The sequence below is a fragment of the Perognathus longimembris genome, chromosome 8 (genome assembly GCF_023159225.1).
Source record: "Perognathus longimembris pacificus isolate PPM17 chromosome 8, ASM2315922v1, whole genome shotgun sequence".
NCBI lineage: Eukaryota > Metazoa > Chordata > Mammalia > Rodentia > Heteromyidae > Perognathus > Perognathus longimembris.
In genome coordinates this window covers 24,658,937-24,711,641 of record NC_063168.1, presented here as the reverse complement: position 1 = coordinate 24,711,641, position 52,705 = coordinate 24,658,937, and the positions used below count along the sequence as shown (strand labels likewise).

The following is a 52,705-nucleotide window of genomic DNA, read 5'->3' as shown; positions in this document are numbered from 1 at the left end:
AGAGCAAATAAATACGCAAAACAAAAGAATTCCACGTGCACATTACACAATGTCTTCACCGTTTTCATCTGAGAACCCTGGGTCACCGTACATATACATGTGTGCGTGCGGCCTGGATGCAGCGTGCGCACAGTGTATATGCCGCGTGTGCACAGTGTGTATGCCGCGTGTGCACAGTGTATATGCCGCGTGTGCACAGTGTGTATGCAGCGTGCACACAGTGTGTATGCAGCATGTGCACAGTGTGTATGCAACATGTTGCATAGTGCATATGAAGGTGTGCAGTGTATACACTGTGCATAGTGTGTACACAGCATGTGCACAGCGTGTACGTAGCATGTGTGTGCAATATTGCATAGTACATACCCGGTGTGTGCATCACATGTGCATAGTGTGTCTACAGTGTGTGCATAGTGTGTATGCAGCATGTTACATGGTGTATGCATAGCATTGCATAGTGTGTCTACAGCGTGTTTCCCATGCACAAGCTAGAATGTACAGTGTGTGGAGTGGAGTTCTTTCTTTTGTAATCTTTCCATCCTCCCTCTCTCTCATTCCCTCCTCTGCCTCAGTAGAGAGGTAGCCAGTGGCCGCCTGCAGAGAAGCCATGGAGGGGACCTGTGCATGGCACAGGCGGACCTCGGTTTCCCAGAGCCGCCTCCTGTTCCAGGCACAGCCTCACGACGGGCATCACCATCCCCCATGGATGGCATCACCATCCCCCATGGTCTCTTGCTCTCAGTTCCTTGTTGAAATGCCTGGAAGATCAGGTCTGTCCCCAGGCCCGTCATTCCCGAGCTTGCCTGTGGGTCATGGCTCCACCTCCCAGGACGGGAGGGTGCTGGGCTCCTCCCCAATCCCCACTGTATTCCTCAGAAGCCTTCAGGCAGCAGGAGCACCTAAAGGTGTCTGACTGCTCTCTGAGGGCTTCAGTTCTCTGGGCTCTGAAGGGCCCTGCTCTGGACTCCCACTCTTCTGCTCAACTCCCCTAGGAGAAGAGAAATAGAAGAGAGAACCAGGGTGCCAGGACAGAATTGGGCCAGCAGAGCTCACCCTCGAGAAATTTCCATGAGGGGGTGTGGAGGGTGGGGATTCCTTAAGTCCTTCCTGTTTATTGCCTTCTCTCAGTCAAGTTCAGAGTGCCTGCTTCACACCCAGGAGATGCTAATGGGGTGATAATGAGGGTGTTCCACCCCAATACCTATACTTGTCAATAATTACTGCCATGTGCTGGGTTCTGGGAGGAGGCTCCCTGCCTGCCCCAGCTGGTTTAGCACCATGACTTACTATAGCCATTCCAAAGGCCCTGCCTGTGTGCTTCTGGGTCGTTCCATGGATGGGCTAAGGAACTTGAGAAATTATCTCCACTATGTTCCTGATTCTAGCTGCAGAAACTCAGACAAAGGTTAACCTCTGACCCCTTCCAGCAATCAGGGTAACCAGCACTGGCGGAGCTGTACAATCCAGGTGTGGAGAGGGTCTCCAGGGCCTCCCCGTGGAAGGGCCCTGGCCGGAGAAAATGGAGACAGTGGACAAGGTTGCTGGCCAGGTGGGCCTGGCTTCTTCCATCACACAGGTGATTCAGGCCCAGGCAGCTGAGAAAGAGTGGAGATTGCCACAAAAATTGTGTGTGTGTGTGTGTGTGTGTGTGTGTGTGTGTGTGTGTGTGTGTGTGTGTGAGAGAGAGAGAGAGAGAGAGAGAGAGAGAGAGATTGAGATTCCAGGCCTCCATGAAAAAGATAAAGTGGCTTTCTAGAAAAAAAAAAAAGGCCCGATTTAGCATTCTCAATTTCTGTGGTGTAAATACTCCCACTCCATCCACCCAATTTCAAGCTACCAATTGGCTTAGCAATTGGCTTAGCAAATTCCTGAACATTTAACCACCAGTTCTTGCTTCACTGTTCAGTGAGGCCAATGTCCTCAGAGCCCATGGAAGCTCAGCCCCCAGGACCTGGGTCAGCCTCCTCAAGCTCAGCACTGTACTTTCTGTCTTTTTTTTTTTTTTTTTCAAATTGCCCTTACCCAACCTGGATGGATAGGCACCTGCTGTGCTTTGAGGTCCTAGAATATAGACCAAGCTGGTTAGGTTGCAGTGGTGCTCACCGAAGTGAGAGACGTGAAAGAACTTCGCTGAAATGAACTCTAAAGCCAGGCAAATAGTGCCCTGAGAGACACCTAAGCCTAGAGTCAGAGTCACGTGGAGATGTGACTTGAACATCTAGAATTGTGGTTTGAAGAGTCGGGGTAGGAAATCAGCAGTCCTTTGTCAGCTGACAAGCCACCTTTGTCCCCCCCCCCAAGTCACGTGATAGTCTCCTCACACATCCCCACTTCCAGCCCAAGTAGATGAGGTGACAAATATCTGGGAGGCAGGAAGCCACAGGGTCAGCCCCAAGACCACGGAACCACTCCCATCCCAACAGCCCCAGGTCTATCCATGCAAGTCGGCTGGCAGAAGGGGCTTCCTGGTCTCGTGGGTGGCTACATTATTTTTCTGGATGCACACTTTTCATTGTGTAATCTTCTCGGAGGCTCACCTGGACTTGACACCTTCCCAGTGCTCCACTTCCCCTCTGCAGGACTCCTGGAATGCCACCAGGCCCCTCCTTAGCCAGGCAGCTATGGGGAAAGGTGTTGACCAAGTGCTTTTCTGCTGGCTCACGGTGTCAGGTCAAAGGCGCTGGACACAGGAACAGAATTTGAGGGTGTTGAAGTGTGGTTGGGGACTTCCAGGGCTACGACTGAGCCTGGCACACAGGGTATTCAGCATAAAGGACCAGCTAAGGGCAGGATCTTGGCCAGGAAAAGCAGCCCCAGAGCCACAACTATGCCATTGTGCCTTTTTCCTTTGCCATTCTTCACCACTCCTGCTTGGTGACAACACATGGGCAGGCCTGGAGCTCAGAGATCACCCCCTTGGTCCCTGAATAAGTTTCTATGAGGACTGGAGACAGTCACAAATGGCTGGTTCGTGAGCCAAAGACTGCTTTGTTGCAGGAGACAGACTTGGGGACAAACCACCAGCACACCTTGGAACACGCGTTCAGCTGTAAGTGTGTACATGTGCTAAGGATGGAAGAAAAGGCTACATGGAGATGACACTTGAACAGGGTCATAAAACTGGGTCCTTCCAACAGCCCCGACCTCACTACACAGGCCCAAGCCAGGCTCCAGTGCTTGGGCTCGCAGACCTACCCCCACGGACCTCTGTGGCATGTCCAGGACTGACCTTCACCCCAGAAGTGGAGGGGCAAAATGTCACCCGGATGCTCTTCTCCAGCCAGAGCCTTCGAGGCCCTTTTCCGTGGCATGGCCAACATGGCAGATGTTTCCCAAACTCAGAACTCAGAAGAAGGGAGACTCCCCCTGGCTCTTTCAGGAAATAACCAGGTTGGGGTGGGAAAGGAAGGGGTGCAGTATCTACAGAGGGGGCTTGTTGCAAAGTTCCTGCAAGATGGAGGGGCCAGACAGGGAGGGGACAGCACAGGAGGAACTGAGCCTGGGAGCCACTTCGAGTCAGAGTCAGATCCTGGGCTTTGCTGTCCACACCACAAGATGAGGTTAGGCCACTTCTGGACATCAATGAAGGCCCACGGGATGAGGGCTACCCTGGAAAAAGGACTCTGAATTAGGGGATAAAGGCATATTACTTTAGAAATTGAGGGTGTGTGTGTGTGTGTGTGTGTGTGTGTGTGTGTGTGTATGTGTAAGTGTGTGTCCTAACTCATTTAAAAATGCTTTCTGGAAGTGGTGCTGTGGCTAAAAGTGGTAGAGCCGTAGCCTTGAGCAAAAAGAGCTCAGGGACAGCATCCAGGCCCTGAGTTTCAAGCCCCATGATCAACACACACACACACACACACACACACACCCCTTTCTGTGCTCTCCTGATTCTGGCATCCTCTTCTGTCTCCCTCACCAGGGAATCTTCTAGGATCCCATACTTAAGTTTGGAATATACAATAGACACCCAGACAAGAGCCTGGGACTCCTGGGAGCTCAATAAATACAGGCTTCTTCCCTTTGACCACTCAGAATGGTCATTTAGGTGAGGCCAAAGGGGCTCCAAACTAAAAGCAGATGGGTGTCTGGTCCCTGTCTTCCCCTTCCTTCTCTGGCTAAGGGCAAACACCTGAATGTCATCACATCCTGTGTCCTCATCTGGGTTATTCAGGGACACAAGCTGGGGAGGGTACCTACTTACCCCCAGCCCCCACTGAGACTGCCTTTCTTGCCACGTGGGCTGACTTGGGTCAGTCCCATGGATGGCTACAGCAGGGTGAGGCACCCATCCTGCTAGTCAGGCAGGATGCTGGCAGGAAGGCGGGGCTGAGGGGGGGTGGAGCTTCCAGAACAAAGGAGAATGGGGAGCCCTGGGGGCCCCAGCTAGGCATCAAAAAGGCTCTGCAGAGCGATCGGGCCACACACACACACACACACACACCCTGCCTGCCTGCCTCTGTGCCAGGAGCCAGCCGGCCAGCCCCCGCCTGCTCCCGTCTGCTTGCCCAGGCCGGGCAAGGAATCCAGGCTGCGTCCACAGGCCGCGTCTTCCAGCGTGATTGCGCCCACACTGCTCTGTGGCCTTCTCTCCTTGGCGTGGGTTGCGGCTGAGGTCCCCGAGGCGAGCAGAGCGATGGCCACGAGCGGAGCCAGGAGCCAGGCGGGCCGCCGCGAGCATGCCTTCCTCCCGGAGCCTTTCGACGGCGGCAGCGTGGCCCCGGGCCGCTGGCTGCACCGCTTCGAGGTGATCGACGACCTCAACCATTGGGACCACGCCACCAAGCTCCGGTTCCTGAGAGAGGCGCTCCGGGGGGACGCCCTGGAGGTCTACCACGGACTGGGTCCCCACGAGCAGGGCGACTACGCCGTGGTGAAGGACGCGCTCCTGAAGGCCTTCGGGGGCCCCGGGGAGGCCGCCGGCCCCCGGCCCAAGGAGATCGTGTTCGCCAACAGCATGGGCAAGGGCTACTACCTCAAGGGGAAGATCGGCGGCGTGCCGGTGCGCTTCCTGGTGGACTCCGGGGCGCAGGTGTCCGTGGTGCACCCCAGCCTGTGGGAGGAGGTCACCGACGGCGACCTGGACACCCTGCGGCCCTTCGAGAACGTGGTGAAGGTGGCCAACGGGGCCGAGATGAAGATCCTGGGCGTCTGGGACACCGTGGTGTCGCTGGGCAAGCTGAAGCTGAAGGCCGAGTTCCTGGTGGCCAACGCCAGCGCGGAGGAGGCCATCATCGGCACCGACGTGCTGCAGGACCACAACGCCGTGCTGGACTTCGAGCACCGCACCTGCACGCTCAAGGGGAAGAAGTTCCGCCTGCTGCCCGTCGGGGGCTCGCTGGAGGACGAGTTCGACCTGGAGCTCATCGAGGAGGGGCCCTCGGAAGAGGGGCCACAGCAGCCCTCCTACTGAGAAGCCCTCCTCCCCTTGCCCCTGCCTCCCTCGGATCTGTGGGGAGGCCCACCCGCGCCCGGGGTGGGGGATCCTAGGGGAGCCCTCGGGCGGAGCCCGCCTCTGAAGCCGACTCTTGCCCTGGCCCTCCTTCATGGAAATGGCAGAAGGGAAGGAAACCAGCCTGCACCCGTGCTCACGGAGCTGCTGTGGTGGTGAGGATGTTGGAAGGCCTGAAGGAGCTTCCAAGGAGGCTAGAAGCCATCTGTGTTTGAGAAAGGAGTGGAGGACGGGGCGCTGAAGTGTGGCTTGGTCACCTTCGCGTCCAGAAGTCTGCTCGGCAGGGCTGGGTCAGGCCTCAGGGCCCTTGTGAGCCAGGGCCTTGGGAAGGGGGGACAGTCCCCCCCTCCCCTGAGCCACGGCCTATGTCCTTCTGTTGTTTGCTTTGAAATCCACTGAGACTTGGGCCAATACTTCAAAATCCAATAAAGTTTAGTTCATGGAAAACCCATGTAGTGTGCTGATTGGGGATGAGCAGAAGGAATGAGAGAGGGTGTGGAAAACAGGGAGGGAATATCAGTGATGAGTACTCAAGCATTTACAGAATGCTTGGCCTGCCCACAGATGTAAGAATCAATCAATGAATCTATCACTCTGTCGTGTGTGAGTATTTGTCTAGCTATCTAATCAGATAATTTGGTGGGTCTCTGAGCTATGGCTTTATAATGTGCAATCCCGTGAGAATTATGTTTCTCTTGTCCTTTAAAAGAAAATATATAATGACTATAGATCTTGACTTTTCTAAGACAGCCTCAACTTAAAAGTATTTTGAAGTATTCCTTCTCTAATTCCTCTTGGCATTTATAATCTACTTATAATTTTTCTAATTATTTCAATCTATCATACTTTAGCATCCAAATTGTTCCATATACCCAAAAGTGACTCCCAAGGCTATTTTGCAAGATGCCTTGATGAGGGATTAGGAAATTATGGTTAATTACAAACAAATGGAAAAGTATCTACCTGTCAAATAGGTTGTACAGCTGCCCTGGGAACCTGAACTTGGAGGCAGAAAATGAGGCCAGGCAACAAGTTCTGGCTTGTGGAGGGCAGTCCATGGGAGTCGGGGAGGCAGAGGAGGCAGCTGGTGGAGGGGGGTGGGGGGTGGGGGGGTGGGTAGGAAGGGCTTAGGCACCTTGGTGGAGGCTTTGCCCATAGGAAGGCATCTTCTTCTTAGAGGAAGTTGGAATGGAGATGTCCAATGGAAAGCGAGAACCAGGAATGGGGTGTATGTCTTTGAGGGTACAATTCCTATTTGTTTCTAACTTCTCTGTGTCTCCTCTCGAACTGAGCAGGGCTGGACTGAAAACTCTTCAAGCCACAAGGAGAAGCTTTATGCAAGGGAACTGCTCCACAAAGAGCATATTTGCTCCAGATCTCAGCTTCTCCACCAGTTACCTCAGAAAAACTGGTCCTCAGGGCTAAGTCCAGGAAATTGGTGCAAGTCCAGACACAGGAACACTCAGGCACACAGAGATGCAGAGTTTTTGAAAGCCACTTGAAGGGAGGCATTTTCTCTTCTCCAGGTAGTGTGAGCCTCTCAGATCCACCTGGAGAGCGTGTGGGAGAGACAGCCTGAGCAGCGGGTAGGAGGTCAGGGGAGAGGGTTCTCCTTCAAGCCTCTGAACCTCCGAGGCTGATCAGAGCTAGGTCATTGTCTTTTCTGTGCCTGCTTCCTTCAGGTGTCAGCGGTCATTCTCCTTGGCCTAGGGCATGACTCCACCTCTCATCCCTGTAACCCTGTTTATGGGCAGCTCAGCACTTCAACTGGAATTAGCTCTGTGAGCCCCGGATGTAAGTTGAAGGACAGGTGGGGACTGGGAGGCCTGGAGAACAGGGCAGCCTCCTGGTGCCTCTCAGGCCTTACACCCTCTCCCCTCTCCTCTCTCCTCAGGTTTTTTTTTTTTTTTAACCTCTCTCTTTCTGCTGGCCTCACCAATGCTGCTGCTCTCCTGGGCCAAACCTTTTGAGAAACAAGCAGGTGGTTCCTCCCTGTGACCCAGTTTCCTCCAGGTCCTTTAGATCTAGCTATGCACAAGGCTGGAAGAGGGAGGGGGAGGAGTGGATAAAGGGGGAGGTGAGTAGGTGGGGAGAGGGGCCAGGAAATTGGGTGGTCAGGGCAGAATTTGGGGGCAACACTCAAGCTGTTCCTGCCCCCCATTCCTAGTCCAGAAGTGGGTGGAGCCTTCTCCTGGGTACACCAGTGGGGGTCTCTACAATAAATACCCTTTATTCCCTGGTTCTGAGTGAGGGGAGCCCATCAGAGCCAAAAGACTCCTCACAGGGGAAGAGGGACCCCCCCCAAGTGAGCCCAGTGAGAGGATGACTCTACACCAACTGACAGCCCCATAGAGGAAGGCACCACCTGTGGGTTTTGTCCTGAGATCCACGTGAGACTCAGGTGCTGTGCAGGTGTGAGAGTGACTACAAATACCACTGGGTGCAGGATTGTGAGTCAGTTCACACTTGACTCACAGGTGGGGAGTATGAGCCTCAGAGGGACAGAAAACTCACCTGGGCACCAGCTAGAAGAAACCAGCAGCAGAGAACTTAGCCCAGAAGTCATGGTAGCACTGACACAAGGTCTGATCTGGATGATGGATGATGTTGATTCCTGGTGGCAAGTTCAAATATCTCGGGGAGACTAATTACAGTCACCTCCCTCCCCCCCGCCCTCCCCCACAATGTTCCCAAGGTGTAGCCAGGCCTGGGAACTCCTGGTCCAAGTTCCAGTGGGAGCTGCCCACAGGGTAACCTATAGACGAGCAGAAAGGCAGTTGCCATGTCACCTGGAGCATGTTAGATTCACACACGCTCAGGCCTCGCCCCAGGTCATTCTCGTGCACACAAGGGCTTACAAAGTCCAGGCCTGGGATACCTGGCTACCTCTCCAGTGAAGGGGCATCTCCTTGCCTGGGGAGACACCCCCAACTCTGATAATGACTACCATCCAACGGATGCCTGCTAATGCTCCCGAGCAAGCTGGATAATTCCTCATGTCTTTATCCAGCTAAAGCTTGCGCGTGCTTTCTCTCTCTCTCCCTCCTTCCCTCTCTCCCTTTCTTCCTTTTTCCTCCCCCCCTCTGCCGGGCTAGATTTACCTCCCCTGGGTCCGGGGATGCTAAGCTTACTCCCTTATCAGTGCTCCCCTTTTCACCCTCTCCCCTGGGCGCCTGACCTGCGGGCGGCCAAGGTGGAGTGAAGGGACACGGGTAAACCTCAGGTGCACATGGTCAGGTGAGACCCTTTCCTCCCTCCTCATACCCTCCAAGGAGGCCAGGCGCAAGAGAGCAATCTGGTTGAATAAGGGAGGGGCTAACAGTAATATACCAGCAGACACGCACAAAGGAGAGGGGCTAACTGGGTATTAGTGATTGGCTAATGCACTGTCCATCACGGTGATGTCACGGAACTTCCTCTATGGGCGGAGACCACAGCCCCCCAAGGACCGGGTCTCTGGGGTCTCCTGCTGCCATGGTGGCACACGTGCTCACCCCCCAGGGGCAGGAGCTTCTCTTCTGGTTGAAGCCAGAAGGAGGGGGGAACGGGCTAACTGGGCCATCCCCTCTTAAAGGCACAGCCATCCCCCCCGACACCCCCCCCCCCCCCATTTCTTGATGGTATTGAGGTTTGAGCTTTCTCGGCAGGCACTCTACCAATTTAGCCTTCACCCCCGTTGCATTCCCACTGCTCACTGCTCCTGTCCAGAGTACACCACTGCTCCGCAGCCACGGTGACTGGAGCTTCCCGGTCAGGCTCCAAGGAGGGCGCACCCTGGTCAGGCTGTTGTGACTGTGGACTGTCCAGCTGTGGGCTGGCATCGCCAAACCTGGGGAGCTTGGTGACTCTCTGTGCCTGGGCCTTGGTGAATTTTGAGTGCTTAGTGCACTCAGCCTATTTTCTAAGCTCTGGTCACAACCTCTCTGTGAACTGGGAAGAGAGCAGGACACCCTGCCCTTGGGGTGTCACACTGGTTGGAGGCTGAGGCAGCAGGCTGTGCCACTCTGTCCCTGTCCCTGTCACTGCTGGGACAGAGGAAGGGGAGAGGGGCCCTAGATGAGATCTTTAAGCTGATGTTTTCATCTTCTTTTTTAATTGTTATTGTAAAGGTGATATGCAGAGGGGTTACAGTTACATAAGTCAGGTAAAGAGTACATTTCTTTTTTGGGCAATGTCACCGCTTCCCTCACTTTCTCCCAGTTTTTTCCTTCCATTTCCAACCAAAAGTTGTGTAGTTCATTTTCCACATAGTGCCAGTGAGTGCCAGTGCTGCATTTGTTCATCCTTTGTCCCTCTATTTCTGTGCTCCCCCTTACCCTCCCAAAGGCAGATCAATCAAGAACAAAAGAAAACAAAAAACAACAATAAAGAAAAAACCCCTCTTGTTTCTATTCCCTGTTCATTTTAATAAGTATTATCTTATATGATCAGAGCACATAGGCATTGCGCCTTTGTGATCCTCTCCTAAGAATATCCTCCTTTGGTCTCCCTGTGTGTGACTGTCTAGAGTCCTGCATAATTGACCAGGTTCCAGCGTGTGTTAGATCTAGCTGTCACATATGTTTAAGCTGATTTTTAGAAGGGGAGTGACTGGACATCTTCAGGAGGATGTAGGGTAGAGAAACGAAAGGGAGTGGGACAAGGGCTGGCCAGGCTGGTGCCCGCCAACAAGTGACTGCAGGGAGAGTCGAGTCAGGCATGGTCTTTGAGGAAACTCCGGACAGCCAGGAAGGAAGATGCTGAATTGCTTTGTCCTAAGATGTGCTCAGACTGCATGCTTAACTTCATAGACTTTTTTTTTGGTGGACCCTAAAGCAAACCCTGAACCATAACCATACCTGTCAGTAGTATATCTTGGTCTAAGAAGCTGTAAAGTGGGTTGGGGTCATGGGGGTGGTAAGGGAGATCCCATACTCACCCATGGATTTAGGAAAGTAGGAAGGATGAAGAAGAACAGTGGCTGTATCTTCCAGATAACGCTGGCTTTTGGCCTAGCAACTTAAGAGAACCCAAACATGTGTCACTGGCAGCACACAGTAGGGACATAGGGAAAGATGTGATGGAAGAAGGGTGTTTGTTGGAAAATCTGCACTGGATCAAGGGTGGGCTGAGAAGTGGGACCTAGGGAAGTACATACCAAAGGAGCAGCCAACAGGATGAGAGAGAGAGAGAGAGAGACAGAGACAGAGACAGAGAGAGACAGAGAGAGACTGACACACTGGCAATCCCTGGGGTCATTTGGTTGTCACAGTTTTGCCAGGATGACTATTGGTGTCCAGTGGGTAAACTTGGGAGCTGAACAGCAGTAACGCTGGGTCAAGTTGAGAACCCCCAACAATGAATTCCCTGCCCCAAGGGAGGTGACTCACAAGTAGTTGACTTGGTCATTCTTCAGTGGCGGTTTAATTCTCCAGTGATGGTTTAATCCTTATTTAATAGATGGAGAAATTAAATTGGGAGAGGTTAATTTCCTTAATATATTGCTCAATGCCAAGTGGCTGGACTGGATTGGAACTTAAGCCCACTTGACTTTGGAGCATTCAATTTACTCAGCTGAAACAGTTTTGGACAAAGAAGGATTTGACTGGAATGAATTGAAGTAGTTTTCATTTGTTTTAAACAGAGCAAGGCAAGGCAAAGTGGGTGAAAATGAAGTTGAAAAAAAAGAAGCACCCAACAAATAGGTTTGGTAAATAACAATGTGTGAGGAGTTTGTAAACCTCAGCAATATGTTAGCTATGGTTGGGAAACATTCATTTTTAATCAATTTATGAAAATAGAGAACTCAATAAATCACCAGACACGTAGAAAAAACTAGAAATTGACTGAAACTAGGAGAAAGACTGGCTGGGGTGGGGGTGGGGGCAATCTAAAAGCTCCCTGAGATTTCCAGTCTTTTCTTAATTATCAGTTCTTTGTTGATTCCTTCATTATTTAAATTCCTTTTTTTCTTTTGTTTTTGCTTTCTTCAGTTGCAGAAGCAATGAGTGTTCATTACAGGAAAACCAGACTCTTAACTCAAACACACACACACACACACACACACACACCCTTTATAAAGGACTTTGTACTCTCTCACTCACCTTCTATATGTCAAACATGGCATATTGTTCTTCCAGGCCTTTCTCCATAGACATTCATCTGGATGCATTTTCTTCTATGTTTTGTTTCTCTTTTACTCACTCCTTGACTTGTCTTTCTTTTTAATACATAAATAGGGTTGTATAGAACTTCCTATTTAATAAGGTCCCGTCCTTGAACCAATCTATTTCTGTACATTTAGCTTGTTTTCAATATTTTGCTGTTTCAAACCTCACTATAGAGTAATGAAAAGGAATGTCGGCTAACCACACACAACATGGACACATCTCGCAGTAGAAGCAAAGGTAATCAGCTAGAAAACGTGCGCAATATATGCCACTTACATAATTTTCTAAAGCAACATCAAACCACAGTGCAGAGAGACACAGTCTCAGAAGATAAAATTATAGAGGCAAGAAAGGAGGGGCCACCGCAGAGCCCTGTGCTGGAGGCAGGTGGACACTTGGGGTCACCTAGGTCCGTGATGTCCTTGCCTGGGGGATATTTGTGGAAGTTGACTTTTTAGTAATTCACTAAGCTTTTGTTGGGTGGGGTGGGGGCCTTGAACTCAGGGCTTTATGAGTAGGGTTCCAGGTGTGAGCCACTGATGCCAGCTTAAGGAGAACTTCCATGTCTTACCACCTTTATGTATGTGACATTTCATGAAGAAACATTCTGTAAATGGGCAGCATTTAATCAAGCTGACTAAAATCATTAGAAATGAAAAGCAGAGAATGAAACAAAATATTCTGAAATATAAGCAAAATATTTGAAAAGAGTATGATTTGCCTCCAGGTTACATTTAAATTATAATTTTTGACAATAATGTGGATTATACTTTTGGACAAATTTGTCCTTTGAATTGAATTATTTTTCTTCTCATGTAGTTCTAACTCAAATTGTTCTCTATCAAATTGCTTTTGTTTAGGAACAGATCATTGGGGTTGTTCTAAAGGGCTGGCATTTTCTGATGTCCTTGCTTACCTGCATGAGTCTGGTGGTACAAAAAGCTTTTTGTGTGTGTGTTTCCTGGGGCTTGAACTCAGGGTCTGAGCGCTGTCCCTGAGCCTCTTTGTGCTCAAGGCTAGTGCTCTACCACTTGAGCCACAGCATCACTTCTGGCTTTTTCTGAGTAGTTTATTGGAGATAAGAGCTTCATGGATTTTTCTGCTTGGGCTGGTTTTGAACTGCAGTCCTCAGATCTCAACCTCCTGAGCAGTTAAGATTACAGGCATGAGCCACCTGCGCCCAGTCGCCTTTCCTTTTTAATAAAAGTCTTGCTCTGGTTCATTACCTATGCTTGGGGACATGTGACATTGGTGTTGTCCTGCTTCAGTGGTTTGGTGCTGACAAGCATGTCCTGCCTCAGCACAGAGCCTGATGTTTGCTCTTAAAGAGCATTCTTTTTTTTTTTGGTCCTGAGGGATGTCCCTGAACTCCTTTTTCCCCAACGTTAGTGTTCCACCACTTGAGCCTTAATGCCACTTCCGGCTTTTTCTGTTACTAATCGGAGATGAGTCTCAGGAACTTTCCTGTGTGGAATGGCTTTGAACTGTGATCCTCAGATTTCAGCTTCCTGCGTAGCTAGGATTATAGATGTGAGCCATCAGAACCAGGCTCTTTATTTTATTCTTTTAATTAAAAAATGTTTAGTGTTATTATAAAGGTCATATACAGAGGGATTACAGTAACATGTCAGGTAAAGAATACATTTCTTTTTGGACAGTGTCACCCATTCCCTCAATTTCTCCCAGTTTTTCCCTCCCATCCACAAGTTGTATAGGTCATTCTCAACACAGTGTCTAGTGTGTACCACTGCTGCCTTTCTTTACCCTTTGCCCTTCCATTTCTGTGCCCCCTTACCTTCCCAAAGACAGATAAACAAACGAGACAAAAGGAAAAGAAAACCAAAACAGCAATAAAGAAAACAAAAACCCTTTTGTTTCCATTTCCTGGAGTTCATTTCGATAAATATTGTTTTATATGATCAGATAAAGAGCATTCTTTAGTTGAGTCATATGCTCCCCCACTGTGGGTGTAACTTAGCCTCTGAATGTACCAGCCACACTGTCCCAGGTGCTGAGGCAGCCGTGGAGTTTAATCTCTGCTGAGCAGGGCGTGTCTCGCGGTGATTGGAGAGCGCGGAGTGAGTCCGGGTGAGGAGACAGTGGAGGGATGCGATAGCGGCCATGTGACATTTTACCCAGGTGGGTGTGACTTCACATAGGTGGCTCAGGTGTGACTTCACACAGGTAAATCAGGTATGGTTTTACAGTCGGGTCAGGTGTGACTTCACACAAGTGCATTAGGTGTGACTCTCTCCAGTCAGTGTGTTTTTGCCCAGGTCAAGTGTGATTTTCACATAGCTGTGTTTGGCATGCTTTCACCCGGTGGGTTAAGTGTGGTTTCACACAAGCAGGATTGGTGCAATTTTTTTTTACCCTGGAGGGTCTCCCTGAAATCCATATGTAGGGAGGAAACAGCTGCACAGATGTTGGGAGCATCCCAAGAGAGGGAGCAGCTGTACAAAGCCCCTACCCGCCCTGCCCAGCTGTTCTGGGAGAAGGGGGTGAGAGGGGGAAGGGAGAGGTCAGGAGGGTAAGGTGGGCCAGGTCGGGGGAGGGGGGCCTGCCCCAGGAGAGACGTGGATATCTGCTGAGTGATGGTTTCCCACAAGAGGGGTGGGAGACCAGCAGGGTTGGGCTCTGATGCTGGGTTTTAAGAGGATGGAGGCGCCTAGGCGGAGCCCTGGTAGGGCAGTAGAATCAGACAGCAGGAGACGGGCAGGGATTTTAAGCAAGGACTCACTGTGGTGGCCAGTGATGGATTCCCTGGCAACCTTCTTCCTCCCTTCCCCTCTATGCCCCACCTCCCCAACGGCCCAGGGATTGGGCAGCCCCTGCCCTCTGGGCTCCACCAGCCTCTAGACAACAGGTGCCTTTGCCCGGGGAACGTGTGTCTCTTAGGGCAGGCCTTGTCTAAGACCCCCTTACCTTGGCTGGTCATTGGCTCCGGACGCTCTCAGGCCATCCAGGCGCCACCTCGCCATGTGAGGGTCATCCCCAGAGGGAGGGATTGTGCCTTCGGAGCCTGGGTCTAAACAGACTGGTAATGAATGGGCCGAGGCTGTGTCCTGCTCCTGCCCCGGATGCCTTCCTGCAGGTTGACCTGTGTCCATGAGTGAGACACTAACAAGACATTGAAACCTTTGTGCGATTTCTTTAAAAAGTATACAGCAAAGGCCCGGTGCCGCTGGCACATGTCTGTAATCCTCGCAACTCAGGAGGCTGGGATCTAAAGAATGCAGTTCAAAGCCAACCCAGGTAGGCTAGTCCATGAGACTCACTTATCTCCAGTTAACCACCAAAAAGCTCAAAGTAGAGCTGGTGGCTCAAGAGGGAGAGCGCTAGCCTTGAACACAAAAGCTCAGGGACAGTAGTGTCCAGGTCCTGAGTTCAAGCCCCAGGCCTGGCACATACACACACACACACACACACACACACACACACACAACATAGCAGAACAAGTCCTGAAAAACATCTTTCTCAATGACCCGCAATCCAGTGAACTTTCTGGGGTTGGAGAAAAGCTATTTCTTCTTCCAGCCTCTCTCTGGTGACTCCATCAACTTTGGCTACTACCTCTGGCCACTGCAGAACCTTCCAGCACAGCCTGCTCCTCCTAGATGAGTAGGATTCTCTTGAAACTTGAGGCAGCTACCTTCTAGACAAGTTTATTTCTATCACCGCCACCCGTCTTTCCCTCCCTTCCCCCTCCTGTCCTCTCTGATTCTCCCTCTCCATACGCTTCACCCCAATATCCGCAGTCTCAATTACTAAACCTAACTTGTCCCTGCTTTAAGAAAAAATAGAACTTTTTTTTTATATTAACAGCGATCTTCCATGACAAATGGATTTTTCCTGTTCTGTACAAAGAAAATCTGAAATGACTTCCAAAATTACATAAAATTTAATAAAAATCAAGGTTAGAGAAAAGACCAGGGGGAAAATGAGGCCACAAGTATGCAGCCACAGAGTCTCACAGAATTACTCAAGGTGAGGTGTGAATTTGGCTCTGAGCTTCCTGGTAAGCAAAGCAAGAAAAAGAAAAGTTGATTTCATGACTCACTGTTTCCCTGAAATAAACGCATGCCCAGTCTTCAGAGGGGAGCATGGGATTCCTGCATTGAGTTCAGGAAGAGTCATTTAGCCCCATATTAAGGGATCTAAATATAGTAGCAAGAAAGCACCTGTCTCTTCCTTTTCTTCCTCACCCAGGTCTCTCCCACCATCTGCTTCCACAGACTCCTCTTCTGGGCCATGCAGTTCATGCTCTGCACTAGGCTGACCTTGTCTGCAGCTTCATAGACCAAAGTCTCAGCCTTAACTTGCATCAGTGCTGCAATGTCTGCAGCTGCGTGTGCAGTCTCGTGCTTAAGTGCAAGACCTTCACTCCCTGTGGCCAGAGCTCTAGCTATTGTTGTTTTAAATTTGCTGTTGGGAAGATACATGCCAATGCTAGAGCCCTGGTAAGCTACTTGATGCATACAGGCAGTTACCAGAATTCCTCTTGTCTCTTGTTCCCTCAGCCACTGTTGTGCTCCTGGTTTCTGGCAGAATCTCCTGTCTGAATCATCCTTTGGGGGTTTGTTTTGCCATTATGAACATCACCTGGGAAGGGCTCCCTGCCTCTGAGGCCAAGGTCCGCACGCTGTCCCTGAGTCACCCTTGGCTTTGCTCCTTATTTCAGTTTAACCACTTCCTGTCTTCTATGGAGCACAGTCAGAATGACGCATGTGAACGACGCCTCTCTCCGGCCCCCGCCGCTGCCCATATATTTTTCCCTTCCAGGCTTATTTTCTCTCTGAGGGTTGGAATTTGGGACTCCGAAAAGCCAGGTAGACTGGGGATGAAACTCCATGGTACAGTGCTTGTCTAGTATGTGTGAGGTCTGGTTCCAGGTGGAATCACACACACACACAGACAGACATACGCGCACGCACACACCTTTCACTGTTCAAACTTCTCCCCTTGTCTAGGCTAGGAAAATCATCCCAATTGCTTCCCAGTGTGTAATACTTTCTACCTGTTGGGCACCAGGATACGCACCTGCGCACTAAGGTCGTTCCCCCCAGCTGCGTCTGTGCACTACCATCCCCAGCCACGCGGGCACACTGATGTTATCCCTGGCTGCCCTGGGAGGTGGGCACTATCAGTAGCCTCACTTCCCAGATCTCGACCTAGAGTTCTAGACACTTCCTCTGCGTCACCAGACTTTGTAAAGAGTGACGTTGGCATAAGTCCTCAGATCTGTCTGGGCAGTCTGAGCGTGTGACCATGATTAATGACCAGCTTTTGGGGTGACAGTGGAGGGGGTACGTGGAGCTGCCCAAGAGTCTCTTGATCCACTTGGCTAGCGACCTCTTCAGTCACATTTGCTTCAGATAATAACATCATCGACCTTCAGGGCTAGGAGTCAACAGACAAGGCGAGAGTTTCAGGTTCTGGGTTTTTTTATTTTATTTTTGTAATTAATTTAATTTTGTTATTATAAAAGTGATATTCAGGGAGATTACCGTTATATCAGTCAGGTAATGAGTACATTTCGTTTTGGACAATACCACCCCTCCCCTCACTCCCCCCAAGGTTTTCCTTCCTGTCCCCACCCACAAGTAGTACAGTTCACTCTCAACATGTCTAGTGAGTGCCACTGCTGCGCCTTTGTCCCTCCATTTCTGGGCCCCCACCTTTACCCTCCCATAGACATATAAAGGAACAAACAAGACATGAATAAAAGGAAATGAAAACAGCAACAAAGGAAAAAAAAACCCTCTTGTTTCCATTTCCTGGAGTTCATTTTGACAAATATTTTGTATGGTCAGATGCACACAGGCACACAGGAACACCATTGTGTTCCCCTCCGCGTATGCTTTGGCTCACGATGGGTGACTGCCCACTGTCTTCAGGTTCTGTTTTTAACTAAATGAACTTTCTAGGAGATTAATGTTGGGTCTCGCTAAAAATATGGGTGTTTTTTTTTTTTTTTCCCCCCTCTAAGAGCACATTGACTCATTTGCTATTGGGCCTCTGGGGATCCACATGGGGTTCCTCTTCACAATAGAAGAGGGCAATGATTTAGTGGTGATAATCCATAAGGGGCCATGGGTCCTGGTTTTTCTGCTATACTGACCTATGTCCCCTCTGCCCTTGCCCCCGCCCCCATAGAAATTGCCTCACTCAGACTCCAAGAGGAAATGATGCCCCACAGGGAAACATGACAATTTGACATAGTTCTTGTAAAACCTAGGGCAAGAGAGTGTGAGGTTCCAGCCAGAGTCAAGGGTCCCACTCCTCACCAGATTTGCCGATTTGGGGCAAATGTCTCCCACAATTTCCTCTTGTGTAAAGAGGAGAGAGCCAGGCACAGGTGGTTCACGCAAGCTCCAGCCCCTGAGGAGCCCTCCGTAGAAGCAAGCTGACCATAACCCTGATGGAGCCATGTTTTCATAAGGCCCCTGTGAACAAAGTCAAGAAGCCTTGGAAATAGATTTGTCATCTTGTGGTCTAGGCTATCTTTACATGCAAGTTGTCTGCATAATTATCTCCAGTTGGAAGCTTCCTGTCCTCAGCCACAGTAAACAAGGGGTCCCGAGGCCTTGGTGGAAGATAGCTCTGGCTGATGACACTGACAATGGAGTGTTGGCTGGATTCCCTTTGGAACCTGTTCACAGAGATGGATTCTAGAAGTACATATTCTAGAAGGGCCTAGAGCACATTCTTGCTTATGCTTTTAAGAGATGAGTCAGACCACTTTTGCAAAGTTGAAATACTAGAAAGCTCTTCTTTCTTAACATCTATAGGCTTTCTGCCCTTATCGCTAATTCCTAAGGCCCCATAAAACTCTTTGGAAAAAAAAATCTTTGGTAGTTTTTAGAATAAGAAGTTGTTTGATGATATAAAATAATATTTACCTAAATGAAAAAGAAGTCATTGGTTAAGTCAGACATGGAACACGTATATAATCTCAGTTACCCCAAGGCCAAGGGGGCTGAGGCAGAAGCATTGTGAGGCCAACGTGGGCTACGGTGTGAGACAAAACCAACATAAAAAACAAGCCCACCACCATTAAGAGCTAGAGATATAGCGGTAGCCTAGCATGCATGCTGCCGTGGACTCCTGAACCAGAAGATAAAGCTATCACGTTAGGAGGAAAATATGATCCATCTTTCCTTCTCCTTGACCTTGAACCACTATTTTTCTGGAGGAGCAAGAGTGCTGTTGTTCCTAGCATCAGTGCCAAGACAAGACTTGAGTCCCAAAGTTCAGTTTACTACAAAGGGCGCTCGTGAGGCTGCCTTCCTCATTGATGTCTTCAATTCTGACAGAGCTGGACACAGAGCTTCAATCTATGCTTGTTAAAATGAATGAGTAAATGCAAATTAGCCAAAGATGTTAGCGTGTAAAAGAACACCACCTTAATATTTAGAGAGCAGGGCTCTTGGTCTTGAGTTATCTGCCAGTTGAGGTCTTTCCCGTGGCATCCACCCTCCAGGGCACTCCCCACCCTGCCAAACTGGCAAATACCTGACTTTCCAGGGCCCAGCCCCCATGGACTAGTTCAGTGGTTTCCCTAGGGAATTTTCCTGCACAACTCTATCCCACAACTAACCGAAGTACATTAAACTGTGGGCTTATTTTTACCACAAGACTACACGCTGCTCAAAAGATAGGTATTCTTAGTTGTCCCTGTAGCTCCCAAATGCTGCCTGTGTCATGTGAGATCTCTGGGAATGAGCAGGTAGGGGTGGGTGTAGCAGGGACCAATGGCTCACCGAGGCCACACAGAAACCCTTGTTGCAGACATCTCATTTCATCCAAGGGTTTAAAACCTTGAGCCAGTGAATTTGCCACCCTTTTTTTTTTTTTTTAAAGGAAATTTGATTAACTTGGTCTTTTAAAAATCAGGAAAGGGCTAGGTGCTCACACCTAAACTCCTATTTCCTCAGGAGGCTGAAATGTGAGGCTCATGACTTGAAGCTAGCCTGGGCATTCCAGTCCATGAGACTAATCTAAAAAAACTGGAACTGGAGTTGTGGCTCAAATGGTAGAGTGCCAGCCTTGAGCAGAAAAGGCCTAGCAAGAGTGTGGGGACTTGAGTTCAAGGTACTGACACAAACAAACAAGCAGGAAAGGGTAAATTTGGATGCAAAATATCAGGAAGACCAATATTGCTTTAATAATGAAATAATTTATTATTTGTTAATGGTTGAACAATACAGAAGTTTACATATACACAGCAAAGGTTCTCTAAAACACGTAATAGTTTCTAAAAATGCATGTGCTAACTGTAGTAAAAAGCACCATTCTCTATGGTCTTGACACAGGATCTACATTGGCATTTTTGTATTTACATAAAGAAATAAACATCTGGAAACAGAATTTCCTATTCTTTTATCTGCTGCTCTCCTGCCTAGGCTGCCTTTACCTTTAGGAAGATGCTCCCCCCCCCCAGCCGCCCCCCATTATTGATGGATAACAGAAATATTCCAAGAGCACCAATTCTTGGGATTTTAGGGGTATAGGCCTCAGGTAAAAGCCAAAATAATGGCCCCCTTTCACCTGCCACCCTCAGAATAAGAAGTCAAAATTTAAAATCTAGATTATTTTACATTTGGGTGCCTTCCTAATTTTCATGTTATGATTTTGAGAGAAAGAAACACTCAATTTCTTCAGCCATTCAGTAGCTGAATCTAGCCATGCCAGTCAATGATTTCTTCTTCTAGAAGAATATAGTAAGTAAAAGGAGATCATCCAGGTAATATGATAAATCATGATAAATATTGCACCCACCCCTAGCCCAGGATCTTTGAAAACATACACCATCTACAGAGATTGGCCACGTAGAATGAGGAAAAACACTTCATGTAAAAGAGGTCTTTGGGCTGTCTTCTCCTAGGAAGGGGTTTTGAAGTCAGGAGTAGCCAGCTACTGAAACATGCCATATCAAAGAATCAAATGTAGAAAAATAAGATTGACATGCAGGAAATTGACATCTACTACCTGGTGTTCAACACACAGGGGTGGTAAGGAGGGAAGACAATGTGGGAGACACAAGTAAACAGAAAAGACCCAAGATTTGGGAGGAAAAAAATTATACAGCACAATGAAAGTGGTATTTTTGCCAATACAGTATGGTATAAAAAACCCTAAATAGTAATGTGCATATCTACCTAATCTATCTATCTATATATATGCATTTATGCTTTTCAAAAATAATTTATCTCTTTAAGGGATAGGGAGAAAGGCAAGAGGAAAAAAGTCCACAAAAATCCATTATCAAGCCCTAAGATATTGCTAGAAGGTTATTTTGAGCATCACATCCCACCTCATTTGCAAGTTTGTCTCAGACTCCAGAATTTGCTCTTGGCCACATCAAAGGGATGGAAGAAAGGCCCATAGGAAACCCAGAGGGCCTTTCCTTTTAATGAAAAAGAGAAAAGGTCTGGGATTTGGAACAAGACCCTGCTTCAGAAAAAGAAAAGTTAAAGGAAAATGGAAAATGTTTGCTTTAAAACCAAAACCAAAACAACACTTAAGTGGCCCACTGCAGACTCAGGGTCTACATAACACTCAACTCCAAGCTGACGCTGCAAGTGTTTTAGTCTTGCATGACCCGTGACCCGGAGGGTTCTAGGTCCTGCTCAATACTGTGATGCTGTAGGAATGACTGAACTAGCTAAATTAGGCCTGTGAGTAGATAGAGGAGCCAACTGTTGCTACCAGTACCTTGAAGAATTCAAGATCTCTGCTTAGCAAAAGAACAACTTCACTCATCCTCCTATTCAGCCTGTCATTCAAAGCTGACCAGGGATGGGAAGCTGTGGTTTCAGAGGATGGTAACAGAAGCACACACACATTTTTTTTTTCCTCATGGCATGAAATTACATTAAATGTCATACTCTTATTTTCCCATTTGCATTATGATAGTACCAATAAGCTTGGTTTCGATTTTAAAAAGAACTTTCACATAAAAATATGCATGTGCCTATATTTGTACACATCTATATTTGAGTATAACTGTCAAAGTTTTAATGGCTAGGGTTTATATCTTTGCCCCTCCCCTTACCCCCCTCAAGAATCTTAATAGAAAGATCTTTTCATTTTGCTTAAGAAAAATCAAAACAACCAAAAAGACACGTTCTTAGCAATCACGCTGGTGGATCAGTGAATGAGAGAGGACAGATTGGCAACATCAGGGCTGCTGTTCAGCCGTGAGGGGAAGGGGATTAGCTGCCTAGGGCTGAGTTTGCTGGTCCTGAAGGTTAGTTTTGGTTAGAGAGAAGCTGTCTCGCGTGCTGACTTAGTCTACCTTGAGCTTTGAAAGTAATGTCTAGCCCTGGTGTCAGTTTATCACTAGTGCATTAAAAATAGAGAGAGTTCCACATCTAGATGCAATCAAATTGAAAAGGACCAGACAAACAGTGCAAAGGTCAAATAATTACTGTTTTTATATTGGGACAGTACATTTCATATTTCAACCAAAAAGACCAAAAAATGCAGTTTAAACTCAAAGGCACAACATTTAAAACACAGAAAATAGTGGCATCTCTTAGATGCCTTATTTGTAAATCAAAAAAACAAGTACACAAATTTTGTTCCCTTCCCACCCTCTCCCCATGTAAGCCCACAAGCTTCTTCCGAAGTCTTGCATTTCGGTGCCAGGTGGCATGTAGCATCGTGGACTTGGGAGGCGCTTGGATGTAGTAATGAAACAAAACGCTTGAGAGGTCTTACGAATGGCGCTCGAAAAGGACCTCAAAGTGCAGTCATATCTTCTTCAGTCATGTTACAGGCTGAGCTGGCTCTTTGAACACTATCCCTCTGCTTAAATTCAGGAAGCAGATTTTCAAAAATGCAAAAGGCATACAAGTTGTATTTCAGTGCAAATCTTCAGCTGGTAATTGGAAAAGATTCCAACAATTAAAAAAAAACACACCTTTTTCACCTGCCCCTCCCCCTACCCAAAGTAAAAATGAAGGGGGGGGGGAACCCCAGAAGTGTTATAGATGACTTTCGAATCACTGAGGAACGCACTAATTCCAATGAAATCTTTTCTTAATATATTAAGGAATCAGTAAAAAAAAAAAAAAGCAACACACAAAAGGGATCTTGCTTTGTTTAGATTGCTCTTCGTGTAGCAGATGAACTCCAGCGCAGACTACGTTTGAACTTGAAGGTGGAGGTGCTCGATGTCGTGCAAGGCTGAGGTGCGCCAGTGACCACAGGATCATGGGGGCCACGGGGCGGTGCCCACTGCGAGCCAGCGTGGAGCCCTTCCGTCGCAGTGCGCCTTAGATTTTAGGAATGTTCCATTGCTTTGTGACACACGCTCTGCTTCAGCGTCACAGATCTTACAAACAGTTCAGATTCAATGAAAAGGATTCACCAGAGGCTTGAAAATATCAAGCCCTCAAAAAGATGAATGCAAAAATATTAAGGGGAGTGAACCAATTTTGTAGCTACCTACATACAAAGTTGCTAGAACATCTATAAAAGCACAAAGTCATAAGAATTTATTTTCCATTACATTAGTTTATATAAAATGAATAAATAGTATTTATAGATTTCATGTGTTTTATGTACATATACATGTGCTCTGTTTTTAGCTTAAATAAAAATGCTACCAAGTGGGAGACCACTTTCAGGAGAAGTCATAACCAAAGAGAAAAATCAGCCTTTTAAACTATCAACCCAAAAGACTCCATAAAGAAGTTTCTGGGGGAATCCAAAAATAATCAGCCCGGAGAGGAATTCTAATAGGAAATCCCTCCTGTTCACCTGCAACACAGACAGTAGAAACGTGGACTTTTTCTTTCACTGATGATGGCTACCAGCTCAGCTAGTGCCAAAGCTCAGTTATTGCTGAAAGCTAAATAAGAAAATAGATTAGACTTGGACCAAATGTCACTTATTTGGGGAAAAAGAAAAAAAAAAAAAGAAGGCGGCGGCATAATCACTCTTGTTAAGTGGGAAATGGAGATCTCATTTATCTCTGAGGTAGGAAAAAAAATGTTCCAGAGACAAGTAGCATTACCAGACTTGGAGGGGGAAATGTGCCTTGAGGCCACAGACGACAGCGAGGTCCCCAGACCCACGCACACAGATTGTACCGTTTCGTCTGCGAGAAGAAACAACGCAGGAACTTCCCTCAACTGTGCAATCCCAGAGACAGGCTGGCAAGGCGTCCGCTTTAAAGTGAGGACGCCGCTTCTCTCTCCGCATGTGGCGGGCGAGTGTGGAGCTGGCCTGGGTTGTGCCTGGAGGGAGTTTCCAGGTGGCCCCACTTCCTCACAGGGTGAGGGCCGGGGCTAAGTGCTCTTCAGCTTCACTTTCAAAGCTTACTTCTGAGTTCTCAGATCCCGAGCTCAGCTTCCAAAGGTCATTTCCTTCAGTTTAGTTTCCTAAGCACAAGACACACTTGGACATTTCTCCTAGGAAAGCAACAGTAAGCCAGAAAACTCTGAGGAAGGTCTGGTCAGCTACATGAAGACAGTAAGAGGGGGGAGGGGTGCTGCTGAGATGTGAAAATTGCTCTTTCAGTCTGAGAATTCTTGGGTGCTTTGAATTGATTGGAATGTATAGTCTCTTAGAGACAAATTTTAAGAGACACACATACAGAGGCTAGTAGATGCAGAATCAGAATCAGAAACCCAGCCCTACGAACTTCCTCAAGAACTCGGACAAAGCTGATTTGGTGAAGGTGGTACACTGAAGTGTGCGTGCAAGAGTGTCATGGGCAGGTCCCATACGCTACCTAATCAGATCCTTCGGGACAACCAGCAGGGTGGCGGCCGGGGTGACCGTGGTCTCCTATAGCCCGAGACATGACTTGTGACTTTCCTGGAGCTTTATTCTCTTGATGCCAGAGCTGGAGTAGCCCTCATCGCTACCGAGGCTCTGCATGCTGCCGCGCTCGTCAGAGTCACTCACGCTGCTGCAGCTCCAGTCCAGGTCCCCCGGGAGGCAGTCTGTGCTTTCCACGTCCACGTCAATTTCTTCTGTGGGGAGGAGGAGAGAGACAGACACATATCGGTGGCGTATCCTATGGAGAACTCAGGCTGCAAACCTCCGCGTTCCCCTTGGATGGTGGGCGGGGGACGAGGACGACTCACCCCTGTCAGAGTCGGAGCGCTCGGAGGAGACCGTGGATCCGATGCTGTCCATCCGAATCCTCTCGATGCCCAGCTTCTCCAGCTGCCTCTTCAGGTGCCGCTGCTCTCGCTGCAGCTGGTCTATTTGGTGAATGGCTTTTCTGTCACAATCTTCAAGTTTCTGCAAGTCAAAAGGTAGCTGTTGGAGCCCACAGAGAACTTTCCAAATTGCCAGTGACCTCTCTATTTCACTTCCTGCAGTGAAATGTGTCTTTGGTCCCAGAAGTCATATGGTGTGTCACTGGGCAGTCTCCTTTCCATGACGGTTAGTGGGTGTCAGGTGATTGGGGGCTTCATAGGGGCACTGGGGGTGAGCCAGACACTCTGATATTCTGTACCCCATAATCTTGGAGTTGAAAAGATGGCAGAAAGGAATCCACAACCTGGTCTCCTGGTCTATAGGGATCCCAAACACATCATCTCTCTGAACTAGGAAACTGCATGGACTGGGAACTGAGGAAACACGCTTCTCTTTAAAATTATGTTTATTCAAGTACATGCCCCAATTACGTAAGCACTTTTTTGTGTCAGGCCAAATCCCAATTAACTTCTGTTGTTAGCAGGAAATAATAGTCCCTCTTGAAATCCTGACTCCAAATTATCCAGCAGAAGAGCTCAAAAACACATTTCCATAGATGTCTTCTTTTTGCAAATCTACCCCCTAGATTCTCATATTCTTCAGATAATTAAGGAGAGTGTTTAATTGTAGCTATTTTGTTGTAAATAGAGGGTGTTTTCCCCTCAGAATTGTTAAGTATGCAGGCTACTAACCATCACTATGGCTTTCAGGAATTCAAACACAACTCACCTTTCCCTTTGCTATTCAAGCTGGATTCTGAGGGTCAGTTCTGAGGTACATACAGAGACCCGGTTTCCCCCATGTATAGTCTATGGTCTAGTGATGGAGACACCACATAGTCATGCAGACCACCGTCAAATGTTTACTGTGACAGGACCACCTGCCACAGGAAGCATGTGATGGAATCAGGAAGGTCAGCAAAGGCTTCTCTGAACTGGTGAGACTGGTGCAGAGATGTGAAGGATGCATAGAGGTGAAGCACGTGGAGAAGCGAGGAGACGGCGTGCTGCAGAGGGAACAGCACAGTGGCCCTGTGGTTAGGGAACTAGACAAATGCTGGGGGACGCGGGAGGAGCTGGAGGTGGAGTGTGGCACAATATACTGCTGCAGAGGCCAGGGAGAGCCAGGTCAGGTAGTGTGTGGTACAGGCCTGGGAGTTTGTTCTGAGCCACAGAAAAATTCAAAGCAGAGTAACATGTTGCTTAGAGTTTGGCAGGATTGTTCAGGAAGCATAGCGAGCAGACTGGAGTAGCAGGAGACCCCTGCGGGTTACTGCAGTGGATGATGGTGGAGTGAAGATGGAAGCAGAGCAGGTTGTGAAATATTTAGGTCATCAGATGGCTTAGAGAAAGCTGGCTGAGGAATAGGGGCTACCCAGGGCCTCCAAGTTTCTGGCTAGCGTAATCACATGGAGAGCTAGGCGGGCCATTCGCCTTCAGGTGCCTGGGAGTGAGAAATATGCAGTGGGGTTTGAACATGTTGCATCTGATGTGCCTGTGGATCATCCAAGAGGCTAGGTGGAGTTCAAAGGAGGAATATCATGGATATACACACTTGTTCTTTATAACAACACACAAAACCTCACTATGCAAGAGGCACCCAAAATATACTTACCTTTATGTGCAATTTAGCTTTTGTTAATAAACTCAATGTTGTGTGTCGATTGGATTCAGGTCCAAGTGGCACCAAGCCCTTCAGCTTCTCCAGGCACAAGCGAAGATGAGCCCGTCTAGAAAGACAAGATCAGAGTAACATTTGAGCTTCTAAGTGGGCTGGAAAATACCCCAAGGAAAAATGGGCTCTAAAGGTGCATGAAGTTGCTCAACTTCATACAAATGCCAAGTGCTACCAATGATATGGTTTGAAGCCAGATGACTGGTAAAAACCAATGAGAAGCAAAAATCAGGCTTTCTAAGTGAAGTCTATTTGTAATACAAATGTTAGGGGTAGGGATTAAATCTGCTATTATTAAGCATATTTGTCAGGCTCTCCAGGTTTCTATAATCCGTAAGATATCCAAATTAGAAAATTGTGACATGCTATGAGGGGAACCTTTTCAACTCAGGCATCTCTTTGGGAAAGACCCTTTCAAAGCCACTAAATCACTATATCACTGCTGCACCTAGTATTAACATATAAGAATGACATGTGTAGACTTAACTTACTGAGGCTTTACTTGCTATAGAAAAATGGAAATAACTCAGATCCCCACCACAGGGAACTGGATAGAATTACGGTAATGCTCACACTGAAGGGCTATACACCTGCAGGTAGGGGTGAGAACGCGTTCTGTGTGCAGTTAGGCAAGATCTCCTAGACACTCAAGTAGAAAAGCACCGCATCAAGCCTGGCACAACTTGCATAAAAATGGAGAGAAATAAGAACTGATTGTTATGTTTTCTTGTATGATGACTGGCTGGGGAGAGAAAAAGCAGGGCATAGATAAGTAAGGTAGGAAGGGGAATTTTTCTTGAATAATTTTAATGCTTTTTTGTTTTCAATCAGCTTTTGTTGTTGTTTTCAATTTCTTGATTTTCTAAATGTTAAATGTATTTTTATAAAATAAAGGGAAAGCATGTCATTGGCAATGTGGCACTATTAAATGTGCCACACAGCAGAGAAAAGCTCTTTTTCTATTTTGGAGTATGACTGGCTGGTGCAATGGGACAGAGTGGGAATACAATAAAGACCAGCTGAAGAGGAGACCACAAGGAGGAGGCCACGAGGAGGAGGCCCACTCAAGAGGCTTTTGTCAGAGAAGGGCCAGACATGTAGAATCACCACAATATTGCAAGTTTACATAATTATTTTTTTATTTGGCTTGGGCCTCATTCTAGAATCTAGCAGATCTTGGGCTGGGAATGTGGCTTAGTGGTAGAGTGCTTGCCTAGCATGCATGAAGCCCTGGGTTTGATTCCTCAGCACCAAATAAACAGAAAAAGCTGGAAGTGGCGCTCTGGCTCAAGAGGTGGAGTGCCAGCCTTGAGCAAAAGGAAGCCAGGGACAGTGCTCAGGACCCGAGTCCAAGCCCCAGGACTGGCAAAAATGAAAAAAACAGGGGCTGGGGATATGGCCTAGTGGCAAGAGAGCTTGCCTCGTATACATGAGGCCCTGGGTTCAATTCCCCAGCACCACATATACAGAAAACGGCCAGAAGTGGCGCTGTGGCTCAAGTGGCAGAGTGCTAGCCTTGAGCAAAAGGAAGCCAGGGACAGTGCTCAGGCCCTGAGTCCAAGGCCCAGGACTGGCCAAAAAAAAAAAGAAAGAAAAAAACAAAACAAAACAAAAAAAAGAATCTAGCAGATCTCATGAACAGGAGAAACAGGTTAAAATTCAGAGGGTTTTGTTGAAATCACCAGCCCCCAAAGCCTTCCTAAGATACAGAGAGCGGCCCTCCATTTTCTGAGTGCTTTACTTATAGCCAATATTCACTGGTAGGTCCCTGATACTTTCCTGCACTGTTTGGTATTGGTCACTTAGCCAGCTGCTGCCAACTCCTTAGGAAGCTGGGGTTGGGGCTTAATCTTTACTATGTAGCCACAGTGGCTCCAGCACACACACTTAATAAGTGTTTGCTAATAGATTATATCATCTGAACAACTAGACTTTGGACTGTTGGAGGCCAGAGTCTATATCTATAACATCTTAGCATGTACAGTGGTGCTTGGCCTGCTTCCACAGACAACTACTTGGGGTAGAGCTCCTTAGCACCCAGGAGCTACTCTTTAAGTGAACTGGGAAATGATGAGTGTCTTTCAGTTTGCCCTTTCTTCCTCTTAAGAATGTTTCTGAGTTGGGAATGCAGATCAAAAGAAGAAAGGCATATCAGAAAGCTGTAGCACAGAAAACTAGGTTTGATATTGGCCAAGTCACACTCTTCATCAAGACTTAGGATATTCCCCCAAGGAAAATCTACTGTCTTTTTTTTTTTTTTTTTTTTTTGCTAGTGCTGGGAGTCAAACCCAGGGCCTAGTAAGTACTCTACCATATAGCTATACCCTTCATGTTTTGAGACAAGAGCCTTACTGTTTAGCTCAGGAGAGCCCCCTGTCCCAGTGTCCTGAGTGCTGGGATTACAAGCATGTACCCCTAGTTCTCAAGGCAGATCTAATACTTGCTGCTCTCACACCTTCAAGCATCTGAATCATGAGGAAATGGTCCTGGACATTCCAAGGGCCTCTATTCCATGACCAGCTTGAGTACAGCACTCACTTCTGAGCCAGGAAGAAGTAAGGGCACAACTGTTTCACAGTTTTCCTAGACTCCCACTGGAAGTCCACTTCTGTCCAAGTGGAAGAGCCACAAGCAAACACCCATATTAGCACTAGCAGGGTGCCCCTCCCACTGCAGCAGAGGGGTGGGGTTAAAACGTAAGGAGCTACGTGTAAACGTTCACCATGGACAGTATTCACAGCACACCATGCTCCTGGAAACACTTTGAGGAAGTATAATTAGTCACTTATATGGTTACATTAGTGACTTGCCACTTATATGTTCTCACTGTAAAGTCTGTGGACTAATTTTCAAGAGAAAAAGTTCGAAAATTAAAATTACATTTGGACATCTATCAGCCTGCTTGTTAGTTGCAAAGACTGCATGACTCAGAATAGTGCATATTAGTCTTTTGATGATGTGGGTGTATACAGATATGAGTATGTAAAGTTTTTAGGAAGTTTGTCTACTGATAAGAAATATAAGAAAGTCATCTTTCAATGCATCATCATTTCTAGTTGAACTGAAGCCCAGCCCAGAGAACACTGCTTTCACTACCTAAATGTGGGTTTCTGAAGAATTCTTCTAGTGTGCAACTAGGAATAAGGTTTTTGACTAATTGAAGCTGAGGGTAGTACCTGTTGAGTCAGTGTTTGGTTTTCTTTTTCTTTCTTTCTTTCTTTTTTTTAGTTCTATAAAATTAAGACCCAAATTCTTTCTGGATTTTTGCAGACACTTTGGCAGTGCCTGCCTTAACAACCTAGTGGCTAATTGCTGGAGCCTCATGGTTATCCTGTCTCAATAATACCATTACCTGGGCCAATATAGAGAGAGAAAGAAAAAACATATATATATGTAGTGAGATTCAACCCCTGGGCCAGATAAGAAAGCAAACAGATTTCTACTGAGAACCCTCAACTCTGAGACAGACAGACAGACACACACACACACACACACACACGTGCACGCACACACATACATACACACACACACACACACACATACACATACACACACACATTATCTTGGGATCTGGAATTCCTCAGTCAGCCTTGAGCATCCATAAAACTCCCAGATCCAAGCAGCACAAGCACGTCAAAGCTTACTTCTGAGTCCCTGCCCCATTTTAACCCACATCTAATTCCTCTCAGGGAACTAGAAGGGGTCATGCCACATATTGTCTACAGGAAGCCACCTAATACCTTAATCCGATTCCTCCTCTTGGATCTCCTACCATCACATGGTCATAAAACAGTCTTCTTTCTGTTGCCAACAGTGGCTTCCCAGCTCCCAGCACTGGCAGAAAAGGGTTGTGTCAAGTGCTGGCTCCCTCCTGCTTCTACTAACTGCCAGTTCTGGAGCTGAGCCGTGCTGCTAGGACCTAGGTTATGAACCTTGGCAAGCTTTACCTGCTGGATCACCGACCTCTTTAATTTTTATATATGGCCTGATATAGTTGCATAAGGAAACCATATTTTGACTTGATAAAATAGAAGAAAGTCATCTTTCAATATATCATTTCTAGTTAGACTAGAGCCCAGCTCAGAAAACACAATTTTCACTACCTAAACATTATTACCTACATATTAGTGTAATAATAAAAGATAAAGGTTTGGGATCCTGGCAGTGACACCTATTCCATGTGGTCTTGAACAAATTACTTCACTTGTGTAGCAACAGTGTCTCCCCAGATAGCACAAGGCTGACATGATCTACTCAAGGAACCATTGTATATATGTTAACCAAGACAAGGTCTGGAAGCCCAGGCCATGGTCTGACACTAAGGAGTACCCCCTATATGGCTGTACTTCCAGTCTGAGCTTCCTCTGCAGAAGGCTTATTACCATGAACCACTATAGCATTATAATATTCCTTTTATAATCCTTTTATAATATTCCTTTTATAACCAACCTGGAGAGCCACCTTCCAGAGAACTTACAATCACTCACACAGCAAGAAGAAAGTATAACATATTTAGGGACAAACTTAAAAATGTTTGGGAAGAATCTATGGGAAGAAAACTATAAAATGTAGCTGAAGGGCACAGGAAAATCTGAGTAAGTGGAAAAACAGCACATTCCTGGATATGAACCCTCAAAGTAAAAATGCCAATGTTCCCCAAGCTTGTCTACAAATTTAAAGCAATTCCAAGAAAACAAAGTCCCAACAGTATTCTTTAATTCATTAAATGCTGGGGAATTAGTCTAAACTTCATCTAGGAGAATAAATGTGTGAGACACTGCCAAAAGTTTTGAAAAAGAATAATAATGAGGAGGAATGTTCTGTACCAGATAGTAAATTGTATTATAAAGCTTCAATAATTAAAAACACAGTAGTACTAATGCAGGAATAGACAAATGAAGTGAAAGAATAAATATGCTCAGAAACAGACCTAAGGAAGTAAGTTTAGTACATAATAGAGATAACACTGCAAGTCCTTGTAAGTGTGTGTGTGGCAGGGGAGGAAGGGAGATGCTTGTTTCAAAAAGCACAAAGGGGGAAGTCAACATCAAAATAATTTCCCTTATTTTTCACATGTCATATAGCTCTACCAGCTTTCCTCAACTCTTGTTGGCCAGGAATGATGGAAAAGTAAATATCCAAGGAAAGGAAGTTACTAGGGAGGACAGCTCTGGCTGTTGAGGCAGCTGCTAAAGCACTGACAGAAGGTACCCAGGCTGATTGTTATGCCCTTGGTCAGCTCTGAGGAAAGTGCTCCTTATTTTTGCCTCCATATCCAAGCTTCCTTGGTTGTATACATCACCTGCTGTCATAGGCAGGTGGGTCTGTAAATCAAAGACCAGATTCAAAGAAAAGATGAACACCATAGATAGATGATGCCTACCTCAAGGCTGAGAGGGAGTCAAATGGGGCATGAGCATGTGTGGTGTGCAAGTGTACCTGTTTAGGAGAAATGTCATCACCAAAGATTTACTCTCTCCTTGAGAATTTCATAGCAAAATATAGGACAAAACATAATTGTAAGGTCAGGGCAGAGTGTATGAATGAAATACTTAAGTACATCTCATGGATCTTTCTTTTTGTAGAATTTAACTTTTAATTATACATACTATACATATGTATAATAATTAGTACTTGCTAGTAAAGGGCTGGATAAGTAATTAGGTTCACAGGTGAAACACACTTAACTCATTCATTTATTCCACGAGCATTTCTCAAAGGATTACTATGTGTTGCTATTTTCCTCCTAGGTGATGGGTATAAATGATTAACAAGACTGAGATCTTTCTTTTGAGGTACTTAAAATTTAGTAAGCACACATGTATATGAAGAATTACTGTAAATTTATCTGAGTTACCAATAAACCATAACAAATATCAGTTCCTACCTAAACATGTAGAATTGGCTTCCTTTCGCCTTCCACTAAGCATGTTCTTTTTACCTCATCTGCAAACATCTTTTTAACTTAAGTTCCCCTGAAAACTTTTTAAGCTTTCATAGCCTATCATAATCTTCTTTTCCTTTATAAGTGGATCATATCCATCCATTCATTCATTCATCTATCCATCCACCCACACAATGTAGATCTTCTATGTATCTTCTGTTTCTTTCAAGACCAATTCTTTGATTTCCTGTTAGCTCATTGGAGCCTAGAGATAATTATACATCTGTAGATGTATAAATAATTATATATCGGATTTAAAGAGTTTGAATTTGGAAGGTGGAGGTATGGCTCAAATGATAGAGTGCTATCCTTGAGTGAAAACCACCAAGTAGAATTAAGAGTCCCGTGAATTCAAGTCTTATTACCAGCACACACACACACACACACACACACACACACACACACACACGTGCACACGCATGCACACACACAGAGTGTTTGAATTTGATATGTTTGGCAACTTACTTCCTCTTTGAGTAAAGTCCTTACACTTAACCTCTCTCAGTGCTAGTTTTTCATTAAAATTGAGTCTGAGATTATAACAACAAAAGAAAAAGTAGCCTATTTAGTGCTGTAGTTTTACTGTATTCTTTCCAACCTTGGTGTAGGCACAGACTCAGATTAAATATCATTATAAATCCTATAGGATAATTGGAGGTCAAATAAAAACTACTCTTTAAAAGTAATTAAGGATCACAATAGGTTCTGGATTGAGAACAAAGCTTCACTATTTGAAATAAAAAATTCAAGTGAAAACCTCATGTCATGCTTTGAGGAGGAAGTATTTTCCTCTCTCTCTCTCTCTCCAATCGCTTAATAAACAAGTGCCAAATGCATCATTATTAACTTAGTTGGAACCCTGGAAGATTTTGAAGATTGTTCACAATTGTACTGGGAAGTCTTTGTAGAGCATACAAATGTAGTCAAATTCTGTTACTACATTTTGAAGATACAAGATCACTTATTTACTAAAGGATAACATATTTAAGTATACTTTGTTAATATTTCTTTCATAGAACCTAATTTGTAAATACAACATATACATTATGAATAATACTTGCTAGTTCTATAGAACCCTTTGACTATTCTTTTTTCTTCTTCTTCTTCTTCTTTTTTTTTGCTGGTACTGGGGCTTGAACTTAGGGCTTGGGTGCTGCCCTAGACAAACACACACACAGCAGTCAGAGTGCTGCAATGCATACACAACCTGACCCCAAGCAAACATCAGCTCCTAGCTTGTCCAGTGGAAAGAGCTCACTCACTTGAAAAGTCAAACCCAACAGAAACAACTACAGGGACCTGCAATTCATTACAACAGTATTTCAAAGGAGACCTATTGAAATGGTTTCTCATACAGATGAGATGTCACTGAAATCCTGTTTGACCAAATGGAAATACTACTCTAGACCAGGCACTGAGTCTTCCCACAGAGCACATACAACAAATCTTTTGTCATAGGGTCAGAAGACTCTGACAGAGGTAATCTCTCTAGAGCAGCTGCCTAATTCCAGAAAAGCTTGCACATTGCCATTCCAGAAAAAAATGGGCATCTCTACAATTAAAGGAGATACTAGAACCTTCTTTTGGAAAAGTACATTCTGGCATCTGACTGCTGAACTATTGGCTATAACAGTTTCTATTTACTGTAGGCTTTATTGAGAAGCATTTAAACCAGTGTAATTCTCAATAAAGAGAAAATGTATCAGAATTATCATCAATAAAGAATACATAACAGCAAAGGAGCAAAAATGTCATATGTTCTAACAATAATCAATTAACCACTACTACTACTACAAAAAAAAAACCCAAACACAAAACCTAGTAGTTAGGTGTCCATGGTTCACACCTGTAACCCTAGCTACTCAGGAGTCTGAGATCTGAGGATCACGGTTCAAAGACAGCTCAGGAGTAAGTCTGTGAAACGCTTATCTCCAATAAACTACTCAGAAAAAGCCAGAAGTGGTGCTGTGGTTCAAGTGACAGAGCACTAGCCTTGAGCATAAAGAGGCTCAGGGACAGCTCCCAGGCCCCGAGTCCAAGCCCCAGGGCTCACAAAACAACGACAACAACACTTTTAAAAGTACATAAACCTAGGAATATCTTTGGTAAGAAATGTAAAAAACTTAAATGGATACACTACAAAACTCTAAACTTTACTTAGAGACAGAAGAGAGGTATTAGTAATAATAATAAATCCTGGATGGAAATGCCTCATATATAAGATTAATTTATGAGGAGGGCTGGGAATATGGCCTAGTGGTAGAGTGCTTGCCTAACATACATGAAGCCCTGGGTTCGATTCCTCAGCATCGCATATACAGAAAAAGCCAGAAGTAGTGCTGTGGCTCAAGTGGCAGAGTGCTAGCCTTGAGCAAAAAGAAGCCAGGGACAGTGCTCAGGCACTAGGTCCAAGCCCCAGGACTGGCCAAAAAAAGAAAGAAAGAAAGAAAGAAAGAAAGAAAGAAAGAAAGAAAGAAAGAAAGAAAGAAAGAAAGAAAGAAAGAAAGAAAGAAAGAAAGAAAGAAAGAAAAAAAGAAAGAAAGGAAGGAAGGAAGGAAGGAAGGAAGGAAGGAAGGAAGGAAGGAAGGAAGGAAGGAAGGAAAGAAAAAAGATTAATTTATGTTAGGGATTACAGGCATGGCTCAAGTAGCATAGTACTTGCCTAGAAAGCCTTCAGTTCAAACCCCAGTGCTGGGGAAAAAAAAAGCACCGGAATTATCCCATTTTAATTTAAAAAAAGAAAGAAATCGAGGGATGAGGGATTGATGGGGTTGATTTTTAAAACTGTCAGAAAAGCTAGGTACTGAGGCTGGGAATGTGGCTTAGCAGTAGAGTGCTTGCCTAGCATGCATGAAGCCCTGGGTCCAATTCCTTAGCACCACATAAACAGAAAAAGCCGGAAGTGGCACTGTGGCTCAAGTGGTAGAGTTCTAGCCTTGAGCAAAAAGAAGCCAGGGACAGTGCTCAGGTCCTGAGTTCAAGCCCAGGACTGGCCAAAAAAAAAAAAAAAAAAGCTAGGTACTACAGCTCACATTTGTAATCCCCTCTACTCCGGGAAGAGATAAGGAGAATAGCAGTTTGGGGCCAGTGCAGGCAAAAAGTTAGTGAGACCTCCTCATCTGGACAAATAAGGTAGGCATTGTGGTTCACACCTGTGAACTGGAGCTACATAGGATGGTGGTCTGAGGCCAACCTGGGCAAACACATGAGAATCTGAAAAATAACTGAAAAGCAGAAAAAGGGTGTAGTTTAAGTTGTAGAGCACATGCCTAGCAAGTATAGGGCTCTGAGTTCAAACTCTACACAAGGAAAATTTGTCAGAAAAATAGACTGCTGAAAATAGCTAATAGCAAAATGAAAAAAAAAAAAAAAAAAGGAAGGCAAACAGCAGAGATGTGCTTTACCAGATCCTGACTTGCATGCTAAAACCTCAATGATTAAAAACACTGCAAACAGACCTGGATAAGGTGCAGACGCCATGTAGCTCCCTCTCCCGTGGGAACCATGGCACCACTAATAAACCTCCTTATGAACAAAAAAAAACAAAAAACAAAAAACCACACTGTAAACAGACATAGAAAGAACCAATGGGTTAATGGATTGCGAAACCAAGTCTAGAAACAGACTTAGCCATAAACAGGAGTGGAGTATATATTAGAGGCAGTGACTTCAAACATTGAGCGCTGACTTCTTGAAGGTAAACAATAAGCTGGACAATTATGAGATAGAAAAGGGGCAATAACTTTCATATATCCTTTATATTATGGAATCTTTTTTAAAGAAAAAGGTAAATTCCTTAGTAGAAACTTGTACAAAAGTTACTTAACAGGAAATAAAGACACATGCACACACCAGTGAAAATTGTTCTACTGTGCTAGTAATGTAAGAAAGCAGTTGTAGGCTGGTGGCTTGCATCTATAATCCTTGCTACTCAAGAATCTGAGATCTGAAGATGTTTTGAAGCCAGCGCAGGAAGAGAAGTCTGTGAGGTTCTTTTTAATGGTTAATCTCCAGCTAACTACTAAATAGCCACAAGTGGAACCATGGCTCAAGTGGTACAATGTCAGCCTTGATGAAAAAAGCTAAAGGACAGCACCCAGACCTTGAGTTAAAGCCCAGTTCCAGTCCTCCACTCCACACCCCCCCCCCACTCACAAAAAAGTAAGAAAATGAAATGCAAATTAAAGTAAGTGCCTTATATGCATTTTTGTTATTACTTTTTATCATCAACTATTACAAGTATAAGGAAAATACTACATGTGACCTGCCTGGTGGGCAGTCTTGCAATCCACATCAACCACCATAAAAATTTATATATGTTTAATTCCACAGCTATAAATTTACCCTATGGAAATAATTACAATGTTGGATAGTAAGGGATAGGGCTCTTTGGGCTCTGTACTCCCCATACCTACTACGGAGCATCTGAGGTGCTCACCAAACTCCAGTTTTACATGTCTTTTCTTTCATCTTCCCACCAATGTCAAGAAACCTAAGCATGGCAGTATTGACTGCTATGTCCTCGTAGTGGAGTCCCCATTACCTACAATAACACTGTTTTGAAGTGCTAAGGTGCAAGAGAAAAAGGTTATCATCTAAAAACACTAACCCATGTGAAATCAACTCTGTAATACCAAAGACAAAAATATAACCAGTTTAGAACTCATTGACTTAAGTTGGTTTTGTTTTGAGAACCTGGTAATCTTTTTATGTCATATAGTAAGGCAAAAGTTGGCTGAAGTGCCACTCTGATGCAGAGGTATTCTCTATAGGAGTCAGCTACAGAGCCAGTGAGGCTACAACAGAAGCTGTTTGAACACCAAGACTAAGCATCTGCACCGTACAAGGGAGAAGGGCCAGAAACGTTACCTCTGCCTCTGGGATGCAGCAATCAATACTTGTTTAAATGAAGTAAATTTGGTCATTTCCTTCTCATCTATCCACATCCTCTAAACCAGACAAAGAATTGAGACCTTACAAGACAAAATTCCAAAAAGAAAGGGAAGAAAATAGAAAACTAATCCTTCAAAAAGCAAAAGTTGGCTGGTCATAGGGAATCAATCTGAATTCTAAGTACCCAGTGGTGACCTTAAATCCAGTTTTCTAGAATTTCTGCCTCCATAGAGGCACTCAGTGTTTTAACTGAAGCTATTTCTGTGTCTTTCTTAGTAGACAAATGCAACATTTCTCTACAAAGGGACCTTGCTGATTTGATTCAGTATGAACTCTTGCTATCCACTGACAAACATAAGCTCTTGGGCCACAGTAAACAGAAAGTAAAGATCTAATGGCTAAAATAAATGACACACTGTATAAATTAATAATAAAATAAATAACACGGTATAGCATTCTTGTAGAGTTAAAAAGTATAAAACTAGCTGGGCACTTGTGACTCACCCCTGCAACCCCAGCTACACAAGGAGGCTGAGATTTGAGGATTGTAGTTTGAAGCCAGCCTAAGCAGGAAAATCTGTGAGACTCTTATCTCCAATAAACTACCCAGAAAAAGCTGAAAGTGGCACTGTGGCTCAGGTGGTAGAGTGCTAGTCTTGAGCCAAAGAAGCTCCAGGACTGTGAGCAGGCCCAGAATTGGCATACAAAAAAAGAAAAGGGTACACCTCATTTTTCTCCTACCTTCTCCCCTCCCCAACTCCTCCCCACTCCCCACATGAGTTGTATAATTGGTTTACAGTATATAGTTTTGTAAGTATTGCTGTTGCATTGATTGGTTCATGTTTTATCCTTTGTCTCTCCATCTTGATGTTCCCCTTCCCTTCCCTAGTTCCAATAAACATATATACAATATCCAGGGTACTGAAATCAGTAACAGTGACAAGGGGATGACATATTAATAATAACACAAGTACCTAAATAAAAAGTTCAAGGGTGATAAGAAGTAGAGGATTTTCAGCAAAAAATAGTGTCACTTTACTGTTTGCTGCAAAGGCAAGAAGAAGGGAGAATATCTAAAGATGAAAGAGGTCCCAGGTGACCACCTTCCCATTTGAAGAAGATGCTTTTGAGTTTCTGGCTCATGATATGTAAATCCCTAAAGCACAAAGGAAGCTTGGGCTTAAAACACTGTCAGTCACAATCACAGCAATTAGCAAGGAAGAAAGCAGGATGAGAGAGGAACACATGTGAGAAGAGGCACCCTTAACATCACAGACCACAAATTCCAAAATCCTTCCTGCCAGCTAAGGGTCTAGTTGCTCATTCATTAATAAACTAAATAATATCCAGATCCTGACTTTCAGAGTCAAGCTCCTTTTCTAGTAAGGGATTTATGCAGTAAGACCACACATATTTACAATAGCATCATTACTCATTACCTTCTTGTTCATGCAGGGCACTGAGAAAGCCATTCAATTTAGATGGGTACCCCGCATTTCAAGTTGATGGGAGCTCAGAGACCAGGATGAGGCTTGTTCAATGGTTCTCAGCTCTAGCTGCGCATGAGAGTCACCTGGGGAGCCTTTGAAAATACTAGTGCAGTCTCAACTCAAACCAATTAAATCAGAATTGCTGAGAGGTCTGCACTGTGTGTGTGTGTGTGTGTGTGTGTGTGTGTGTGTGAAACTTCACAAAGAATCATTATTTGTTGCTTTTCAGCATAAAGATGTGTTACATTTTCTTTTTTAAAAAGTCTTTACTACAACAGACAGGTGCTGGTGGCTTATGCCTGAAATAATCAATGCCCTGAGTTCAAGTCTCAGTATTAGCACACACACATTCTTTACTAGAGAGAGAAAATTTTCTTTTAAACACTCCATGGAGAGGGGCAGACTTGATTCCTACTTTAGGCAAAAATCCTGATAATTATGGGAAAAAAAAGTAATGGATATACAGGATTTGATAAAATTATTTGCTCTACTTTTATATACTTAAAGATAAAGTGATTTTAGCCAGGCACTGTGGGCTTACACCTGTAATCCTAGCTACTTAGGAGGATCTGACCATCATGATTTGAAATTAACACAGACAGAAAAGTACATGAGACTTTTTTTTTTTTTTTTTGTCAGTTGTGCTTGAACTCAGGGACTGAGTACTGTCCCTGGCTTTTTTTGTTTTCTTCTCAAAGCTAGCACTCTTGAGCCACAGCGCCACTTCTGGCTTTTTCTATATATGTGGTGCTGAGGAATCAAACCCAGGGGGGCTTCATGTATATGAGGCAAGTGCTCTTGCCACTAGGCCATATTCCCAGCCCCATGAGACTCTTATCTCCAATTAACCAGCGAAAAAGTGAGAAGTGGAACTGTGGTTTAGTTCAGTGCTAACTGAGGAAAAAAACAAAAACAGAAAACAAAAAACTAAGGGACAGTGTCCAAGCCCTCAGTACTGGTACCCCCCCCCCACCCCCCAAAAAAAGTTATTTTAAAGAATCAGTAGGAATAAAAATTTGTTCTCTCCTCCCAATATGTAAGTACATATGTATAAAGTGTTTAACTTAAATATTTTTGTGTGTGCAAGTCCCGGGGCTTGAACTCAGAGCCTGGGTGATGTCCCTAAGCTTCTTTTAGCTTGAGGCTAGCGCTTTACTACTTGAGCCACAGTTCTACTTCTGAGTTTTTGGTAGTTAACTGAAGATAAGAGTTTCATGGACTTTCCTCTCTAGGCTGGCTTCAAACCAAGATCCTCAGAGCTCAGCCTCCTGAGTAGCTAGGATTACAGGCTTGAGCTACCAGAGCCCGGCTTCACTTAAATATATTTTTTAAAGACATTCAAATAAAAAGCTTTGTGATTTTAATGTACAGCCAGGGATGAATCACTGCTAGGCTGCCACCACTGAAGGAGGGGTAAGTTGATTTGGAAAATATTTAAATAAGCTGCAAAAGCAATCCAGGCAAAAGAGATTCAGCTCAGGCTATGTCAAGATGGTGCCCAGTGAGGGGGTAAACCCTCCTCCAGTTAGTCACTATCTACAACTTCTGCCCCATGCACATTTGCCTGAATTTTGAGACTTTTCACTTCCAAGTAAGTTTCAAGTATATAGGTAGATATATATGTATCTATGCACACATGATTTAAGACAGTATTGCTGATGTATGTAAAATTTTAAAGCACTTGTCATGGAAACACTGCTTATGACTTAACATGCTTTGGTCTGTGGAACAGTCATGCAAAGGCATTCCTCAAGAGTGGCCTGAGGATGAGGGGCAGGACTGTGGTCTTGGGAATCGCCAAGCTTTTCCTCTACCCGACATATTAGTACAGTATTTGTAAAGTAGAAAATTCATCAAAACTCCCCAGACCCCACCCTCCAAAATCTCCGACTCACCTATTCTTCTCCATTTCATTGTGTGTTGATCTGAAAGAGGAAACAATAAGAAAATAAGATTATTTTTGTCACAACACCATTAATTGAACTTCTTTCTTGTCTAATCTGGTAGAAGAATGGAAAGGCAGAAAAATTAAAAAAACAAAATCCTTTACTAAAGAAATAAATACATATGGGGAGTTAGATTAATGTAAATATCTAAAGTAAGAGTCAAAGGGCAGTGACATCCTGAGCCATGCATTCCCTGGTGGAAAAGTGATCCTTTTTAAAGAAAGGGAATAAAAGGGTCTATTTATACAAAGAGAAAAACAGCTGCACAAAGTGATGTGAATTTTGGTTATATAATACCACAAAGCTTTCTTTAGACTAGGAGTAAAACAGTGGAGGTGGTACCCTTACCCAGCCTTGGTAGTTTTTTTTCTAGGAGGAGCATATACTAAAAATTTATACGTTATTTAACTGCAGTATTTCTTTTTACTTTATACATTATTTAACTATAATGTATAGGATTTGTTGTGGTTTTGTTTTTTTGTACAGGTCCTGGGGCTTGAACTCAGGATCTGAGCATTGTCTCTGAGCTTCTTTTGGCTCAAGGATGGCATACTACCACTTGAGCCACAGCACCACCTCTGGCTTTTTCTGAGTAGTTTATTGGAGATAGGAAGCTCACAGACTCTTCTGCCCAGGCTGGCTTCAAACTGTGATCCTCAGGTTTCAGCCTCCTGAGTAACTAGATTACAGGTGTGAGCTTCTGGCACCTGGCTACAGTGGATCATTTTAAAAGGAAAAATAACTCCCTTCCCTACCTTCCCAACTCTTTCAAGTCCCTGGATTCACTGTCTTAGATCCAAACTCCTGAAAAATGCTACGCTAAATACCTAGCAAATAATATAACTCAGCTCCACATAAAGGCAATGGTCTAGTTAAAGCAGAAGCTGCAGTGAAAACTGAAGTTCAGCTTTGCTACTGGCTAGTACTACAGGAAAAATAGATTTTTTTTTTACCATCCTGTCCTTGGTTAACCTCTCTGTAAAACAGGAATAAGAATAATTGTCAATAATCTACTGAGCAAGCATGGATCAATGAGGTAGCAACTGTAAAAGTGAGTCGAGTGCCTTGGATGAAAGGTGTGGTGGATGTGAAATCATATTATTAGTGTTTTTATAGCTGACCTTGAAGATAGGGCTGGTCTGAGACTTTAGGGACAGCTGTCCACAAAGTCACAAGGAGTCAATGTGGCTCCTTCAGTGTCCTCCTCACACAACCCTCCCTCCCTAGAACAGGTTAGGAGCTTAAGGAGCTTCCCGGTCTGATAAAGGAAGTTCTTTGTGGGAATTCTAATCAGCTTAGGAGTTTACTCCCCAGCACAGATAATGAATTCAGTGGAGGCACATCAGTACTTACTGGGCCTAGGAGATAAATTCTCCTAGCTCTCAGGGAGGAGTATGAGCCCGTGAATTGTCAACCACACATTTGCATCAGTGGCACCACCACTGCCAAATTTACTTACATCACATACAGGGCATGCTGGAAAGTGTGTGCGTGCAGGGGCCAAGGATTATCTTGAAATAGGCATTAAAATTTTTCTTTTACAAGAACCCCTCCCCAGAGATGAATTTTTATTCATAAGGAAAAACAAATGACCAAATAGTGACAGTAATTTTAGAATATTTGTTTTCTAGGTAAATGATATATCAACCTCTAAATTGGTTAACTTAAACATTTTCAGTAGTCAGGTGCAGGTGGCTCACACTTATAATACTAAGGAGGTTGAGATCTGAGGATCATGGTTCAAAGCCAGCTAGAGCAAGAATGTCTATAAGACTCCTATCTCCAATGAATCACTAAAAAATCTGGGAGTGAAGCTGTTGGCTCAAGTGGTAGAGTGCTAGTCTTCAGCAAAAAAGCCTTGGGACAGCTCCCAGGCCCTGAGTTCAAGTCCCAGGACAGGCCACACATTAAAGAGGTTTTCAGCTGATTCACTTGGTTATATCCATCGGCCTGAATAACATCATTCTGAGGATTTAATTCCTTCAATGGCCAGTGGATACCAAAGTTAACAATGTACTGCAAACCTTTGGCTTTTATTAAAATATGTGACATTTTACTTTTCAATGGGAACAGTAAGCTCAAAGTCTGACAGATTTTTTTTTTAAAAGATGAAAGTATATGACCACAGGTCAAGATTTCCTCGCTTAAACAGAGAAAAGGATTGTTTTTAGTAGTAGGAGGAGAGAAAGGTGTGTAGACTGAAAAGAAGAGTACAAAGGGTGCTCATACCAAAATATGTCTGGAGTTTTTAGATAGACTGATTAGAGTAATATTTGTATAAGCTTCTGAATTTCCAAGATAAACTGTTCCACAAATTCCACAGGAAGCACAAGACCTTCAAATTTTCAACTTTTAGAAACCACAGATTTTATCTGATTATTTAAGAGTGTTGAAGACATGATATTCTTAAAAGGGGTCTTTTATGTCCTAATGTCCTAGCTAGGACATTACTGAAGTGCACTGGGTTTGATAAAAACAGTTTTTTCATTAGTGACTAACTCAGTGATTAGGTCAAAGGTTAAAGCAGTATAAAATATATATAGCTTGCCGAGTGTCAGTGGCACATGCCTGTAATCCTAGCTACTTGTGAGGCTGAGATATGAGGATCCTTGTTTGAAGTCAGCTTATACAGACAAATCTGAGAGATTCTTCTTATTTCTAACAAACCACCAGAAAGCTAGAAGTGGAAGTGTGGCTAAAATGATAGAGCACCAGTCTTGAGTGAAAAAGCTAAGCAAAACTATGAGGCTGTAAGTTCAAACCTCAGTAGAGGCGCACAAACACACACACAATATATATTGTATATTATATTGTATATACATAATGTATGTATATATACATATATACATTGTATCATACTATTTTTCCTGTGATTATTGAAGATTTGATAATTCTGGAATTATTAATGAAGATCAAACTTCAACATTTAAAAGTAGATTCTGGCCAGATGCCAGTGGCCCACGTCTCTAATCCTAGCTACTCAGGAGGTGAGATCTGAGGATTGTGACTTGAAGCCAGCCTAGGCAGGAACATCCAGTGAGACTCATCTCTAGTTAACTACCAGAACACCAGAAGTGGAGCTGTGGCTCAAAGTGGTAGAGTGCTAGCCTTGAGCAAAATAGCTCAGGGACAGCACCCAGGCCCTGGGTTCAAGCCAAAAAAAAAAAGAAAGAAAGAAAGAGAAAGCTAGCCCAAACTACAGGTGTATCTGGGAAATAGGGAAAGTCCTTAGGTTCAAAAGAAACACTCCTCATGTCAGGTTACTTATATAGTCACTGTGGGATACAAGAATTTGATGGTCAAGTCGAACTTCCTCTTTCACATGAATGTTAGAGCTGCTTTACTACTGTAAGGAAACACACACGTCTGCAGTTTCAGCTACTTGAGCAGCTGAAGCAAGAGGATGATTAGCCTGGATAAGACCTTGTCTTTTAAATGTAAATAAACAAACATAAATAGACAAATAAAATGAAGAAAGGAAACAAATTATTTAGACTATTTCAATTCTAAATAAGTATTGATTTGAAAAATCAGCAGGAATTAGAAAATATTCTTTCTATATGCCAATGTGTCTCTAGATGATTCCATATTTATTTTTTTGTTCTTTTGATAATAAACTGCATTTTCACTCCCTGAGAAGTTTAATACCATTGCCAAATCTTTCTTTTTACTGTTCAAGGGAAAAGTACTCCCTCTCACTCATCAGGCAAAGCTACTCAGGAGGTTGAGCTGAGGACCCTGGTTCAAAGCCAGTTTGGGCACAAAAGTCTGGGAAACTCTCAATCACCAAAAGACCAGAAGTAGAGCTGTGGGTCAACCGGTAAAGTGCTAGCCTTAAGCAAAATAGCTCAGAGATAGCACTCAGGCTCTGGGTTCAAGTCCCCCCCCCCTCACACACACACAAGTGATTACACCAGTTCTGTTCATATCCTTTTCCACTCCTACTTACAGAGTATCTCGCACACACATACACTACCTTCCTATGAAACTCAGGAAAAAAATGTTTTAGGGTATTAAGCCTACATTATTAACACGGATGATTCTTCTTAAATCCTGAGTGGACAAAAATAAAAGCAAAAGTGGAATTTTTTCCCTGAAAAACAAAATGAAAGTCCTCAAAGTTTTTCTAAGTAAAAAGTTAAAAATACTGTGACAAAATGCAATTCAGCTCGTTTTGATACTATTATATGATACAATTTAGTATTAATATCTTTCTTAAAGGGCCTTAGTACTCATGCACAGAACTACTGGCTACCACCTTCAGGTTATGCCAAGATGGAAGGACAAGGAAAATCTACCAGGTAATTAACAGGTTCAGTCTTTATGTGCCTACTTAGAGTGTGGCCCAAAGTGTGCTACTCATATCCTGTGATTCCACAACACTAAGGACCATGGGGTAAGCTAAGGACAAAATATATACCAAGAATGAATGGCTTTTAAATTTAAGTGGGAACTTCTTGGTGTTTAGTGGTCAGTTTGTAATAAGCCATAGTGGCAATCCACAGAGTTAATTGGTGAGGGGAAGATTAGGATTCTAAGTCAATAATGAAAAAAATCAAGGATTTTAATTTACTGACCTAAAAGGGATAGCTGAGTGGATTTAGTAAAACAAGATTGCCTAGCCAACTAATATTTTCAGGGCAAAGAGAGGGACACCAAGGGCACTTACCTTGGTGGAATATTTATATGTACAATACCACAGATTATGCTTAGAACATTAATATGTGGTTTTTCTGACTATTTGCCAAATACTTTGCAGTGAGAGTCACAGCTTTAAAGAACTATAACAATTTATTAAGCTAATATGAAAAAGTTATAATATACTAATAATTAAATATTATATGTTGTTCCATCACCAGAGAGGTATATCTTAACCCCTATCATTCCTCTTTGCCATTATTAATAGATGTGACAAATTAGATGTTCAAACAACTGTTTTTAATTCTCATGTCAAAATAAAATCTTACTATTTATGCCAAATCAGATACTTTTGCCCAGAATCTGCAACTGAAGGCAAAAATACTGTCCCTACTGCTAATATCACTTGAAGCTTCCTTTTTTATTCCAAAAGAGGCCAAAAACCAAATTAAAAAATTTTGAAGTTCATAAAAGACTCAGACATCCTTATTTCCTTGTTCTTTTCAGTCCCCTCAACTTAAACAGAAGGGCTGCTTCCTCTCCTGGCATAAAACCATGTGTCCATTACTAAATCGTGTTCACCACTTAATGTATTTGCCAGGTTATAATCCCAATAGGCAACCCACAACCTTCCATTTGTTACCTCACAGCATAATCTAAAAGGGAAGGAGGAATATTTACCAAATTACCTGCTACTGCTGTTGTTCTTCTTAGATTTATTCCTCCGTTTTAAGGCACCTCTGTCCTTGTTATTGTATGGTAACATGGAGGCATAACCATGTTCAGCTTCTAGAAAACCGGAGGATCCAGTTAATGAATGAGTCCAGAACATTTAATACTCTCTCCCCATCCCAGTGTTTCATTTTTTCCATTTATTTATCTTTACATGAACACTGTAGAAATAACTCAGTAACAGGGTAAGGTGGAATTCTGAGAACAATGATGTTGGGTTTTTTGCTTTTTTTTTTTTTTTTTTTTTTTGAATTGTGTGAATGCCCTCAGTTCGGAGCAGGTGTAAGGAAGGTTCCAGCTGCTCATTGTTGGGAAAGGCGCACAGCAAGTGGCTGCGCTCGCGGGGCTTGGGTCGCCCAGTGACAACGTCCCGCAGGTTGGTGGGTCAAGTGGGGGCCGACCTTCGGGCCAAGGTGGGGGTGCGGGGCAGACACAGTGGCTGGGGTCTGGGGAGACCCTGGTGCTCTGCCCCGGGAAACGGGCGCAGGTGAGGCAAACCCGGGAAGGGGGCCCTGGCCCCCTACTTGCGGGGGCGTGGGGAGGCGGCGGCGGCGCTCGGGACGGGGACAGCAGCCTCTCTCTCACCCCCACTCACAGCTTTTGGGGGCAGCGACGGCCTCCTTTCGGAGCGCGCGTGGGGAGAGCCGGAGGGGTTGGGAGAGCTCGCGGTCGCGCTCTCCGTGCCTCCAACCACCCCTCGCACAGGCGAGGCGCTCCGACCCCACAGCCGGACCCCTCAGCACCCACCCCCGGCCCGGGCTTGGGCCAGACCCTTCTCCAACCCCGTGCACCTCTCTCCCGCCGCTCCAGATAGTCGGCCGCCTCCAGGAGCATCTGGATGTTCATTCGAACCGCCGCCGCCATTCTGCACCGGGGGCCGGAGCCGCGGGACCAACCCCCACTGCCCACTGGCCAGCTGCCGCCGCCGGACACCCGCGCCCCTCCGTAGACCCGCTCCGCCGAGCAAGGCACAGAGCTTCTCCGGTGACCACCCTCGCCGGGCGGGAGAGGGGGAGGGGGCCGGAGAGCCGGGCACTGCCAACACCGTGACAGAACCCCGAGCAGAGCAAGCCGCCGCCACCGCCGCCGAGTGTTTATCCCCGACTCACCGTCCCCCCGCCCCCAGCGCCTTCTCTTGACAGGCCTGCTCTGGCAGCGTCCCCCATTGGGCACCCCCGGAGATGCCCCGCCCCTAGCCCTGTCCGATTGGGCGGGGGCACCACGGCTCCACCTCCAAAGTCCGCTCCTCTCCCTGGTTGGCCACACTTGACAAGGCCCGGGCTCCACCCTCTCTCCCCAATTGGTGACACAATTGGCAACTCCGCCTCGTGCTTCTTCCGTTTTCTATTGGTTCTATACCGAAAACCGGGCCCCCTTTTGCTTTGTTAGCATTGGCCAAGAGCTGTAGAAGGCAAGCCACTTCGCCTGCGTCCCATTGGTGAAGCCTTTGGAAACTACGATGTCAGCTACGATGATGTCACCTTTCTGTAGGCCCTGGGACCCCGGAGTGACTGGTGGTCAGCAGCCTGGCTTCTCCTTCCCATGTCCAGCACTGGCTGGGCAGCGCCGATTCACTGCCACGGACCTGTTGCCAGACCTGTCTTCAGGGAAAACTCTGGGGACCCGACAGGCATCCCTTGAATGGATGGTTGGCCCCTTGCACCGTCTGCTTGGGGCAGAAGCCTTGCCTTGCTCTAGTGCCCAGCCAAGCTTCCTCCAGATCAGGGAGCCGCGCCTGCAGAGTGGCCAGTGGCTAGCCTTCGGCATGTGCCACGTGGCTGCCGGGCAGGAGAGAAGCCAGGAGGGTCTTAAATGCTTTTGCCCAGCATTTTTTCTGACTCTAGAAAGTGCAGGAATGGGGTTACAGTATGAAACACTGAATTCCTCTCCAAAGGCGCTCCAGGCTCCATGTCCCCTCCCCAAGTGATGGCAAGAACTAAGTACAGTCATGTGAGTGGGTTTTAAAAGGTCAGAAAATTCTTATACTTATGGAATAAGGCTGAATCCCAAGATTCTTTGGCTGGCATCTTTTAGGGACTTTCATTTTAATTCTAGATGAAAACATTCAGGATGTTACCTTTTCACAATAGTGGACAATGTTATCTGTGTGGGGGGGATTGTACTAAAATATTGACCTATGTAGTCAGTCCCTCAAAATATCAAGTTTTTTTTTTAAAAAATGAAAGCTCTTGAGGGCTTTAAAAAGTAGAAATGGAGCAACTGATAAGTCAAGTTCCCCAAATTGCACCAAGCATGAACATGTAATATAATTTATTACTGCCAATGACAGTAATAGCTCTCTATTGCAGATAATGTACCATTTTTTAAATTATTTATTGTGTCAGTACACAATACTTATTTATTGGACTCAGGGCCTGGGCACTGCTTCTTAACTTTTTCACTCCAGGACTCTATTCTACCACTTGAGCCACAGCTCTACCTACCTACTACACTATTTCTAATCACCTAATCATCTGTTAATTATCTACATTTTGTAAAAGCAGCCTTAGATCCAGAGAGGCTAAATGACTTTTCTTCCCCATTCATCTGGAATGGAGAAATGGGAATTGAACTGAGATCTACCTTACCCACAGCCCAATCTACCAACCTCTAGCTGGTAGCTGTACCAAAGACATGGAAGATTTCCAGATCAAGACACAAAACAATGACATTCTAGTCCTAGGTAATGACAAAGTGGGTGAGGTTCAATTTCCAGCACCACAGGGTGAAAAAAAAAAGTGGTATAAATGCAGTTATGGTGGGAAATTTTCAAGGTAGCTGTTTGAATAGTCCACAAATCCATAAAAATTAAATAAACTGAACAAAATAAGTAATATGTAGTAAACCACTGACATATAAAAAACACATTTTCTGGTTTTAATGACAAACTAAACACTAATGCTATATATAGAACACTAAACACACATGCTAAAGGCAAAGCATTTCATGAATGAACAAGGAAGAAGTGTATTTTTTAAATCGCATGTTATTTGTAAAATTTGAAAGTCAAACAAATGCATATATTCCTATTAAAGTACCCATCTGATATTACTAGAAGTATTCTGTTTCGTTATCATAACAATTTGGATTTTATTTTATACTTTCTCTTTACTTGTATTATGAACATTTGCAAAGCAGTTTTTATTTTGGGTAGAAGTGACACTTGAACTCAAAATGTTCTACCACTTGAGACATACCTCCAGCCCTCCTGACTGAGAATCATATTTTAAACAAAAAGTGGGGAGGGGCATTGAGATCTGAGTCTGAGACACAAAAAACACAGTCTAGTTTAAACTCCAAGCAAAGATATTAAGTTGTATAAACAGAGTAAGACTGGAGAATGTACTGTTTTTGTTTCCTGGTAGTAGAACAATCATTTAGCCACTACCAGCAGCTAGGCATCAGTACTGTTCACTTCAGAGTATTTGGTGCCATCTACTGGAAGTGAAACAGTAAGTAGAAAACAAAACAAGTACAGGATTTCAGTTCTTCAAGATCTCTTTCAATCCCTAATGCCCCAGTGGCATTACCTAGTCATGAACACTGACCAGTAGACAGAATGCCCTCCCCCCAAATGAGAACTCTAAAATGTTTGCCCTTCTATTTTATAACCAGAATTCTATCTATCTATCTATCTGATTATCTATCTACCTACCTACGTATCTAAACAGTACTGAACTCAAGACCTCAAAATTTGTTGGACAGGTATTCTACTCTTTAGCCTTGGTTATTTTCAAAGTAAGGCCTCACTTTATGCCTGGCCTGGTTCTATGATCTTCCTACTTTACTTCCCCATGCTGCTGGGGATGACAGGTATGTGCCACTGTCCCAAGCCATGCTTCCTCTCTAGGTGGGGTTAACAGATTAGAACCTCCAAGCCCAGCCATTGAGACAACATCTCACTCAAAGTGATATTAAAGGTTCTGCTTTAAAATAATTTCTGACTGGGGCTGGGAATATAACCTAGTGGTAGAGTGCTTGCCTCGTACACATGAAGCCCTGGGTTCGATTCCTCAGCACCACATATATGGAAAAAGCCAGAAGTGGCACTGTGGCTCAAGTGGTAGAGTGCTAGCCTTGAGCAAAAAGAAGCCAGGGACAGTGCTCAGGCCCTGAGTTCAAGCTCCACGACTGGCAAAAAAACAAAAACAAAATAATTTCTGACTACTTTGGACAATCCAGATCATAATACATACTATCATAGTAGTGTATTTTAAAACCTCTTAAAACTATGCTTTTCAAGTTTCATTCAGTCCAAAAATAATTGTGAGATTGTAAAACTGATTTTAAAGTTAGGGCAATGGGGGCTGAAAATGTGGCTTAGAGGTGGAGTGCTTGCCTAGCATGCTTGAAGCCCTGGATTTGATTCCACATAAACAGAAAAAGCCAGAAGTGGCACTATGGCCTAGGTGGTACAGTGCTTGCCTTCAGCAAAGTAGCTCAGGAACAATATCTAGCCCCTGAGTTCAAGACCTAGGACTGGCAAAAAAAAAAAAAAAATAGGGCATTGAGTAAACAAACTGTGATATATATATTACACAAAACACTGTAGCAGGTTTCTTTAAAGACAACTTACATATATACCGGCACAGAAAGTTTTCCTAGGCACCATGTTGAATAATAAACTGGAAAATGACCCCTTACTTTTTTTTAAGCCCCAAATTGTTGGGAGCCAGTGGCTCATGCCTATAACTCTAGCCTGAATAGAAAGTCCATAGCCACCAAAATGCTGGAAGTGGAGCTGTGGCTCAAGTGGTATTGCTCAAACTGTATTCTTTCCTCATCTCCATCTCTGTTACACATATACTAGCACAGACAAGGGAAACATGTAAACATTGGCACTGAAGAGGGGCCAATAGGATTGTGACTATTGCTCAAATTTGTCATAGTGTTTCCAGTTTTTTGCTGGTCCCGAGGATTGAACTCAGGGCCTAGGTGATATCCCAGAGCCTCTTTGTGTTCAAAGCTAGTGCTCTTCCACTTGAGCCACAATGCCACTTCTAGATTTTTCTGTGGTTTGTTGGAGGTAAGAGACTCACAGTCTTTGCTGCCTGAGTCTTTCCTGGCTTCGAACTGCGATCCTCAGATCTCAACCTCCTAAGTAGCCAGGATTATAGGTGTAAGCCACTGGCTCCTGGCTTGTTTCCAGATTTTTTTTTTTTTATTAAAGTATATCCATTACTATATTACAGAACCACATTCACCAAGTTGAAGGTATTTCTTGAGTGTTTTACTCTGGCCCATACTGTGTGGTATTGGGGCTGCAGCAGTGAGACAAGCCCCTGCAGAGAGGGACAAATTCCAGTTCTCAGAGCTCACATCTGATGAAAGACTCAGACAGAAATAAATGCTTACACATGCCAGGCAGTGGCCAAACGCTGTGAGGAAAAGGTACAGGGGCTTGGAGAGCAGGTGGAGCCCTTACATACTGCTTATGGGATGCAAAACAGTATAGCTGGCTTTGGAAAGCAGTTTGCGGGTGCTTCAAAAGGTGCCAGGTGTCCATGGCTTGCACCTGTAATCCTAGCTACTCAGGAGGCTGAGATCTGAGGATCTCAGTTCAAAGGCAGCCCAGGCAGGAAACTCTTATCTCCAATTAACCACCAGAAAACCTAAAGTGGTGCTGTGACTCAAGTGGTAGAGCACTAGCCTTGAGCTGAAGAGCTCAAGGACAGCACCCAGGCCCAGAGTTCAAGCCCCATGACTGACCCCCCCCCAAAAAAAAGTTAAATTATTACCATATAACCCAGTAATTTCAGCTTAGAGATAAGTAGCCTAGAGAATGAGGGGGGAAAAAGCCCATACACAGGGACTAGGGATATGGCCTAGTGGCAAGAGTGCTTGCCTCATGTACATGAGGCCCTGAGTTCAATTCCCCAGCACCACATATACAGAAAATGGCCAGAAGTGGCGTTGTGGCTCAAGTGGCAGAGTGCTAGCCTTGAGCAAAAAAGAAGCCAGGGACAGTGCTCAGGCCCTGAGTCCAAGCCCCAGGACTGCCCAAAAAATAAAAACAAACAAACAAAAAAACCCATACACAAAACGATATGAATGTTCACTCAAAGAAACATAAAACTATTATTCGGGAGGAGGGAGAAAAATGGGGGGTAACTTAGCATAGGAAATGTACTCACTACCTTATGTATGTAACTGTAACCCCTCTGTACATCACCTGAACAATAAAATTAAATTTTAAAAGTATTACTCATAAAATCAGAAACCACCAAAATGATCATCAACTGATAAATTATAAATCAAAATATGGTATATGGTATATCCATGGGACAAGAATTGGCTATAAATGTTATAGTACACTAATATATGCTACAACATGATGAACCTTAACAATACAGGTTAAGTTAAAAAAGCCAAACACAAAAGGACAAATAATCTATGATTACATTTATATGCAATGCCCAGAACACATCTGTAGAAACAGAAAGTAATTAGTGGTTTCCAGGGGCAGGGGATGAGGGACAGGAACAATTATTAATGGTACAAGGTTTCTTCTTATGATGACGAAAACTTTCTACAAGTAAGACAGTCATGGGGGCTGGGGATATAGCCTA

The 52,705-nt window shown here is 44.7% G+C and overlaps 2 protein-coding genes across 2 annotated transcripts in view; one reads left to right on the top strand and one right to left on the bottom strand.

Annotated features, from left to right (window-relative positions):
• The window catches only part of Asprv1 (aspartic peptidase retroviral like 1), a 6,197-nt gene extending 784 nt beyond the window's left edge, over positions 1-5,413 (top strand). The window contains 2 exon segments of the mRNA XM_048352208.1: positions 4,172-4,482; positions 4,484-5,413. Coding sequence (XP_048208165.1) covers positions 4,172-4,482; positions 4,484-5,410 — 1,238 coding nt within the window. The 3' untranslated portion in view covers positions 5,411-5,413.
• Positions 5,414-22,014: 16,601 nt separating this feature from the next.
• Mxd1 (MAX dimerization protein 1) lies at positions 22,015-47,692 on the bottom strand. Its single transcript, XM_048352674.1, has 6 exons — positions 46,928-47,692; positions 46,094-46,193; positions 40,716-40,745; positions 26,434-26,548; positions 24,702-24,861; positions 22,015-24,587 (listed from the first exon to the last, which is right to left on the bottom strand). Exons 1-6 carry the CDS (start codon positions 46,998-47,000, stop codon positions 24,400-24,402), a joined length of 666 nt encoding a protein of 221 aa, XP_048208631.1. The 5' UTR covers positions 47,001-47,692; the 3' UTR covers positions 22,015-24,399.
• Between the last annotated feature and the right edge of the window lie 5,013 nt (positions 47,693-52,705).

What these genes read in the sequence shown, in the direction of transcription:
- Mxd1 (XM_048352674.1), bottom strand. Translation starts at nt 47,000, where the DNA reads ATGGCGGCGGCGGTTCGAATGAACATCCAGATGCTCCTGGAGGCGGCC. An exon ending in TCTGGAGCGGCGGGAGAGAG is followed by an intron (nt 46,194 to 46,927) that starts GTGCACGGGGTT and finishes CCGGTTTTCTAG; the next exon opens with AAGCTGAACATGGTTATGCC. An exon ending in AATGAAATGGAGAAGAATAG is followed by an intron (nt 26,549 to 40,715) that starts GTGAGTCGGAGA and finishes TTGTCTTTCTAG; the next exon opens with ACGGGCTCATCTTCGCTTGT.